The sequence below is a fragment of the Pelodiscus sinensis genome, chromosome 18 (genome assembly GCF_049634645.1).
Source record: "Pelodiscus sinensis isolate JC-2024 chromosome 18, ASM4963464v1, whole genome shotgun sequence".
NCBI lineage: Eukaryota > Metazoa > Chordata > Testudines > Trionychidae > Pelodiscus > Pelodiscus sinensis.
In genome coordinates this window covers 22,681,708-22,742,655 of record NC_134728.1, presented here as the reverse complement: position 1 = coordinate 22,742,655, position 60,948 = coordinate 22,681,708, and the positions used below count along the sequence as shown (strand labels likewise).

At 46.1% G+C, this 60,948-nt stretch overlaps 1 protein-coding gene across 3 annotated transcripts; it reads right to left on the bottom strand.

Annotated features, from left to right (window-relative positions):
- Positions 1-4,184: 4,184 nt before the first annotated feature.
- On the bottom strand, positions 4,185-38,226 carry LOC102456414 (thyrotropin-releasing hormone receptor-like). Of its 3 annotated transcripts, none has more exons than XM_075901247.1 (3): positions 38,042-38,226; positions 35,742-36,602; positions 4,185-6,131 (listed from the first exon to the last, which is right to left on the bottom strand). In XM_075901247.1, the coding sequence occupies exons 1-3, from the start codon at positions 38,150-38,152 to the stop codon at positions 5,751-5,753; spliced, it is 1,353 nt and encodes a 450-aa protein (XP_075757362.1). In that variant the 5' UTR covers positions 38,153-38,226; the 3' UTR covers positions 4,185-5,750. The 3 variants fall into 3 exon arrangements, with proteins under 3 accessions (XP_075757362.1, XP_075757363.1, XP_075757364.1); XM_075901248.1 differs by having other exon boundaries at positions 37,966-38,170; XM_075901249.1 differs by lacking the exon at positions 38,042-38,226 and adding an exon at positions 37,649-37,884.
- Between the last annotated feature and the right edge of the window lie 22,722 nt (positions 38,227-60,948).

The window sequence follows — 60,948 nt, the reverse complement described above, 5'->3', positions numbered from 1 at the left end:
AGAGGAGATTTGGTAGGTTACAGCTCTTTAGTAACTGTGATTATTTGGGGTCAGGGTAAGTGCAGAGGGCAGTTTCACCCGACAATGTCTCCTGTGCCCAAGACACTGTAATAAATACAAAGGGGTTATAGTAGTACTAAATTTAAACGGCTCTTCACTGAGGCTGTTAGGCTTGGACTGTGTGCTCCCTACCACACCACCAGGTCTGTGAGCTGCCTTGGACCAAGCAGCCATGAAAGGAACTGTTGGCCTCAGTCTTCTTCTCTGCAGTGATTCCTCATTAGGTTTGCAGTGCTGGGGATGAATATGACCAGAATTCAAGGGGTGGCAGGAACAATTCAGAACAGGCAGAGCCACCACCAAAAATAAGGGACAAGCTGCAGGAGATTGGGAAGAAGCAAGTCTGACTGTGGGCTATAGGTTAGCTGGGTGACCAATGAGAGCTCTTGAACATCCATCTTTGAGGGATGTCTGACTACAGCAATATACCTCAGACTGAGAATTGAACTACAAAAGGATGGTGAATCGTTTACTCTAGCAAAAGCTGGATCCTTGACTCACTGAAACATCTAAGAAGACAGTGCTCCTAGCTCTCCTTCTTTCAGAGATGAGACAATGGTATTTTAATAAATCTTGGCAGAAACTCTGTTCTCTATTCTTCATACTCCTTTACATGATGCACTATGCTACTCCCAAAATAGTGTCCCAGTCCCTTGAAGTAGTACACTCAGTATTGTCAGGTGGAGTGGATATTTGTAAAAGGTCCTAAGAGAACTAGCTAAACCAGTAACACAAAAGAAGTCTGTGCTTCTGAACCAGCAACAATTTCTCCTAAGCAATTCGGAATATGGAAGTAAAACAAACTGAGCAGTCATTGAAATTCCTGGATGAAATGAGATTGACTAGAAACAGGGTTTAATAGACTTGGGATATTGATAGTTGCTGGCAATTAAGAATTTGTATGAACCCCACAGTTTCAGGGTCAAGGTAGCCCCTAGGCTTGGGCAAGCTAAATATTTACGCCTAGGGTATTATAACTTTAAATGGTTCAAAGAAGGAGCAAAATTCTTTGGCTAGAGTTCTAATGCTGTGCCTCAGTCCTGTCCTGGGAACTGTGATTCCTGTGCAACACCTGCCCTGATTAAGATAGTGTGTATGAGAACCTCATCACTGTTCTCTGCTAATTATTAAGGTAAATGATTCAATGTAAGGCCAGATCTTTACGTAGCATAACTCAGTCTCAATCTCATTTGGAGCTAGACTGAATTATATAAACTGGCCCACCGAGTCTCAATTCCCTCATTTGATGATTGTCACAAGAAAATGGTAAATAAATAAAACCTTAAATAAAATTGTTATGTTCACAGAAACTTGTTGGAAGTTACCATTATTTATTCATACAGAACTAGAAGGCTTAGAATCCAAGCTCAAAAGACTAATGGGTTTTTTAAAGGCTGGCTGAATACCTGCATTTTCAGGCTCATTTTTTGGCATGCATCAGTCATTTCAGTTTGAGTCAAGTTTAACCTACAGTCTATGCCCACTGCACATTAGTAGGTTCAAGCACTTTTCTGAGGTCTTGAAACAGGAAGCAGAGGGACTTGCTGGTAATTCTGCTTTATTATTGAAATTGGCAGAGCGGATCCAGTTTGGAGGATAAAATCCCTTTGAAAACTTTAATACCTTAAGCCTTCCCTCTGGGATGCCATTGGGATTTGTTTATCAGGGACACATTGATCTTGATTTCACTCAGCAGACCCACCAATGTCAGGTGAAATGCTTAGCTACAGCCCATCAACAATCCCACACTTAATCTAACAATGTGTGTAGTGCTTTGTGTGCATTCAACTCCAGATAACTCTTTGCTGGCAAAAAGCAATTTCTTATGAGGGTATTTCTGTGGGTATGATACCTCATTCCGGGGGGAACAATATCACAGCCCCGTGGACCACTAGATACTGATGGTTTTAAGGTCAATGGGGTTATTGTTCTTTCTACAGCCAGTTTTTCTAGAACATAGGTGCAGTGGCTATCATTATGCTGCTGAATGTGGCCATAGGGCCCTAGTGGCCCATTAAGACTGGATGCCTAATAATATTTGGGTTTACTGCTCTCACAAATTGAAAGGACTGTATAAAGCTACGCCTACCCCGCTAAATCGGAATTGTTTTCTAGGCCCATTCTGCCAGCTTAGAATCATTCTAATTTGTGAATCAGCTCCAAATGGAGGAATAATGCTTGAGGTTACACAGAATTGCAAAATTCAGTAGCAGGCTCTGAATCTCAGGAGGTGTGCATCTGCTGTCTTGGTTTGACTTGTTATAGATATAGGGCCAAGCTGGGGTGCAGAGTTGGGGGTGGGCAGACGTGAGTAAGGTCGGGAGTGGCTCCGAGCTCCTGGAAGGGGCAGGGCTTGGCAGGAAGCCCTGAGCACCCCCAGAGTGTGCCAGGTCCCCCAACTCCAGCCATCCCTGAGCATCACCTGGAGCATAACTCCTGAGACTCTGGCGGCGATTTCAAGAGGTTAGGCCTCTGGCTGCCGCTGCTGCTGCTGCTGCTGCTGCTGCAATAGTAGTGGTGGCAGCTAGGAGCCCCGGGCCCTTTTGACTTGCAGAGCCTCGGGGCAGTTGTCCCCTTGCCCCTGCCTGCTGGCAGTCATGGGCCCAGCCATAAAATTACAGTACAGATCAGGATTAATATTGTGAGAATGTTTGGATTCGGGGATTTGGTTTGAACTCATCTCTAAATTATATCTGTTTTTATGGATTAACCAAGAGGTGACGTGGGATAGGGGAAAGGGTGAAAAGTCCCATTCAGGCCATTAGTGCTCTTTTGTTGTATAGAAATACAAGATTTAACATTGTGAAACTTCCAAACAAATTTACAGCCAATTCCCATCTCAGCCAATGAAGGCTTGTGTTGGTCTTTCATTATGCCCAGTTTTTCAGTGTATTTATTAATGTCTAAGGCATCCCTCCTCTGAGTACCTAGAGACCCCCTCTTATCGCCCCTTATGCACACTTTAGTATATTCTATATTACATAACTAGGTGCTGTAAACTCTTTTGAACAGTAAGTGTCTGTTCTTTACATGTATGGACAGCTTAGAATGTAGAGGGATCTGATCTGTATTAGTGGCTTCTAGAGATGCTATTGTAATACAAATAAATAGCTGTAATCATTATATTTCCCTATTTACCATCATCACATATACAAATGGAACTTGTTTACGTGCAGAACTGTATGACAGATTGTCTCATTATAGAATAGGAAAACAATTGTCATTGTTGTGTAATGAATTTCTGGAGGGGCACTTGGGCTACTTTTAATGTGATGTCATTAATCATTGCATATTTTGAAGCAGAAAGCAGCTTTCCAAGTTTCTGATATACCAGGGCTACTCAACTTTGGAAGCTCTGGGGGCCACAATGATACTCACAACACATGCCGAGGGCCGCAACTTAAGTGTGGTTGCATATACATGCAAATATACATGCACATAGCTTCTTTCACACTGACGGGCATGAATACAAAGATTAAGGCAAGACGACACAACACACAGGCCCCTTTTAAATCAGTTCTGCTGATGTTAATAAAATGCAATATTTACCCGATTTCCAGCCATATAACAGCACTTTTAATGAGCAATGACAGTCCAGGAATTTAACTACTAAAATGCATATCAACAGAAGACCATGATATTGACTACTTTTTTATTTTGGGTCCCACCCAGGGGCCATGTGTTGAGCCCCGCATAAATCCAAACTGCACCACAGGCCGCAAATAAATGGGGTGTGGGCTGTATGTGGCCCATGGGCCACGTGTTGAGTTGCCCTGTTATATACCTTTCTTGTGCCTACCACCGCTTTTGAGAGCTTTAGGTGTGATGATTTGGTATGGTGACAGCTGTTTTGCTCTGAGCTACATACAAATCTTATTATTAACCTCTACATATCCTGCACTTCATTAGCATAAACATGGCCACCGCTTTTTTTCAAAACAGAGCTTTTTTGAAAAAAAAAAAACGGCAGTGTAGACGCAGATCTTTTGAAAATAAACCCTTTTCAAAAGATCCCTTATCCCTCCTAAAATGAGGTTTACAGGATCTTTCAAAAAAGGGTTGTATTTTCAAAAGATCTGCATCTAGACTGCCGTTTTTTTTCCGAAAAAGCTCCATTTATGTTTATGCTAATAAAGCACAGGATATTTAAATTCCTGCTTCATTAGCAATTTCAACGTGCCTAATCTACATCTCTCTCTCGACAGAGAGGTGTAGTCTATATGTAGCCCTAGTGATAATAACAGTAATGAGAAAGGTGGTTCCTAACAACTCGTACACATTAATGACAGTCCAGCTGTTAGCTCATGACAGGCATTTGTCCATAAATTCCCAAACATTCCCATAATTATGCATCTGAAACAACAATTTGCCATTTTTAAACATTTTCCTTGTCCGATAATTATTTTTGGACCAATCAATTAAATAAAAGGCAGTATAATAATATACACACAGCCATATACCATACCAAAAACAAATATATGCTGTACAGTCCTCAGATAGGTTAGAATGAAGTGCAGATTTGGTTCTCAAGAGTTCTCTTCTGTAGGTGTACAGCTGGATTAGTGCCCTAGAAGTACTGTTCAGTCCCTTTTTAATTCCAGGGCATAGAGCTATAAGATGCCACATCGTGACAAAACAATCTCTAATGTATGGTGCACATCTGACAGAAAGTGTCTATCACTCACCAGGATTACCAATGCCTGCCATTTATTTTATGTTGCAAAATGTTTCCTTGGAATTCCCAGGATTCAGAATATTCCTTCTAATTTTGTGCAATCTTCTTTGTTTTTGGTCTAGTCCAAACAGTATCTTGCAAATATGGAACATGCTCCACTGGATGGTTTCATTGACCTGTACAATTCTGAATATCCATTTCTCATCTTAGATGGTAACAACAATTAGAAATGAAGATATTATACATTTACATAGTACCATTCATCACAAAGGTTCCCATGCCACTTTAAACATTTACGAATTATCTATGGTATCTAACACTATCATTTTGCTTGACACTGAGATGCAGCCATCTCTGGGAGAGAGTGTGGCAGCTGTTCGACAGTACATAGCAACACCACACCATAGGTTACAACAGAATAGAAAAGGAAGAGTATTGTAATTGATGCTGGAGAGACTTTAAGTAGGAAGAATACAATTCTCCATTTCTCTCCTACTACCGAAAGCATTATGGGATTTTCACTTAATGACTTCAAGTGGCCTGAGTCTTGGTTCTATGTCGTGCAAAAAAATGACACTTCAGTAACACAGTTCCCCTTACTACTACTTGGGAGGCATTAGGTCAGAGAAAAGATATCTTACTGAAGACCCTTAACCACTCCAGCAGTGTGTAGATTTTTTTAAGGTGTCCAATGCAAGCCCTAACTAGGCTCAATAGATACAAATATTTGTGCATAACAGGAAATATAATTGCACCACCACATTAACTACAGACCATGCAAAATTCTGGCAAAAGTCTAATACATCACACTAACTGTAAATAAATTAGCACTCAGCAAAAGCAAATTAATGTGCCCGCTGCAAATCTATTTTGTTAAGTGTCCTCAAGAGCTGTTTAATTAATCTTGCTGTGTGCTCCCCACATATGCCAGAAACAATTTCCAATACGAGGTTCCAGACAGTGTAAAACCCAACCACATATTTCCCAAAGACTGTGTTATATCATGGTCAACACATTATCTGCAAAGTTTACTTTTCTTTTCTATTGCAGGGAAACCATTTAAATCTTCCTGTTCTGTGATATCACGATCGGAGCTGTCATGGGAATAGTCCTTCATGACGCTATAGTACATTGGTACATGGTACTGGGTGGGGTTTTCAGTCCTTTTCTGTTCACATTTCCATAACTTTCTGAAGGCTGCTCTAAACTTCTGAGACATCAGGTTGTAAATGATGGGGTTGATGGCACTATTCAGGTAGATGCACATCCTGCAGAAGAGGAGGAACCAGATGTTGAGGTAAGGAGGGTCCAGGAAGGAGTTCACCACTACCAAGGTGCGATATGGCATCCATAGTAGGGCAAAGAGAATCACCACTACAGCCAACATCTTGGTCACCTGTTGGATTGGGAGAGACAAAAAATAAAAAGCTGATGCTACACCTCTTCCAACAGGACCTTCCCACTTTTGAAACAGCAGAAGGTCAGCTCAGAGTCTGTGAATCACTTATTTGCCATTTAAGGTATCAAAATAAGGCTAAGTGGGACACAGATCTTGGACTATCTCGACGGAGGGTGTCAATTTCACTTCTGTGAGCACATTTGATATAAATAACACACATAATAGGTCTCCCACCATCTTTCAAGACACTTAAAACCCCACTGGGAATAATTATTAATTGGCAAGATCATAATCATTCATTGGGAGATGAGCTGATAGAAAGGGATGGATCGAATTTCTAATTGTGTGCAATTTTGAAACTTGCTTGTGACAACAAACAAAACAAAACAATGAGGGGAAAACTCTCCTGTCTGCTACGGCAGAAGGCCAAGCAGCACTTGAGGCAGAAAGCATTCAAATGATTTCTCAATATTTAAATGATTCTTTTGGATCCTGTTGACTTTCCATTCAACTGAAATATTTCAGATGCAAGTAACTGGTAGTAGAGCAGCCAGACTCCAGCATGAACTCCAGATCTGTTCCAAGAGCAGTTTTTTTTGCAGAGTAGCAAGTGAATATCTTTAAAATCTAAAGCATCTGCACAGTTGCCACATTAGGAACAAGGTGTGACGTAGTGGGGGTACCTTGCTGGTTGCTATGCTGGGCAGTAGGCTGTGGGGGACCTCTGCTGGTGGCAGCACGGCCCACCAGGGCAGGGGGTGAGTCATTATGCAAAGAAGGTCTCTCAACCTGTCTGACCAGCTACCCCCCAGGGGGTATGTCTACACTACCCCGCTAGTTCGAACTAGCGGGGTAATGTATGCATACCGCACTTGCTAATGAAGCCCGGGATTTGAATTTCCCGGGCTTCATTAGCATAAGCGGGGAGCCGCCATTTTTAAATCCCCGCTGCTTCGAACCCCATGCAGCGCGGCTACACGGGGCTCGAACTAGGTAGTTCGGACTAGGGTGCCTATTCCGAACTACCGGTACACCTCGTTTCATAGGCACCCAAGTCCGAACTACCTAGTTCGAGCCCCATGTAGCCGCGCTGCACGGGGTTCGAAGCAGCGGGGATTTAAAAATGGCGGCTCCCCGCTTATGCAAATGAAGCCCGGGAAATTCAAATCCCGGGCTTCATTAGCAAGTGCGGTATGCATACATTACCCTCCTAGTTCGAACTAGGAGGGTAGTGTAGACATACCCAGGGAGAGAAACAAAGGAAGGGGGAATGCTGCCCCTGGCTAGGGGGCAGGGCTGGAAGAGAGGGAGTTAGTCTGTCTGGTATCATGGAGGAAGCAGCCTAGGCAACAGGCTGGGCTTTAGGAGCCCAGACTCCCGCATATCAAGGGGGGCTGAGGCATCCTAGGCCTGCCCTGGAACAAGATTATATCTGTGCTGTGCTGTATCCTGGAGAGGCAATAAACTCCCTCTCTTCTACTGGCTGGTGGAGTCTGCTCGTGCCATTTCGGGGGTGTAGGAGACAGGAAAACCCCAACGCGCCGTCACACAAGGATGTATGGTGAATTCAGAAATGAACTACAGTTCCTCTCTGCTGTACTCCATAATATTTTTAATTCATTTCTCTTGTATTAATTTTCCACAATAATCCTTATCAGACAGCTGCAAACAGCCTTTTAGATGAGTGATTATCTCCCCAACAGCACATATTTATTGAAGACACATGCTCTTCAGGATGCCCTACATACAGTAATGAGAGTATGACATACATAGTAAGGGGATAGGCGTCTCTAAATGCTCAAAAGGAGATAGCTCAGAGGCTACGGCTACACTGCCGTTTTTTTCCGGAAGAAGATATGCAAATTGCGCTCGCATTTGCATATCTTCTTCTGTTTCTTTTTGCGGAGGAGGTTTTGCCACTATTTGGCCTCATGTAGACGGGGCCAAATGTCAGAAAAAAATCCTTTTGCAAGACCCTGTAAACCACGATTTACAAGGAATAAGGGATCTTGCAAAAAAGGTTTTTTTTTCCCCCAACTTTTGGCACCGTCTACATGGGGCCAAAGAGTGGCAAAACCTCTTCTGCAAAAAGAGTGGAATTTGCATATCTTCTTCTGCAAAAAAAACCAGAAGTGTAGCTGTAACCTCATCAGTGACTATGCTTTCCTCCAGGAAGATAGATATTTTGTCAAAAGTCTGATCCCCTGGTTCTCTTGAAGGCTGGTTTTCAATTGGTTACAAGTACTGCACCCTCAAGAACACTCTCTGCGGGAGCAGAGAATAGTGAAATAGAACAATAAATGGATTATTAACAGGCCTGGAAGTCAGAGTGTAGTACAGTGGTGACACAAGGATACTTCCCAGCATAAGATCATGTGATGATGCTGTGAGTTACTGTACCCCAGCTATCAACCAATGGACCAGTTATTATGTCTCACTACTTCTGGGAAATGCAGATTAAGGATTGTAGGAAGTGTGAAGTGAACCATATATGACACAATTCTACCACGGAAACCTTTACCCACAAGGAACAGGATGGTTCAAAGGCTATTAGAGCCATCATGATTTCTGATTCCAATCTGTCCCATCTAGCATCAAATGCCAGGCTGATGGACACTTTTTAGAGATACTCAGAAATAGGTTGGCAGTGATCAGCAGTCTTCATAGTCTGGTGGTTTGCTTGGTGCCCCACATGAAATCCATTGGGGTCCATCCAGTTCTAGTTATAACTAACTTCTCTCCGGTAAAAGGATTAAGAGTGATTGGGTCATGGAGACTGAACTATCTTCTGGTCAATAAAGGGTGCATATTCATGTCACCCATCATGTGCTGAGGCACATTCACAGGGCAGTATGATGGAAGCAGCTGCAATCTGCACTGACAGTGACTTAGGTTGGGAGAATTTTAGTCCCTGGAGCTGTCAAACCAGCATAGTAAAGGACAGATTTCCTTAATAACCCTTTACATGAGGTACTTACAATGCAGTACATCAATGTGACTATATACAAGCGTTAAATGTTAGTAATACAACATTCAACATATCTACTAAGGTCAATATAGTTGAAAAACAGTTTTCCAAAACAGTCTTTATTTACCACAGCTGGAGATAGAGGATGTATGATGTCCTGAAGATGAGGATGGGGTTTACATTATTCCAAAGCATGAAGATAGTAACCTTGATAGTTAATCTTTGCAGGTGCCAACTGGGATGTTGCTATTGATAATGATTATGAAGGCGATGAACCTGATGCTAAACATTTTTAATGGATACAAAAAATAATATGTGAACATAAGAAATATTGTTATTGCAATTAACTGCGAGAAATAGCTCAACATGATGGAGGGTAAAACACTACCAGGGAAGTAGTGGTCAGCATAGATCGGTGTTTCCCAATTTTTTTTGACCACGGAACCCTTTCAAACTCAGAAAAATTTCAAGGAACCCCCAGCCGGTGGTAAAAGCAGAGCGGCAGCGGGGGACGCGGGAGAGGGATCTTGGGTTGATCGGGCAGAAGCGGGACAAGCAGCTGTTGCTGCTGCTAGGTCCGGTGATAAAAGCAGAGCGGCAGCGGGGGACGCGGGAGATGTCTGAAAGGGGAGCGGGGAAGGAGCCAGCGTCTTTGCGCGCCGGGTTCCTCTGTCTCTTTATGGGCGGGGGGAGGGGAGTGTTCGGGTTCTCGCGGAACCCTTACGTTCGCTTCACGGAATCCCAGGGTTCCGTGGAGCACCATTTGGGAAACACTGGCATAGATAATCAACCAGTTTTGTGCACAGAACAAAGTCATTAGGGAGACACGGCCTAGAGGAAGAGCTCACAAGAAAACATTTGTATCTTTTTAGGAAGCAAGAGGGCCATCAGATGGTGTAAATGGAGCTATGCCAAGGATCTGACCCAGAATGTTTAGCAGTCGTCTCGCTATACATCTGTAAGGTCTGATCACTTTCCACCAAGTCACTACACTTCTCAAGCTTGCAAAGAGGATTACTTTTTGTTAGGTGTATTGGTACTGCTGAAGTTTGATTTTGTAAGACAACCTGAACATGTTCACCTTCTACAAAGCTGTAACAATCAATTTAAGCCTACAGTAAGAGAGAACCCAGTGCCTGTCTTATGTGACCCTGAGTGCAATTCAACCTTTAGATCACCTCTACTAAACAATTTGTTTAGCTTGATCTCCTGGTTGGTTAGGCAGTGTTGGTTGTTTATTCTTTTGATTTATGCAGTCAGTAAGCATCCTTGTCCTGTCTGAACAAGAAATCCATTCAGGGACAGGGATCAGCAAACAATTTAGTATTAGAGATTTGGGTCTTAGATAAAAGCCAGCTGATATTAATGAGACATTACTACGTCTACATAGCAGCGCTATCCGAAAATAGCTATTCCACATCTTTTGCGCGCACCCATTATTTCAAAATATAATGGGTTCACTATTTCAATGTCCCTCAAAACCTCATTCAACAATGATTAAGGGACATTTCGGAATAGCAACTTATTTCAAAATAAGTGCTGTGTAGACAGCGTCAAATTTCAAAATAAGCTATTTCAAAATAACATCAAAATAAGATACACAATTTGCATATCGTCAGATTGCGTATCTTCTTTTGACCTACGGTGCAATGTAGATGCACCCTCAGTGGACTTTGGATTGCACCTACGCAAGACAGGTGCCTGAAAGTGTGACCCAGAAACCTTTGGTAGCCAGCCTAGGCAGACTGTGCACTGACATTCCTTACTAAGGTGATGAGTTATCGGATTCTGACTGGCATAGAATAATCCCTTTTGTTTGTATACCCTGAATACAAACTGTGGCAAGTTTAACTGTGCACCCTAGTGGACTTCACTTCCATCTGAGAGACTGGAGCTTCATTTAAACATCTCAGGTGACTTTTTTCTTCAATTATTTGCAGTTATCTGTCTTGTTTGATTTGACTGTTTGAAGCACCATCATGTTTGTCAAGGGTGACCTATTCATTCACTAGTAACAGGATCAGTCATTAATAAATAGGGAATATTCCCACTGTGATGGAAATTAACATCGGATTTCTAATGATTTCTCAACCTGTGGGAAATTAGGATGGAAGGAACCATTGGTCCAGCTGTCTTTGAACCTCCCCACCACACTTTTCAACAAGTGCTATAGAAATGGCAGCAGTCCCCAGTACATATTCACTCTGGCTGTGTCTACACTGCACCCCTTTTCCAGAAAAGGGATGCAGATGAGACAAGTCGGAATTGCAAATGAAGCGGGGATTTACATCTCCCCCGCTCCATTTGCATGAACATGGCTGCCGCTTTTTTCCAGCTCGGGGCTTTGCCGGAAAAAAGAGCCAGTCTAGACGGGGATCTTTCGGAAAATAAAGCCTTTTCTGAAAGGTCCCTTATTCCTCTTAAAATCAGCAAATCAGCAAAGCCCCGAGCCGGAAAAAAGTGGCAGCCATGTTCATGCAAATGGAGCGGGGGAGATGTAAATCCCCACTTCATTTGCAATTCCGACTTGTCTCATCTGCATCCCTTTTCCGGAAAAGGGGTGCAGTGTAGACACAGCCTCTAATTTTACTTGACTTAACATTCACAGATTCAGCTCCCACAGTACCTGATACCATGTCACAATAACTCTGTGATCAAGAAACCTCCTCCTGATTTCCAACCTGAATCTACCTTTCCTCCATTTTCAATCAAGACCTGTAATTTTACCTTTGTCCTATCACAAAAAGCCAGGGATGGTTTAACCTTGAGAAGAATGGTATTACCCTTATTAAATCACCTCCTGTGTGATTTTTCTCACACTCTGCACAAACTAATTTCTGTCTTTTATCATAGGACACTGTGTCCAGATCTCCAAATAAGTCTGGTGGCAGTTCTGAAAAACTTTCTGTAAGACGTAAATGTCCTTTTTGAAAGATAGTCAATCTGTACTAATGATGAGCTTACAGATGAGATCTAAGCAAAGCTTCAGCTAATAGAATAAATATCTCCTTTGACAGAAATATCATTTCCTTTAGCTCTCTGACAAGCCCACTTCCATTCCAGCATCAGTGAAAAGATCCTACATCATGTCAGTCAGTTACTGACAGGAATCTTTTACTGTCATCTTCTGTTGGGGTACGTCTACACTACAGCGCTAGTTCGAACTAACTTAGTTCGAATTAGTTAATTCGAACTAAGCTAGTTCGAACTAACGTGTCTAGAACTAAAAACTAGTTCGAACTAGCGTTTTGCTAGTTCGAACTAGCAAGTCCACATTGAGTGGACTCTGAACAGGGCTTAAGGATGGCCGGAAGCAGTGCCGGCAGGGCATAAAAGGAGGACTTAGAGCATGGAGATGCTGTCTCAGGCTAGCCGAGGGCTGCGCTTAAAGGGTCCCGACCCCCACCCCGGACACACAGTTCTAAGGGGTGCCCCGCTTGCAAAGAAGTTCTGGCTTGGAGTGCCCTGAGTGCCCACACTGGGCACATCACACCACTCGGCCATCAGCCCAGCTGCACTTGCCGCAGGCTGCCATCTCGGGAGAGGGAGTAATTGGGGGGCTGCAGGAGAACTTCCACCCCCAGAAGCCCGCAGAGCCAGCCCAGTCCTCCCCATCGGGGGCTCATACCCCATTCCTCCCTCACCTCCTTCCACTTACCCTTCCTTAGCCCCCCTTCTTATTGATGTACAAAATAAAGATAACGTTTCTTCCAACATTGACTCTGTCTTTATTGAAAAAAAACTGGGGGAGACTGGGAAAAGGAGGTGGGAGAGGGGAAGAGAAAGGCTGGGAGAGGGGAGGGCAACTAACATGATCAGGGGTTGGGAACAGGTCCCAGATGAAGAGAGGCTACAGAGACTGGGACTGTTCAGCTTAGAAAAGAGGAGACGGAGGGGGGACAGGATAGAGGTCTCTAAAAGCAGGGGTTGGGTGGAGAGGGTGCATTCAGAAAAGTTCTTCCTGAGTTCCCATAAAGAAGGACTAGAGGACACCAAAGGAAAGGAATGGGTAGCAGGCTTGAAACTAGTAAGAGAAAGTTGTTGTTCTTGACAAAGCAAATAGTTAACCTGTGGAACTCCTTGCTGCAGGAGGCTGTGAAGGCTACAACTAGAACAGAGTTTAAAGGGAAGTGAGATAAAGTGATGGAGGTTGGGTCCATGGAGTCCTATTAGCCAGAGGGTAGGAGTGGTGTCCCTGCCCAAAGTTTGTGGAAGGCTGGAGAGGGATGGCACGAGACAAATGGCTTGGTCATTGTCTTCGGTCCATCCCCTCCAGGGTCCCTAGGGTTGGCCTCTGTCGGCAGACAGGCTACTGGGCTAGATGGACCTTTGGTCTGACCCAGTACGGCCATTGTAAGCTCAGGGCTCAGTGTCGGGGGTCTCAGTGGACCCCCTTGATTTTCATGCACACCTGCTCCTGGGTGGCCAGGCTGGCAGCTCTCCTGCCCTAGACGGCCACTTTCCTGTGCCTAGTGCGGAGATCGTGGACGAGGTCCACGATGTCCGCACTAGCCCAGGAAGGTGCCCGCCTCTTGCGGTCCAGGGCAAGCTCCCGGGAGCCGCCAGCCTGGTCCCGGCAAGAGGGGGTGGGCTGGGGGGCATCGGGTGGGTGGCTCTGTGCCGTGCCAGGTGCAGGGTCTGCTAGCTGGGTGCTGGCAGGCTTGCACCTGGCACGGGCACCGTAGCCAGCCCGTGCCCCTTTAAGGGGTCCGGGGCCGGGAGGGGGGCATAGAGTTTCCCTGGTGTTGGCCAGAGTGGCCACCAGGGAAACCTGGGGAGGGCTAGCCTCCCACTAGTTCGAACTAAAGGGCTACACAGCCCTTAGTTCGAACTAGCTAGTTCGAACTAGGCGTTAGTCCTCGTAAAATGAGGTTTACCTAGTTCGAACTAAGTGCTCCGCTAGTTCGATTCAAATTCGAACTAGCGGAGCGCTAGTGTAGCACCTATTAAAGTTAGTTCGAACTAACGTCCGTTAGTTCGAACTAACTTTGTAGTGTAGACATACCCTTGGATACTCCACATCTCCTGAGGCAATGACTTACTACATGGTGTCCTGGTGAAGAGTGATGATAGAACACAATTAGTGATCATCCTTTCTTTGTTACTGTAATTAAATAATTGATGTACAATAGGCACTGCATTTTGGATCAGGTGATTTCATGGGGCATCTATGTAGAAATGTTAAGCAAGAGAGAATTTAGGAAGATTAGGCAGCCAATTAATGCCATGACAAGCAAGGGTTATCTGAGATGATTTAGTGACAAATGTCCCCAGTGCCTTTGAGAATGTTTCATCCCAGATAGAACCATCTCTAGTAGCTAAAAATAATTGTATTCCATTGTGGACTAGACATTTGCTGTTGGAGATTCCAATTACAACACCTGTCTGTTTTGGTGGCTGTGAAGCTCTGCCTGGTACAGTAGATCTGATTCCTCACTTCATTGAAAGTCTGTATCATTTGTACGTGTGCAAAGCAGATGTCAGATGCCATCCTTGTGATCTGGCCACATTTTGCAATGGCTTTGCACTGCCATTAAGTGACTACCAGGTGCAGGGTAACAGAGAACTAGCTTCAGTATTTATCTGCTAAAGAGCACCTGCTTCAAGTAGCCATGTTGATCTTCTTCCTATCTGCATAGAAGCAAAGCAGTTACTTAGGCTGCTCTTTTATCTGTCCTCCTGAACTAAAACCAGACTGCAAAGAATCACTAGTTTACTGCTTAAAGGGCTGGGATGATACCAGTGGAATCATCAGAGAGAGGACATCAAAGTTACCTGCTTTCCTAGCCTGATGGGGGAAGAAAGAATCTGTTCCTAAAGTGAATATAAAGTATAAGGTTGTAGTAAATGGAACTACCTTACTGAGTACAAGAAGATGTACAAAATGAGTAAGGGCATCATCACCCTTGAAGGCTTTCTGGCCTTTTAAGGTCTCCTTGCTGTATTTAACTGAAAAATGAGCCCAAGCAGCCTCAGAGGGTGGATGTATTATATGTGGTGCCAGGAACATGTTTGTAAAAATTCATCCCCACTTGATGCCCTAAGTGATATTTAAAGCCCAGCTTAAAAGTGGGAAACTAAAGCATAAGCTGGGACATTATTCCCCTGGGGAGACAGCTGCTGGCATCCACTAAAGAGAGAGCATGTTGAAAGATGCTGAGGAATCTTGGTATAAAAGCTGTTCCTTGTTATAACCTCACCCCCAGCAGAGGTGTTTGATCCTTGCCCTGGAATGAGAAGGCTGGAGAACCAGGGCAGTGCAGGCAGCTCAATCAGCAGGGATCTCAACGGAGATGGACTAGCAAGAGCTTCAAAAGTCTTCAAATGATCACAGATCACAGATGAAGTGGGAAGAATGAGTCAGGGCCAATAGGGAGGGAGAGATCAAATGAAACATCTGATGAATTAGGGCCTTTTCATTCAACCGACTCGGCTGAAATAATCCTTGGCTTCCAGTCACTCCACTGGCCATGTATCTTAAGCCACAGGCACTAAGGCTCATGGATTAAGACTTCAGCCCAAGAGCCTTTCCCTCACAGAACTTAGGCACTCTGTGGAATCTTGGGGTTTTGTTTTATTATTTCAAGAATAAAAGACACTGGGTGATTAAAAGCTAGAGCTGAGAGAGAAAAAACAAACAAACAGTTCAGAGTTTGTTTTGCAAGTCACCCTTCTGACCCCACCTGCTCATTCTTAACAATAGCTAATAGTATGACTGATCAACAGAAGAAATTCAGACAAAAGTCAGTTGTTTTGTTTTTACTATGGTTTCCCTGTACTGCTTTCATCTGAGGACGGAATCTCAGATACAGAATGAGTCCCTTGTCCTGTTACATAACATAATGTAATGTAAAGTAACGGTCTTGGGCTCAAATTCCCAATGTATTTGTTTCTATTGATCACTTTTTAAAAATAAGCATAACTGGAAGTTATGCTTCTGATGCTCAGTCAGGCTGGGGAGGAAGGATAGTTTAATAGGCATAGAATGACTCCATAGACTCCACCAGTCATGGCAACAAACCTTAAACATAATAAAACAATGAGGGGTAAGTTCATTTCTGGCTCCCAGCTACCATGGTGCCCGAGTCTCACAGGTGTCTCATTGCATTGTAGAGACCTTCCTGACACACTCTGTGGTTTATCTGACAGTGGCTTAAAGGATTCATACACTCTGCACTAGCTAAATAACTGAGCACCAAAGCCATTTGAAAGTGTTGAAGGGAAATGTGAAGGGTTTCAGAAATGGGAACACATACTTATATCTGCCTCCAAAGGCTCAGCTTGCTGGGCCTGATCACAGAGCCATAGGGCTAATAAAGCCCACAAGTGTCATCCAGTCTAACTCCCACCAGATTGCAGGATTTGTGGAGCTTCTATAATTTCCCTAGGCAGCTGCTACTTTGCCCTACCATTCTGACAGTCAGAATTTTTTCCTGTGGTTTTATCTAAATCTGCTCTGCTGTAGTTTGAACCCAGGGCCTCTCTTGCGATCGGCACCCCCCGCCTGCATAACTGTCAATGGACTGACATCATTATCGGGCGCCCCGGGCACCCCATGATGTCATCATCGGGCACCCCAGGTGCCCCATTGAAGGCGGCGCCCTAGGCGACAGCCGCATCTGCCTCTAGTCACAGGCCGCCCCTGCTCAGAAGCAAACTAGGGAAACATGGTATAGATTTGTAAATGGTTCACACTCCTGTGAGTGTCCCTTTTTGGCAGAGGACATGTCTGCAATTTTTGGCCCAGCTATTCTCCAGGAGCAGAGATGTCCTCGAAGGGTGTCAGGTCCTTTGCCTGGGACCAGGCATCTTCTTATCCCCTTGCTGCAGCTGCTGGGAACTCAGGGGGACCCAGGCCTGCCCACTGGCCCAAGGACCCTGTAAGTAGCAGTGCCTGCTAAGTGCCTCTAGTGCATGTTGTTCCCTGGCAAGAGAGGGGCCTTTTCTCCATCTTTTATATGGTAGCCTTTCAAGTATTTGAAGACCACTATTGTGTCCCTCCTTACAGTGGTGCAGGAGCATTTTTAAAGTGGAGGTGCTGAGCCTCCTTACGCCTGTCTTCCTCTACCCCCAGCTGAGGCTAGGAGCAAAGCCCCAACATGTGGGGCTGGCAGAGCCCCAGGCACTAGGCTGTAGCACCCCCCCCCCCCCGCATCTCTAGTTCCCACACCTATGCCTCCTTAATCTCTTTTCCAAACTAAACGTTCCCAGCTACTTGAGCCTTTTGCTCATGTGACTGCATTCCATCCCTTTAACCACCTTTGTCACTTGCTTCTGGATCCTTTCCAGTTTTTCCACATCTTCTCTGTACACTGGTGACCAAAACTGGACACAGTGCTCTAGCTGAAGACTAACTAGTGCTGTGTGGATTGGTTCTATCATCGCCCGTGACTTGCATGCCATGCCTCTCCATACAACCTAAATCACATTTGGTTTTTTTGTTGTTGTTTTTTTGCCACAGCATTGCACTGCTGATTTATGTTGAGGTTGTGATCTACCAGAACTCCCAGATCCTTCTTAGTGGTGCTGCTGCCAAGTCAGTTATCCCCCATGCTGTATTTGTATGTTGGGTTTTATTTCTCTAAGTGTAGCACCTCACATTTATCTTTGTTGAATTTCATTTTGTTGTCTATAGCCCAGTTCTTTGATTTATCAAGATTCCTTTGAATGTTAGCACTATGCTCTACAGCAGGGGTGGAGAACCTAAGGCATCAGGGCCAGATGCGGCCCCTGGCTTGCCTGGATCTGGCCCCCGAGGCTCAAAGTTCCCCCTCCCACAGCACTGGGGAGTCCGCGCTGGCACGCCAGGCCCCCTGACGCCCCACCACGGAGCTGGAGCACACAAGCACTACTAGGTTGGGCTTCCCTACGCTCTGGTATGTGAAGGGAATGTGAGGAATGTCTTTCTCTTTCTCAGTCAAGGGCCATATCAGTGAAGGTTTTGTTTTGTTTTTTCTTCTCATTTTTGTGAGGCCCCCAACTGATTTTTCTGTGGGTCAGCAGCCCCCAACCCAAAGAAGGTTCCCCGCCCCTGCTCTACAGCGTTGGCAATGCCTGCTAGCTTCGCATCATTTTCAAATTTGATCAGTATGCTAACAGCCAGATTATTAATTAAAATGGTAACCAATGCCAGACTCAGATTGCCTTTGGAACCCCTCTTGAGAGCTTCCTCCAATCTAACATCATTCCACTTACCCTTCCCTAGCCCTAGGGCAGAGGGAGGAATAGCTCCGTGGTTTGAGCATTGACCTATTAAACCCAGAGCATTGGCCTATTAAACTTCAGGAGCCCATTTAGGGATTTGGGGCAAAAATCTGTCAGGGATGGTACTTGGTCCTGCTGTGAAGGCAGGAGACTGGACTTGATGACTTTCCAAGGTCCCTTCTGGTTCTAGGAGATAGGCAATCTCCATTCATAGTTATTCTGTGGGGCTGTGTCCAGACTCAGGGGTTTTTTCAAAAAAAGTAGCCTTTTTTCGAAAAAACTTCCCCTGCGTCCAGACTCAAGCCGCGTTCTTTCGAAATTAATTCGAAAGAACGCGGCTTTTCTTTCGATGGCGGTAAACCTCAATTTACAAGGAAGAACGCCTTCTTTCGAAAGTTCCTCTTTCGAAAGAAGGCGTTCTTCAATGTAAATAGGGCTTCTTCGAAAGAGAGCATCCAGACTCACTGGATGCTTTCTTTCGAAAAAGCAAGCCGCTTTTTCGAAATTTCTCCATGCAGTCTAGACGCTCTCTTTCGAAAGAGGCTTGCAGTCTAGACATAGCCTGGGTGTTTAACCAATTACGTATCTGCTTAATGGCATCTCTGGCAAGCCTACATTTCTCCAGCTTACTTATCAGAATGCCATGTGGGACTACGTCAGAGGCCTTGCTGAAATCCAGGTATATTATGTCTGCCCCTATCAACCAACCCAATTACCTGGTCAAAGAAGGAAAGCAAGCAAGATTCGCATGGTGTGTTTGCCTGGCTGCTGGTGATCACACAAGGGTGGGTGGCTGCATGCAAGTGGAAAGCAGCTTTTTTTTTTCTTAAAAATCTCTCCACAAATGCCTTCTGCATCTCTCTCTTCATCTCCCTTCCCTTAACAAGGTTCTTCCCAGTGTGACAGACTAGTTTCATTACATGCAGCACCACATGGGAAAGGTCACAAAACAGAACCAACCCACAAGTCTCTCCAGAAAACACAAACTCAAAGAGAAGCCTTTGAAAGCAGTTAAACAAGCCATAACTGCTAACTCTCGCTTCTTGCTGTAATGAGCACATCCATATCTTCAAGCACCTCTTTGAAAAATGTGCTGTAGGAAAGGGGTGGAATGAGCTACATTGAGAGGGAAGTTTTAATCCACAGAACATCACTCTAAAACAAGGCTCTCATGATGACAGTGGGAGCTTGTGTTGCAACACATCTTTGGGGGGCTCCCATCCTCAGTCCTTCACTGTGAATACATTTCCATTGTGCCTGAGTTCACAGCTCCCATCATACAGAGGTGACTGTGGTTACCGTCCTCCCAGCTGATTTTAATCATTTAGGAGATAGCAGCTGCTTTGCAATCCCACTCAATAACTCCATCCCTGCTTCTTACATCTAGCCTCAGCGAATTCTTTAGGCTGTATGCTTTCCATCACCACTTCCAGCTGCTACGATCTCATGTTAGGTGGCTGCTTCTGAGTCTCTATTGCTGCTCGCCAGTGTCCATACCCTCTCATTTCCTCTTAGACACCTCCTCCCCATTGGAGCCTTATTTTTATCCTGCCATCCCAATACACCTTCAGCCCCGCTTCACATGCTCCTCTCTCTAGTCCCGTAGCCTCCAACCTTTATAAGCATGAGATCACTTTTTGAATTTAAGTGCAATCCATGATCTATCTCAAACCCAAATACTCCTGCCCCGCGTCCTTCCCACCCCTTCTCCAAGGCCCCACCCCTGCTCACTCCATCTTCCCTCCTCCATCCTCACTCACTTTTATCAGGCTGGAGGCAGTGGTTTGGGGTGCAGGAGGGATTCAGGACGGGGGCCCAAGGTTTGGAATGCAGGCTCCAGCTGAGTATCATTTACCACAGGTGGCTTCTGGGTGGTGGTGCAGGGGGCTAAGGAAGGCTCACCCCTACCCTGGTCCTGCACCACTCCCAAAAGCAGCCAGCAAACTCCCTCTTTCCCTGCCCTCCTCTGCTCTGGGGTACAGGATGGAGGGAAGGGCACTCTGACATCAGTTCCCCCCCTTCCTCTTCTTCCCGTGCTCTCTACAGCGAGCAGGAGGCTCCAGGGAGAGACGGGCATCTCCAAGGTAGAGGGCAGAAGCAGCCCGGCAGTGCTGAGAGGGGCAGATGAAGTGCAGGCACTTGATAGCCTCCTGGTCAAACCTGTCAGGATCACCTGTCATAGGTTCCAAGATCTACCAGTAGATCCCGATCTACTGGCTGGTGACCACTGCTCTAGCCTCTTAGTCCTGGCCTCTGTGGTTTAAAGAAAACCTCTGCTGCCCACTAGTGGCTATTTATTATTAGACAACATAATTTTACATGTTAATTGATCGTGCAATTCTGCCTAAACACATTGTTTCCAATACGAAATAGTCTCCCTTATGAAGTCACACTAAACCGTGCTCTGTACCCGGGGATTTGACACAGATCATCTTAGGCAAATGTGCTTCTTCACACATTACATTTGGAAAACTAACTAGTTACAACACTGGAATCACTGGAATCACTCAGACATATGCAGCCTAAACTGCTACAACACATCCTCCCTTGCCCCTTTCCTCACAAGTTTCATACAGTCCTAGATTTTAAAACCAGAAGGGATCATTTAGTCTGACCTTCTGCTTAATGCTGGCCAGAGAATTTAATCACAAAATTTCTGCATCAAGCCCAACATTTCTGCCTGAGCTACAACATCTCAGGTTAAAGACTTGTTTTAAAGATTTCACATTTCCTTAAGCATGTTCCAAATGGTTTTTACCCTCACTGTTAATAATTCATATATTCACAGAGTTTAAGACCAGACAAAGTTATCAGTAATGCCCTGCATGAATACAAATTTCTATCTGTGATATTTGCACATAGAAATCAGTATCCACTGATCCTCAGGGCTATACTCCTGAGAACTGCAGCAACCAAATGAGAAGAATGTGATGCTATAGCTCCCAGGAGCCAAGCACCCCACACCAGCAGCTCAGCCTAGCCATGCAGCTGTACCGCCCCCAGTAGGCCATTAAATTTCACCCCATAATTGCTGAATGGTGCCCAATAAGGGTATGTCTACACTACAAAGTTAATTCGAACTAACGGATGTTAGTTCGAATTAACTTTGATAGGCGCTACACTAGCGCTCTGCTAGTTCGAACTTAATTCGAACTAGCGGAGCGCTTAGTTCAAACTAGGTAAACCTCATTCTACGAGGACTAAGCCTAGTTCAAACTTACTAGTTCGAATTAAGGTGTGTGTAGCCCCTTAATTCGAACTAGTGGGAGGCTAGCCCTCCCCAGCTTTCCCTGGTGGCCACTCTGGCCAACACCAGGGAAACTCTATTGCACCCCTCCTGGCCCCGGACCCCTTAAAGGGGCATGGGCTGACTACGGTGCCTGTGCCGGGTGCAAGCCTGCCAGCACCGAGCTAGCAGACCCTGCACCTGGCACGGCTCGAGCCAGCCACCCGATGCCCCCCAGCCCTCCCCCTCTTCCCGGGACCAGGATGGCGGCTCCCAGGAGCTTGACCGGGACCGCAAGAGGCGGGCACCCGCCTGATCTAGTGCGGACATCGTGGACTTCATCCACGACCTCCGCACTAGGCACAGGAAAGTGGCCGTCTAGGGCAGGAGAGCTGCCAGCCTGGCCACCCAGGAGCAGGTGTGCATGAAAATCAAGGTGGTCCACTGAGACCCCCGACCCTGAGCCCTGAGCTTACAATGGCCATACTGGGTCAGACCAAAGGTCCATCTAGCCCAGTAGCCTGTCTGCCAACAGCGGCCAACCCTAGGGACCCTGGAGGGGATGGACCGAAGACAGTGACCAAGCCATTTGTCTCGTGCCATCCCTCTCCAGCCTTCCACAAACTTTGGGCAGGAACACCACTCCTACCCCCTAATACCACTCCATGGACCCAACCTCCATCACTTTATCTCACTTCTCTTTAAACTCTGTTCTAGTTCTATCCTTCACAGCCTCCTGCAGCAAGGAGTTCCATAGGTTAACTATTTGCTTTGTGAAGAACAACTTTCTGTTACTAGTTTGAAGCCTGCTACCCATTCCTTTCCTTTGGTGTCCTCTAGTCCTTCTATTATGGGAATTAATGAAGAACTTTTCTTGATGCACCCTCTCCACCCCACTCATGCTTTTATAGACCTCTATCATAGGTCTATCAGGTGTGTTGTAAGCAAAACTCGTGAAGTCATTCTGCCGCTCTACTCTGCACTAGTTAGGCCTCAGCTGGAGTACTGTGTCCAGTTCTGGGTGCCACATTTCAAGAAAGATGTGGAGAAATTGGAAAGGGTACAGAGAAGAGCGACAAGAATGATTAAAGGTCTAGAGAACATGACCTATGAAGCCAGGCTTCATGAACTGGGCTTGTTTAGTTTGGAAAAAAGAAGATTAAGGGGGGACATGATAGCGGTTTTCAAATATCTAAAAGGGTGTCACAAGGAGGAAGGAGAAAATTTGTTCCTCTTGGTTTCTGAGGACAGGACAAGGAGTAATGGGCTTAAAGTGCAGCAAGGGAGGTTTAGATTGGACATTAGGAAAAAATTCCTAACTGTCAGGGTGGTCAAATATTGGAATAAATTGCCAAGGGAGGTGGTGGAATCTCCCTCTCTGGAGATATTTAAGAACAGGTTAGATAGACATCTGTCAGGGATGGTGTAGACGGAGCTTGGTCCTGCCTTGAAGGCGGGGGGCTGGACTCGATGACCTCTCGAGGTCCCTTCCAGTCCTATGATTCTATGATTCTATGATTCTATATCCCCCCTCAGTCTCCTGTTTTCTAAGCTGAGAAGTCCCAGTCTCTTTAGCCTCTCTTCATATGGGACCTGTTCCAAACCTCTGATCATTTTAGTTGCCCTCCCCTCTCCCACCTCCTTTTCCCAGTCTCCCCGAGTTTTGTTCAATAAAGAGAGATTCTATTTTTGACCACACGTTTTCTTTATTTTGTATATCAGGAAGGGGGGCTAGGGAAGGGTAAGTGGAAGGAGGTGAGGGAGGAATGGGGTACGAGCCCCCGATGGGGAGGACTGGGCTGGCTCTGTGGGCTTCTGGGGGTGGAAGCTCTCCTGCAGCCCCCCAGTTGCCCCCTCTCCCCAGATGGCAGCCTGCGGCAAGTGCAGCCGGTCTGATGGCCGAGTGCTGTGATGTGCCCAGTGTGGGCACTCAGGGCACTCCAAGACAGGACTGCTTTGCAAGCGGGGCACCCCTGAGAACTGTCTGTCCGGGGTGGGGGTCGGGTCCCTTTAAGCGCAGCCCTCGGCTAGCCTGAGACAGCTGCTCCACGCTCTAAGTCCTCATTTGATGCCCTGCCGGCACTGCTTCCGGCCATCCTTAACCCCGGTTCAGGGGCCACTTAATGTGGACATGCTAGTTCAAATTAGCAAAATGCTAATTCGAACTAGTTTTTTAGTCTGGATGCGTTAGTTCGAATTAGCTTAGTTCGAATTAACTAATTCGAACTAAGTTAGTTCGAATTAGCGCTGTAGTGTAGACATACCCTAACTTATTTAACTAATGCATAGATTGTGTTTTGCTGAAGTATATCTTCCAGAAAAGCATCCAGACCTGACTTTGAAGACATCAAGAGATGGATCACTTCTCTTAGCAGTTTGTTGCAATGATTAGTCACTGTCACTGTTAAAAACTTGTGCCTAATTTCTAATGTGATGTTGTCTTTAGTACATGGCATTTTCTCCCTGTAAAGATAAGTATAAACTAGAATCAAGTTACTGCTCAATCTTCTTTTTGAAAAGCTAAACAAATTGGACTCCTTAAGTTTCTCTCTGCCATGCATTTCCTCCAGCTTGAATCATTTCTGTAGGTCTTTTTTGCACTCTCCCCATTTTTTCAACATCCTTTTTAAAATATGAACACCAGAACTGGCTTCAGGAGTCCAGTATCAGTCTCAGCAGAGCCATATATATAGGTGAAATCATCTCCCTACTTAGGTTCACTACCCCCCCCCCCCCATTTGTGTATCCAAAGATTGCATGAACACTTTTGGACACAGCTCCATGGAAGCTCATGTTAAGTTGCTTGTGCACTATTACCCATAAACCCTCCTCAGAGTCACTACTTTCTAGCATGTGGTCTGCATTCCTTTTGTTCCTAGATGTATAACTGCATTTGGCTGTATTAAAACACATTTTGTTTGAATGAGTCCAGGTTACCAGGTGATCCAGATAGCTCTGTATGACTGCCTTGTCCTCATCATTTACTATTGTGCATATCTCTGTGTCAACTGAAAGTTTTGTCAGCAATGATTTTATCTTTACTGCCAGATCTCTGATGAAACAGTGTCCTTTATTCCTGCTCTGAATGTCTAGTTTCAATTTCCATCCATTGGACTCTTGCAAGATCAAACAATTGGGTCATGTTGTATCTGCTCCTGTCTCTCATGTTAGTCACAGAGGCCCTACTCCTGCAAATTCTTACACATGGGAGTAGGCCCATAGAATTCAAACATCCATGTATATTTGTAGGATCCAGGTCTTAGAATATCAGCTCCTCACAGCAGGGATCTGCATTCTGTTTGTTTCCTGTGAGATGCACATCCTGCCTGTGGGTAGTAGGAAGATAGCAAGTATTATCATATTTATCACTATGCTAGCACCCTCTGCAGAAGCACATTTATATTTGAAAATCTGCTGATTTCTACTTGCCTCCTTGTGTTTGTACCTACTTGGCAATTGTGTTTTTAAACAAACTCCTGAATTGCAGCTTCTGGTATCAACATTTCTGATACAAATGATGAGGTACTTGCTGAAGACCATCAGGAATATAAAAAGCTGTCAGTGCTTCTAATCTAGCTAGCCTGTGGAAAGCATGAATGGCAGATGGCCAATAATCCACACTTCCACCAAATGATTCATAAGCAAATGAGCCAATATCACTTGTGAAGCAGCATTCTATGGTGCTATTCAAGAGACACATCTTCCTAAAGCAAGGAATTGCCTTGTGGTTGGAAAGAGATGGGATGCCACCTGACATATCTCAGTGCTAGTGGTTTGACCTATTCCATAGAAAAGGGGACAGGAGACTGGGTTCTGGGAGCTAAGCATGCCAAGTCATGCTAGAGCTGTCACTACTTGATGGCAGCACAATTATCAGGGATGGAACAGACCTGTTAGGTGAAGTTCATGTCCTTGTCATGGGCAAGATCAGCCTTTTACTGCACTATCCTAAGAGGCAAACCCAGCCTCAATTTGAAGAATTCCAGTAGAGGGAACTTCAGCGATGGAGTTTCCCACACACTAATGCAACCTCCCTGTTCCTGTAGTCTAGCTTGCATTTTCCTTTACACCAGGGCTGGGCAAGATTTGGCCTGGGAACCGGAGCTGGCCGCCTAACACTTTGATCCAGCCTGCAGACTGCATCTGGCTGCTTACTATGTATATCCTGCTGCCCATGCCACTGAATTTCCAGGACGTAGGTCAGGCAGCAGGATCCTATTTAAATGGCTCATGGCTCCTAGTCGCGGCACTACCACAGCAGGGGCCAGAGCTCCAAGCCCTTTAAATAGCTGCAGTAATGCCAGGCAGCTTTGAACGGTGAGCCCTTTAAATTAGTAGCAATTTAAAGGGCTCGCAGCTCTGCCGCTCCCACGTTGCCTGGCAGCCACCTGGGGTTGCTATAGCTATTTAAAGACTGCCCAGTAGCACCGCTACCCCGGCAGAGGCTGGAATCATGAGCCCTTTAAAGAACTGCAGCGACCCCAGGTGGCTGCCAGGCAACATGGTAGCTGTGGGGTCAGGATCCCTTTGCTGTGTGTTTAATTCAAAGCCTCCAGCCTCCCGCCTCAACTCTGGAGGGAAACTAGTCTCCATCCCTGCCCCTTCCACCTCACCCCTTCAGGAGGTGGAGTCAGCCTGTGACTCAGTCTAACCTGAACTCCTTTGTTAGTAACCTGGCAGCAGCGGCAGCCAGATCCCTGGGCCCTTTAAATCACTGCCCAAGCCCTAAGTGGCATGGTCCAGGTGGCGTGGAGGGCTGCCTGGGGGAGGCCAGCCCTGCAGCCATGCCCTTTCCAGAAGACCCAAAGCCAAACCCCCTCTCTCATACATTGCCCAGGACCCAGCAGTCTTTCACCAGTCCTGACCCTCACTCATAGTCTAGTGAGTTAACCACTGGACCAGCCTTCTCTCTAATCTTATGTAGTTCCTGCATATTATGTTTTCATGTAAAGAGCAAGTGATGTGAAATTTTTCCTGTTGTCTCAGGTAACTTTTCACCAAGCTCTGCATAGTTGCCTTGCCTTACTTTTCCTCCTAGGAGGTTATTCCCCTCAGTACCTTCATTATCTTTGTTGCCTTTCTCTGGACCATTTCTAGTTGTTGTCTTTTCCACTGTCAGATGTCTCACACTGTCCATACAATTCCAAGAGCCTGATCCTCATCTCTGAAATCACTGAGAATTTTGTCTCTGATTTCAATTAGGATCAAGACTGAGCTGCAAATGCAACACCACCAGCCATGCTTGAAGAGAGACTTTTACAGCAATGCCAATACCAGTCATTCAACAATCATGTCAGGCCCTGAAATAGCATCAAGATTGGTTGAAAGAAGATATTCAGAGAGGGGGAAGGAGGTTAGGGTCTTTTATGTCTAAACCTCTAGCGTGAAGTTGTTTTTACACTTTCCGGTTTTTCTCCACAATCATGAGGGCTAGACACTTATTTTTTAGAAGTGTAAACTGAGATTTTCACATAATCACCTGACTGTAGGAATGGAGGCCTTAAGAAAACATTAAATATTACAACAGCAGTCTTGTTACTCCTTTGTCACAAAAATTATATAGTGCGATGCCTCTACTTAGATAACTCAATATGCGCACTGACTTAGAAACCAGATCCCATTGCAGGGAACGAGTTATCTCCAGCGCTAATCTGTGTTGTCTTTAAATTCCTCTCTTCCATCAGTAGCCCTGCATTGGGATACTCATTAATATTTTGCATGTTTCCAAACTGAAGCCTCATTATTCATTTCCCCATTTTGAGCTCTGCCTGTGTTCTCTCTGGTCTATCTTAGACGATTATACTGCTGTCCTTTACTTTACTACTAGAGCTCTCCTAGAGGTTTGCAGTATGTCTTTACTCAACAGCACCTGCAAATGTAATTCAGGTGCTCCTTATTCCTTCAGATCACTAGAAAGGTGTAAGAAACTAGCCTCAACGTCGAACAAGACACCTTCATCTCCTCATAAGTAGATACAGCATCATGAATAACCACAGTTCATACATGACCTATTAGCTGTCTTTCAATCCAGCTCACCAAATTTGCATCTAGATTAAATCTATTCAACTAATTCCAAACGGCATTGTGATGTGGGCTCCACGAAAGCCCATATTTATGATAGAGCACTCTTTCTGTTTATTCCTTCTGCAGCTGCATCGAAATAGCTACATGATTTATCTGGCTTGATTTTGGAGTATAGATGATGTATTGCTATGGATAACAGCACACAGTGACTCTAGTGGATAGAGTAAAGGACATGGAGTTGAACTCCCGTGGTCTATTCCTGGCTCTATCTTTTCACTCGGTATGTGTAACCAGGCAAGCCATTTAAGCTCCCCTCTGACTCAAATTAGCCATATAAAGAATGGGTGTGATGATCCTTTCATATGTCACATGGGCTTATATAAAGCTTACTTCAAGTAGGTAGAGCACTTTGAGATCTTTGAAGGATAAGAAAAAGGCAATGGAATTTTGGTCCCTTCATTACTGTAGAATTAAAACCAGTATTTGAAAACATAAGCAGCAATTCAAGGAAATGCTGACTGCCCATTTAATTTCACCTCGTATCACCTGTCTGAATACTAGTAAGTACAATGCGAAGCATATACTCAGCAGCACTTACATTCAAATTACATGGCAGCCTGTTCCCTGAAGCCCCACAAAGGTTATCACCTTCCAGACAGAAGACTGATTACTTTATTTCTGCTAAAGACACCTGATCCTATTCCCATTTGGAAGATAATTAAGAAACTCCCATTCACTTCAGTGGTGCAGGATCAGGACCTAGGTGAATTAGGGATATAAACACACATGCTTCAGGGCATAAGCAAAACTGTAGTGGAAGGTAAGAAGAAATTTCCCCTCAGAGGAAGTTATTCCATGACTGCCTACAATACCATTTTGTGCACTTTCTTCTTAAGTGTGGGTGTTGAAGTCATGATACTGGAGTAGATGGACCACTGCTGTGATCCAATATGGCATTTCCTATGTATATTCCTATGAACTGGGAACTAGCATATCAATTAAGCCTACAGGTGTAATTTCCTGTCCTACAGATTGAATTCAGAATGTTGGTGTCAGTGGAATAAATTGCAAAGGGAGGTTGTGGAGTCTCCATCATTGGAGGTTTTTAAGAGGAGTTAGACAAACATCTGTCAGGGATGGTCTAGATCACCAGTTTTCAAACTTGGGTCATGGGCTCACCCAGGTAACCCTCTGGTAGACCTGAGATCTTTATTTATTCAAGTGTCTGTAGCCACAAAGCCTTGCAGCTCCCACTGGCTGTGGTTCGCTGTTTCTAGCCAAGGGAATCTGTGAGGCTCCATGACAATGGATACTTGACTAAAAAAGATTTGTGGGCCTATCTGTGGCTTACCCAGGCAGGCCAGCGACCTCTAGATCATCCATGACAACCAACCTTCTTGGATGAAAACTGAAACAAAGAAGCCATTAAGCACCTCTGCTATTTCCACATGTTCTGTTATTGTTTTTATATTCTTGCTTTTACCAAACTTTCAGATACAAAAGAGACATTTCCACTGCCTCCCTGCAGAATGTTTTTACCTTTACAGGGCTATAAAGCCCTTCTTCTCAGCAGTCCTTTCCATAAAGAAGGCTTTGCCCTTGAGGCATCTCTAGAGTATTAACTTTATTGTTTACTTACAAACCTTACTTATTCTAGGGTCTGGAGTCAGCTATGGAAATTTCTCATCCTTGTACTGACTCTTAATTGTAAGATCACAACCCAGGCAGGTGTGATGGCAGGTACTCCCCCTAGTCAGTGTGATATAGAGCATGTATGTATTTAGCATTCAGATATATTGAACACCGTTCATATACAGCACCCTGAAATGGGAGTTTCTGGCATGTCTTCCCAGTCATTGTTTTTCCTCTAAGGTATTTAAGTGATATTTATAGCATGATAGAAATTCAGCAGCCTATTCTGGAGCTTAACTACTATTATAGAGAGTTTTTCATAAAATTTAACCTAAATCTCCTTTGTTGCAGATTATATCCTTACCTCTTCCGCTACCATCAGAGAACATGGAGAAGAATTGATCCCAGTCCGTATTTATAACAGCCCTTAAGATATTTGAAGGCTGTTATTAGGCTCACACTCAGTCTTCTTTTCTCAGTACTAAACATGCCTAGTTTTTTTAACCTCTCCTCAAAGATAAGGTTTTCTAAACCTTTAATGCCTTTAGTTGCTCTCCTCAGATGTATATTGAGTCTGTCCCATCGTTCCTAAAGTGCAGCACCCAGAATTGGGCATCATACTCCAGTCGAAGTCTCACCAGTGTTGAACAAGTGAAACAATTACCTCCTCTGACATTCTTGTTAGTACACCCCAGATTTAGATTAACCTTTTTCACCCTGTCTCACCCTATGGACTCATATTCAACTTGTGATCCACTATAATTCACATATCCTTTTCAGAAGTACTACCATGCTAATTATTCCCCATTTTATAGCTGTACGTTCATTTTTTTCTCCTTCCTGTCATATTTGGCATTTGTCTTTTTAAAATTGCATTCTGTTGATTTCTGACAATTCTCTAATTGCCAAGTTTTTTTTATCTCTAATACTGTCCCCCAAAATGCTTGCTGTCATTGCAAATTTTAAAAGCTCCATTATCTAAATAATTAATAAAATATGGAATAGTATTACATCCAGGACAGATACTTGAGTGACTCCACTTGATAGGTCCATGTATTTAGCTTATGCACCATTGATACCTTCTTTCTGAAAATGATCTTTCAGCTAATTGTATTTTACCATAATATAACCTTGTGACTCGGTGGACTAGGCCCGATGCCCTCGGCTGGAGGCTAGAGGCCTTGCCGCTTCCCGCCCCAGGGAGAAGAGCAGAAGAGAAGTCCTCCAAGCAGGATAGACTGGCTGCTTTTGCTGCAGCCAATCAAGGCCCAGCAGGCTGATATAAAATAAGCTGCTGGGCCAGGGCCTGGCAGTTCTTTCCTGGAGCTTGACCCAGCCAGGTCTAGGCTTTGACTGGGAGGACAGCAGCATCTTGGACAGTTCTGGGTACAAGCTGAACTCTAGACCTGGTTCAGACCCAGGTCCAGAGACTGAAGACTAGCCATCACTGGCTACTAAACTTTGCAGAACCCGGGACAGGGTGTGTGGAGAGCCGGACCTCAAAGCCCAGAGAGAAAGCTGGACAGAGCAGTTAGGGTTGCCAGATGGTTTCAACAAAAATGCTGTACACACTTGACATTACATCACAATCCACATTAGTTCTTATTTAGAAAATACTGGACATTTATATTTTCTGAATTTGTTTCCTGAACAGAAAGCTCAAATACTGGACTGTCCACTTCAAAACTGGACATCTGGCAACCCTTGGAGCAGTGGCTTGGGAAAGTGACCCAGGAGCAACATGCACTAGAGGCACTTAGCAGGCAACTGCTACTTACAGGGTCCTTGGGCCAGTGGGCAGGCCTGGGTCCCCCTGAGTCCACAGCAGCTGCAGCAAGGGGATAAGAAGATGCCTGGTCCCAGACAAAGGACCTGACACCTTTCAAGGACATATCTGCTCCTGGAGAATAGCCGGGCCAAAAATTGCAGACATGTCCTCCGCCACAAAGGGACACTCACAGGAGTGTGAACCATTTACAAATCTACACCATGTTTCCCTAGTTTGCTTCTGAGCAGGGGCAGCCCATGACTATAGGTGGACTCGACCGTCGCCTAGGGCGCCGCCTCAATGGGGCGCCCGGGGCGCCCGATGATGATATGACGGGATGCACGGGGTGCTCGATGATGATGTCAGTCCATTGACAGCCGTGCAGGTGGGGGCAGCGATCGCGCGTTCCGCCTGGGGCGCCAGCTGCCGCAGCCCACCTCGGGACTTTCCTGCTCCTGAGAATGTCATGTGGGTGGTACTGTATCAAAGCCTTACTAAAAACAAGGCATATCATGTCTGCAGCTTGTCCTCCTCCACTTAGCAGTAACTTTTACAATAGATGGTAAACTCTTTATGGCAAGGGCTGTCACTTATTATGTATATACATCACCTAGCTCAATAGAGCTCTAATGTGATTATGGCCTCTGGATGCTACTGCAATATAAATGCTAATAATAATAATATTATTCATGTTAGCTCATTGTCTTCTGAAATCTTCTCAAGTCCATTGAATTTGAAGCTGTGATGATTCCAAATATTATGCTGGATGCAATCAAGCATGCCAATAATCCTGTCATCTTTTTTGAAAGCAGCTCCCAATAGTATGTGTGCATTAAACAGATTTACTGTATTGCCCTGAAGTAACTATTACTCTCTGCCAGGTAAATGATTTCCCCCACCCACTGTAGACTTTCACGTGCATTTTCTCCCACCCCGAAAAAAGCAAAGCAAAGCAAAGCTGGAAGATAATACCACAAAACTATATTAATATTTAGCTCTATAACTCTGAACTGATAAACTCATCTGTCTCTGTCTCCTCTCTGCTGCTTTCTGTGAACTGTAATAAATGTATTAAGCTCTACGCAATTTGCTGTTTAAAAACTGGATGGCTCTCAGCTAGACATTAATGGGAAGATTTTCTACTACAGAGAAAATGGAAGATTGGCTAATGGAAGATCTAATGAGTGGAAACCAGAAGTAGTGGGAACAAGAACTATGACTGAATTTAAGGCAAAGTTTGGCATTGGCATAAATTACTTGGATATTTCATTTGAGAACTTGGGTCAGTCCATCTCCTGGCAGCTGATGGACCATTTCTCTATATGGGCCTGATTTGCTTCTCATTCTGCTTGACTTCTCTAGAGCTGTTCCCAAATTACACCATTAGAAGTGAAAGGAGAAGTAAGACCCTACAGTTCTCTCCAGCTTTCAGAGCATCCTTGATCTTAACATATGACTATGTCCCCTGTCAAATTTAACAATATCATGACAGGAAAGTTAGAAGACAAAAAAGCAAGTTTACAAAATCTTTCAGTTTTCTAATTTCTGAAAATGGAACTAGAATCAGCAAAGGAAGAGAAACATTTTCAACTGCAGCAACTAATAACCTGCAAAGATATACAAGCACTGGAGTTGAATGTGTGCGTTTGAGAGGGATGCCTATCACACCCCACTTCTGATTATCCTCTGGCTGATGTCCCTTAATATGGCTTCAGGTCTCATGTAGTCTCCCATTTGGTCATTCCCAACTGTGTTTTGTGGCGTTTCCCCTATGACTGCAGTTATCTTATTGCCTCCAACACTTGCTCTGGCTCTGCCGATATTGAGATCTTTTAGAGAGGGAAATAATGAGGAAAGCTCTTTAAAGTGATCTTTAACTAGGCACTCAATCTGAACAGAAAATTCTGGCTGTCAGTCTCAGGGCAGTGAAGCCTGAGCTACAGTTTGGAAGGTACCTTCCTGCTCACTGTCTCCCAATATTTCCGAAGTTTATTTCTCATCATAACATTTCTTCCAGTAAGGGGTCCCTGTGTCTCACCAAGTTGGCTCACCTGATGGATCACACTGCTTAATAATTCAGATAGATCTAGAAGGGGGCAGTGCAATCCAGACAGGGCTAGGAACGGGAGATGCATGGTCTCTTTCTGCTTTTGCCATGTGACTGTGGGCTATACTTTTCATATCTCTGTGCCTCTGTTTCCTCACTTATATGAGGGGTTAATGATACTGATCCACCTTTTTAAAATGCTTTAAGAGCTACAGGTGGGAAATAATAATAACTAATCATTAATATAATATATTTTATTTTATATATTTCATATCTCAGCCTCATTCAGGGACGATCAAGCACTGGCAGATCAAAAAGACCATTAGAAACCTGATACAAACCAGAGAGCCCTAGTCTCAGAATGTTATGGAGGTCTCCTTATAAACAATGCATTAAGGTGTGAACAAAATGAGACAGTGTGTTTGGACAGCAAATATCTTGAGTCTGCCTGCACAAGCGGAATCAACAGGTCTCCGCTGGGCGTACAGAGTCAATAATTGTTACTGAAGAGAGCTGAAAGTGTTATGTTGTGCAGTGCAAAGCTCCACAATTATCAAGCATAATCCCAAAAAGCATCACTTGCCTATTATTTACATGTCTACCCCACTTCCTTTCCTTTATTTCAAATGCTACCATTTCATCCAGTTAAAGAGACAGAGAGTTAAAGGAGAAAGATTGGAAACATATGCACACATACAATTTAGGAAATCCATATACAGAGTTCTATTCTATTGCACCTGGTATTTCACAACTGTCTCCTCTCTGAGATGCAGTGACTCACTCCCTGCTTGGATTCATTAGGCAGCTCTAGAAATGGCACCTGTTCCTATCGGGTCCTGCCTCCCTGCACCAGTGGAAAAGCTGTCTAATATAGTCAAAGTTCAGGTGTAAAAAGAGAAGTCATGTTGAGACGGGTAAAAAGATAGGCTCTACTTGGCTAAAAGCCCTAAGGAGCTAGCCATAGAAATTAACACCAGCATCCCATATCTAAGGTTTGTTTTAAAAAAATTCCCCTCATTTTGGCTGCATTTTTTTTAAGTTTCACAAATCCCAATGGCTCAATCGAACTTGAATGGGAAAGTGCTGCCCAACTTTTTCCTTGTGTCAGCTGCCTGTTCCGGGAGACTGACAGTCCCACATCGGGACCCTGTGACTGTTTACCAATGGGAGGAGGATAATAAGGTTTCAGATAATTATTGTCGAGCTAAAGTGCGGATTAGGCAGAGAATGAAAGCACATCCAGACAGAGCGGTGAACGCTAACAGGAACAATTTAGCCAAACAGGGACTAACCAGCAAAGAAAGGGAAACGTCTCCCTCTGCTGGAGGACAGCTCCTTTTTTTTTTACTGAAGGAGAGTTTGCTCCCCGGAATTAATTTGTATGCTATTTGCTCAGGAAAGAATGGGAATTTGAGCGTGGCACTCCGGTCTGGTGAGCTGGGTCCCATCAGATCGCCTCTTCCTTGGCGATTTTAAACTAGAAGGGTTAATTAACCATGATCCGTTTGGGAGTAAAGATCAGGTTACATTGTGATAACATCGACCACCCCTTTAATCATAGAGCACATTAGTAGCTAGCTTGCAACAATAACGTCTAGCCAGGACTGCTCCGTTCCTGCGGAATGCTTCCCTCTCTGGTGGTGCACAAGGCAACCGTTTCTCTGCCTTCTCCGCTTAGACAGGATCTATGGGATGCAAACCAATGTCCCTGGGTGGTCAGGGACCTTTTAAAAGAACTCAGCCTTTTTATCAGCTGTCGCTCCTTTTCTCCTCATTTCATTGCACAGGGAAGGGAAAGAAAACCTGAAATAGAAAAAAAGGCAATAGCACTATTCCTCTGCTCTGCTCTATTCCCACACAATGTTGCTGACGGCTGCTGGAGATGGGGAGGGGTCGATCAGTCATGTAAATGCACAAAACTCTGGGCTTTGTTGGAAAGTCTGCCGACTTTGGGGGGTGTTCCAGGAGAAAAAGCTCCTAGAGAACCCCACCAGGTGTCATTGAATAACTGGCGTTCCAAAAAGGGCCAAGTCAGGGCTCAGAGTCACAGTTCTACGAGATTCTGCCCCACTGCTAAACTCCAGCGCAAGGCAACTCCACAGGCTTATGATGACTTCCTAAGCCAGTGTTTCCCAATTGGTGCTCCGTGGAACCCTGGGGTTCCGTGAATTGAAAGTAAGGGTTCCGCAAAAACGCAGCACTCCCCTGCACCTTCTTAAAGAGACAGTCTATTTTGTAGCTTTTTTTTTTTTTTTTTTTTTTTTTTTTTGGCTCTCCAAATTTTTTTTTTCTTGACAAATTTTACCCTGGAAACACTGGGGGTTCCTTGAAATTCTTTTAAGCTGAAAAGGGTTCCAGGCCAAATAAAATTGGGAAACACTGTCCTAAGCAGACACCAGACTGATTCCTTTAATCCGTCCTGCCCAGGACAGCTGGGCAATGCACTGACTTACCCTCGCCCATTCCAGGACACCAAGAGAAAAAAATGCCTCAGGCCAACTCCCAAAGTATTTATAACGCATGAGAGCTAGAGAGTGAAAACTTATTTTTAGGAACACAGGAAAGGAGGGGGAAAATCCCCTTCAGGCACAACAGCCCGTCCTTCTCCACCCTCTGATACCTCCAGTCCCTGCCCCGTTCGACCTCTCGTGTGCCCTCCACCCACCCTCCCAACCACACACATCCTCCCCCTTTCTGGTGCAGCAAGAAGGAGCAGCAGACTGTATTTCAGGCTTTACCTGTTTCCTGGAGCTCAGAGCCCCCTTGTTGCCCTGGCTGGAGCGTGGGGGCTTGCCCTGGTGCGTGGAGCTGAGCCTGCCGAGGTCCTGGGGGGTGGCGGGCAGGGGGCTCATGAAAAGGATGCGGGCAATGAGGCCATACAGGACAGTGGCCAGCCCCAGCGGGATGACGTAGAAGATGGCGAAGTCCAGAAAGTAGATAGGCAGGTAGAGGTTCCTGGAGACCTTGTAGCCACAGCTGACCTGCGCCCCATCCGAGAAGGTAGCCTGGGCCGTGTCCACCAGGAAGAACCACATCAGGCAATAGAGGGAGGTGAAGAGCCAGACACAAGCGATAATGCGCTTGGCCCGGGCCACGGTGCACAGCAGCTGCGCTTTGATGGAGTGGCAGATGGCGATGTAGCGCTCCACCGTGAAGGCGGTGATGGAACACGCCGAGATGTTGATGCCCAGGTATTGCAGGTAGGTGATGCACAGGCAGCCGGCGTAGCCGTACACCCACGAGGCCACCACCTCTGAGATGTTAGGCAGCCCCGCTGCCAGCAGCACGATCAGGTCCGCCACGGCCAGGCTCACCAGGTAGCAGTTAGTGGGGGTCACCATGTGCTTGGTGCGCAACACCACCAGAACCACCATGATGTTCCCCGCGATGCCAACCCCGCAGATCAGCAGCACCAGCAGGATGGTCACCACCTGCAGCTCCAGGGAGTGCTGGGGCATCTTCCCTAGAGTCTGGTTGATGCTGCTGTTGCCTGGAGGGGGCCCGAAGCCCAAGGTCTCGTTCTCCATGGGGCCTTGCTTGGGAGATCTGCTGCTAGCCCCACGGGTTTCCCAGATGCTCTCACCAGCAGGAGTCCAGAGCTAGGAAAGGCAGGGAACGTCAGTCGGCTCAAAGGAACCGCTCTGGTCTTTTCCCTGCACCCCTCCCCTCTCCAATTACCTCTGGTGTCTTCCCCCAGAACACCAGGGAACCTCTGATTTGCACTGCTCAAGGGGTTTGGCAGGGTTTGGTTTTAAATGCAAAGGTTGGTTCTTCCCACCCAAGCATACACACAAACACTCCAGCACCCCTCTCACCTCTTTTACCTCAGCACAGACAGAAACCCTAGCACCTCCTCACATCCCCAACACACATGCACACTCCACAACGCCCTCACACACCACAGCACCCCTCTCCCGCAGACTCCCATACTCCAGCACACACACACACACACACAGCACACACCTGCACCCCAACACTCTCTTATACCTTAGCGCACACAAGCATCCCCAGCACACATACACACCTCAGCACTCCCTCACACACCAGAGCATCCCACCCCTGTACACACCCCCTTATTCCAGCCAGCACCTACACACACCAGCATTCCCTCACATACCCTTGCCCGTGCACACAGCTCACAGCATCCCCTCACACCTCCTCACACACAGGCACAGAGCCCAGCCCATACACATACAGCACCTCACACCGACACCCCAGCTCATACACACACACACACACACACACACACACACACAGCACCCCCTCACACACACTTCACATCTGCTACACCTAGATACCCGTACACACACACACTCCAGCTCATACACACACAGAACATCCTTACACACACACCCCACATCTGCTACACATAGACACCCGCGCGCGCACATCCCCCAGCTCATACACAGGGAGAGAGCGCATCCCCTCTCGCTCTCTCTCTCTCTCTCTCTCTCTCTCTCTCTCACACACACACACACACACACACACACACACACACACACACACACACACAAAATCGGGTCCCGCTCCTGCCGGCCCAAACTTTCCGCGCCTCCCCCGCTCCCGCTGCGCTCCCCAAGCCTGGCCGCCCCTCTCCTCAGCCCCGCTTGTAACGCGCCAACTCCCCGGCCCGGCCGGACTGTACCAGCTCCCGAGTCCCTCGCTCAGGCTGCCCGGTGGCGCCGCTGCCGCTGCCTACAACCCGGTGTGTGTGCGGCTGGAGGGGGAGGGGGTCCCAGCTGCACCGGCAGCTTCTGGTGCAGGGTCCTAGAGCGCCGCGGAGCGGAGCGAGCCGAGCCAGGACCTAGCGGGCCAGAGCGTCCGGCTCCTGCGCCCCCCCGGGGTGAGGGGGGAGGAGGCGATTCTGGGACAGGAGCGGTACCCAGGGGGCGGTAGTGTCTGCCCCCCCCTCCAGCCTCTGTTTCCTCTCCCCGCCCCTCCTCTGCATCCAGCCCCGCTTACTCCGCTCCGCCTAGGCGCTGCTGCTCCCGCGGGGCTGGGCAGCCCGGACTCAGCGCCAGCCTGCGCCTCAGCCCACCTGCCGCCGGCGACTGGACCTTTTCTTTCCCTCGGGAGCCCGGGCTGCCCCGGCTTGTGTCGCTCGATCGAAACGGGCCGCAGGTTTCAAAGGCCACGGGCTGCCCTCCATCCCTGCCGCCGTCGGGCTGGGCTTGGAAAGGCGCCGAAAGAGGGGCTGGAACCTGCCCTGGAAGCTTCAATCCCGCCCCCGGGAATTCTGCTTTCCCCGGGAGTCTGGCTAGTAGCTCTTGCTTCCCAGGGCAAGGAAAGGGGACGCACGGCCTGAGGGTGGCAGCCAGGGCTGCATTAGGCGCATTCTAAAGGGCGTGCATAGGGGCGGAGGCAGAAAAAGTGTACTCTGCCACACCGACGACAGGACAAGAATCAGGGGGTTTAGGTTGGACATTAGGAAAAGCTGCTGTCAGGGTGGCTAAGCACTGGAGTAAACTTGTCTGCCACTGAGGCTGTGGGATTTCCGTCCCCTAAGATAGGAGTCAACAGTGTGCCCTTGTAGCCAAGAAGGCTAATGGCATATTAGGTTGTATTAAGAGGAGCATTGCCAGCAGATCCAGAGATGTCATTATTCCCCTTTATTCGGCTTTGGTGAGGCCACATCTGGAGTATTGTGTCCAGTTCTGGGCCCCCCACTACAAAAAGGATGTGGACGCACTGGAAAGGGTCCAGCGGAGGGCAACCAAAATGATTAGGAGGGTGGAGCATATGACTTATGAGGAGAGGCTGAGTTGAGTCTGTTTAGTCTGCAGAAGCAAGAGTGAGGGGGGATTAGATAGCAGCCTTCAACTTCCTGAAGGGAGGTTCCAAAGAGGATGGAGAGAGGCTGTTCTCAGTAGTGACAGATGGCAGAACAAGGAGCAATGGTCTCAAGTTGTGGTGGGAGAGGTCCAGGTTGGATATTAGGAAAAACTATTCCACTAGAAGGGTAGTGAAGCACTGGAATGGGTTACCTAGGGAAGTGGTGGAGTCTCCATCCCTAGAGGTGTTTAAGTCTCGGCTTGACAAAGCCCTGGCTGGGTTGATTTAGCTGGGATTGATCCTGCCTAGAGCAGGGGGCTGGACTTGATGACCTTCTGAGGTCTCTTCCAGCTGTATGGTTCTATGATTCTATAATTTTAAGAGCAGGTTAGACAAATCTTTGCAGGACTCGTATACTAAGTCCTGCCAGAAGTGTAGGGAACTGTGTTAGACGACCGCTTCAGGTCCCTAAGATTCTATCATTCTTGCTACATTCTCTTTGCAAATCTCTCCTGCCAACATTGTTTGTGGCAGGTCACTGATATGCAAGAAGAGGAAACCCTTTAGGCTACATCACTTGGTAAAATTACCAGTGTTCATGCCAGTTCAATGGCAAGCAATCAGAACTATGCAGTACAAACATTCCAATTAACATCAAGTTGACCAGGCCCCTGTTAGAAAGAAATACTGAGTAGCTGGAGTCTTTTTATTTACCTTCTTATCTTTAAGATTTGCATGGGTAGAAGTGGCGCACGCACATTCCTGTACACCCCTCTGACATAAGGATGGGGTAACTGACTGGCCAGACCCAACGTTCCCTACCCAGTGCTCTCTACCCCTCAAGCCTGGCTGGACTCCCGGAAGGGACTCACCTCTCCTGGTACGTGGCACTGCATCTTCTCAAGACAATATGAGGGAGCCATATGGGGGCCACTGAGCCCTCCAGATTTCTGGAAGGGTTCACACCAGAACAAGGCCAGCAGCAGCCTTTCAGCACTGTGCAGGAGAGAAGCTGTGGGAGCTGCTTCCAGCCACAGGGCTGGGGTGGAGGGTCAATATTCCCTCTAATCTTTTCCACCTGAATGCAGCTTTTTTCCATCACAATAAAATATTTATGCGCACAAAGGCATAAAATGTACACCAATAGTAGAAACAAAAAACCTAGCCGCAGGCATTCTTCTAATCAGCTGGGTGGCATTTGACTCTCTCCTGAGTGGTGGCACAGCTTACAGGAATGCTAGTGAGGGGAAGGGGAAGGGATGACTGGGCCTGTATTTTTGCAGAGATCATCTCTTCCCTCTTCCCATTGGCCCCACTCCTCTGTGGCTAGAAGCAGCTGGTCCCTTCCTGCCCATAAAAAGGCAGCTAACACGAAAGCGCTGCTAGCCACTGAGGCTATGTCTACACTGCACATTAATTTCGAAATAACCTATTCCGGAATAGTTATTCCAAAATAGCTTATTTTGAAATAGCACACCTACATGACAGGGAAGCCTCAAAATTAGTCCAAGGCAGGCTTCCCTAATGTAGACATGCTATTTCAATTTAGAGTCCCAGGAGTCACTGGGAAGGAATAATTTAGAATGGCTCTGGTGAGGGGCTATTTTGAAATAGCAGCAGTGGAGCGTTTATACATACCTTATTCCAAAATAGCTATTTTGGAATAGGCGTTATTCTTTATAGAATGAGGTTTACAGATTTAGGAATAAGCTGCCCGTTATTTCAAAATTATTTTGAAATAACTGAATGGCTGTGTAGATGCTCACATAATTATTTCAGAATTACAGCCATTATTTCAAATTAATTTTGCTTTTTAGACATACCCTGACATAACCCAGCCACCTCCTGTCTTCCAGCTACAGTGTGGGCCGGAAGGGGTTAATCCCTAAGGCCGTGGTCACCAACAGGTCAATCGCAATTGACTGGTTGATCACGAGGCCTCGACCAGTCAATCACAAGGCATCTGGCCCCCCCCCCATTTTCCCCCGACCCCCAAGAAGCCCCACTACCTACCTCCAGCAAAAATGGAGATAGTGCCAGCTTCCCATGGGTGGACGGAAGTCCCGCAACTTAGCACCACTTACGGGGGTTCTGAAAGTGCGCAGGCACACTGCAGGAGTGGGGTGTTGGCCCTGGAGGAGGAGCACAGCGACTTCCCTGCACCGGCGCAGGAGGGGTGAGTTGGCCCTGGGGCAGGTGCGCACAGGGTTTCTCTACCACGGGGGGGGGGGGGTTGGCTGTTTCTTCTCTGGGGTAAGCATGCACAGGGTTTCCCTGCACCCTGGGGGGGTGGTTTCGGCCCTGGGGCAGGGGGCGGGAGTTGGGCCCGGAGGAGGCACACACTGGCTTCCCTCGGGGGGGGGGGGGGAGAATCCTGGGAGGAGGCAGATGTAGTGGACTCTCTGCCTCCACCGGCACCCCACCCCCTGTTCCCATTCCCCAATTCCCACTCCCCACTCCCCTCTCCCCTGTCCCGAGCCACAGAACTCTGTCCCCATTCCCATCCCCACTCCCAGAACTCTGTCCCCACTCCCCTGTCCAGAGCCACAGAGCTCTTTCCCCACAGGCACCCTGTCCTCAGCTGTAGAAACCTGTCCCCACTGGCACTCTGTCCCCTGCTGCAGAACCCTGTCCTCTGCCCTCCCAGCACCCTGTTCCCTCTCCCCTGCCCCTAGCCGCAGAACTCTGTCCCCACTGACACTCTGTCCCCTGTCAAAGCACCCACTAGCACCCTTCCCCAGTACTATGTCCCCTGTTCCCACCAACACAGTTGGGGCCACACTAGTGGTTGGGGCCACACTAGTGAAGCTTGGGGTGAGGGGGGGGGTTGGAGGAGCTTTTTTTTGCATCTCACTTGTGTGGCCCCAACTGACTTTTCTTGGGTCAGTACCCCTGACTCAAAACAGGTTCCCTGCCCTTCTCAGAAATAAAGACAATGCAGAAACTTTTTGTTTGACATAGTATTTTATTTAAAAATGAAGCCTGGCCAACAAGCCCCAAATTGGGGCCAAGCCCCCATCTGGCCACAGCATTATAACACTCCTGCACTCCCCTTTCCCCCAGACCTTACATCTGAGCTTATCATACACTGGAACCCCCTGCCCTGAGCACCTCACATACTCCAACCCAAATTCCTGACCCCTCACATCCTGAAGTCTGTGGCTTGCTTAGTACCTTAACCCTGCATCTGACCCCAACACTGCTCGGCCTGGCACCCCCTCCCCAAGCCAGTGTCCCATTATCCACCTTCTCCTGCATCCAGATTTCTTCCCAGAACTTGCACCTCTCACCCCTTCCCACACCCAAATCCCTCATTCCCACCCCAGAGTCTACACATCCTGTCTCAACCCAGCGAGGTTATGGCTAGACTGCAGGAGTTTTTCAGGATTCCGGAGATATCCCAGAAAAAGGGATGCATTTGTTCTTCCGCTTCTTTTAGTGAAAGAGCAAACATGATCTTTCGGTCACCTCTGTATTCCTCTTTCCACAAGGAATAAGGAAGCTTCCAAAAGAAGGGGGTTTTCTGACATTTGGTCCAGTCTAGACAGGCCAAATGTTGAAAAAACCTCTTCCTACAGAAGCATTGGGGGAAAAAGCAGCAGTATAAGGGTTGGGGATAGCAAGTGATGGAGAGGAGGAGAATAGAGAGGACGAGGCTTCAAGGAAGAGGTGTGGATTCAAGGAAGGGGTGGGGCGGTAGAGCTTGGCTTGTTCTGTCATCTAAAAAGTGATCTTGGTTGTAAAAAGGTTGGAAACCACTGACCTAGCATATCAGTACAGATTCACAGCACTGCTGGTTACCTGTTGCTCGGCATCAGTACCAGGGCTGCAATGCATTGTTCCTCCTTGAATGCAGCACTACTGCTCCACTTCCCTCCCTCTTGGCTCTGCTCCAGCCATAATAAAACATTCACTTCCTATTACTTCTCATTGTGGCCACTGCACACCATTATTTTCAACAGAAATAACAGCTGACAAGATCATCAGCTCCCACAGCAGGATACTCTCTGTCCAGATCTGGGATTTATGATATCAGGAACCCATGTCGACAGCTCTGAACCAGCACTTAGAATTTATTGCTTAATAGCACGTCTTTACTTAATTGTTTTCTAAGTGTTGGACGATTTCATTCTACTTCCCAACGCTCACCATTGTCTCAGTGGCATTTTTCACCCAGTGCTGCCAGCCTCAGCAAACTCCTCTTTCATTTTGTGTTAATATAATAACTCTCAGCATCCCACCCGAAGAACATTTTAATAAAATAGTCAACAGGCCCAGCAACAGGGGATGGGGTGGAGAAGGGGTGGGGCCTGGTGATTTAAAAGGGTCTGGGAATGCAATGCCGCTACTGCAGTAACTATGGTGGCTAGAGCCCCTGGCCCTTTAAATTGTCACCAGAGCGCCTTCATGGTGCATTCCAGGCAGCTCTGAGGGCTGCCTGGGGGCGGGGCTGTGGTGTGGCGCGCTCCAAGCGGCTCTGAGGGCTGCCTGGGGGCGGGGCTGTGGTGTGGCGCGCTCCAAGCGGCACTGAGGGCTGCCTGGGGGCGGGGCTGTGGTGTGGCGCGCTCCAAGAGGCTCTGAGGGCTGCCTGGGGGAGGGGCTGAGGTGTGGCGCGCTCCAAGAGGCTCTGAGGGCTGCCTGGGGGCGGGGCTGTGGTGCGGCACGCTCCAAGAGGCTCTGAGGGCTGCCTGGGGGAGGGGCTGAGGTGTGGCGCGCTCCAAGCGGCTCTGAGGGCTGCCTGGGGGAGGGGCTGTGGTGTGGCGCGCTCCAAGCGGCTCTGAGGGCTGCCTGGGGGAGGGGCTGTGGTGTGGCGCGCTCCAAGCGGCTCTGAGGGCTGCCTGGGGGCGGGGCTGTGGTGTGGCGCGCTCCAAGCGGCTCTGAGGGCTGCCTGGGGGCGGGGCTGTGGTGTGGCGCGCTCCAAGCGGCTCTGAGGGCTGCCTGGGGGCGGGGCTGTGGTGTGGCGCGCTCCAAGCGGCTCTGAGGGCTGCCTGGGGGCGGGGCTGTGGTGTGGCGCGCTCCAAGCGGCTCTGAGGGCTGCCTGGGGGCGGGGCTGTGGTGTGGCGCGCTCCAAGCGGCTCTGAGGGCTGCCTGGGGGAGGGGCTGTGGTGTGGCGCGCTCCAAGCGGCTCTGAGGGCTGCCTGGGGGCGGGGCTGTGGTATGATGTGCTCCAGGTAGCACTGAGGTCTGGTTGTCCCCAGTCCTTCCCCTTCTGCCCAAGGCCCTGACCCTTTTGTGAGTGCAGAACTGCCTCCCCCACCTTGCCCAGGGGTCCAGAAAGGCTGTTGACCCCAATGATAGTCACAGATTTGCAGGCACCGAATGTGACTACACACTTTTTACCCTTCGCCATCACTTCTTCCACCCATTTTAACTAATGTAACCCATTTTAACTAACTTCCCTTATTTTACCTAAGATTTCCAGTGATCTTCTTGGGTCAACATTCACTATATAATCCTCTTCCACAGAGTCTTGACACGGTTAGATAGGGCAGAATTCCATTAAGGTCTAAAGCTGATAGACCCATGTTGTTAGCAGGTGGGATTGAACCCTGGGGCTTAGGGGCTAAAGTCATGTGCTTCTAGGGCAGGGTGGGGGAATTTCAGGCCTGGGGGAGTTAGATGCATCACTGCCCTTTGTGTCTCATGGGAAGATTTTAAAAGTGAAATGCCTAAATTCACACAGCTAGCCAGTGACCAGGTCACAAGTAGACCTCTTGCATCTGTCCTGTCCTTTAACCACTGAACCAGAACTCCCCTTTCTTTTCCCATGTGTCTCATATGACAAGATGTGGTTCTCTGCTATATCATATGGCAATGCAGCTCAGCAGATGTACTGAATCAAGTATCTGATGCAAAACACTTCAGAGTGTTAAAAATGCAGCAAAAATCTTTGCTGAGCATTGTCATCAGCCAAACCAGCACTTCTTCCTCAAATAGGCTATGTGGGAGAAGTGGACACGAAGTTAGTCACATACCCTAATTTGGATGTCTCTCTAACTTATTCCTGACCTGTCTCTTGCATTGCAAAATACAGAAAGAGAAAGAGAGGCTGGCTGATAAATTGTATAAGCTGTGAGGAAGGCAGAACATAACACTGACAGAAAGCACAGAGAGTGATTTCAGATTTGACAAGTTTCTCAGACACATTCCAAGAGCCAAGTGGCGGTCACCAGGGCAGCTAATAAAACATATAGTCATTATTTCACATGAAATAGCAAACTGTTTGTGGGGTCATCATTTCCAATTGTTTTACCCCATTCAACAACCCACATTTCAGTTTATTTACAGAACTCTGCCCATTCAACAATATGTAACCTCTTAGTAGTCATGAGGCTAATGACAAACACAGCAATAATGGCACCAGATCACAGCAATAGTTTTCAAATGACCATCTCACCTTCTGCTCAAATGCCGGAGGAAGTGCACATAAATGTGTACACACACACACACACATTCACACATGCCAAATGCAGACACATATGGCAATAAAGAGTGGAATAGCAACACTTTTTATTAACAACGAGAAGTGTGTGTGTCTAGACTACAGGGTTGTTTTTTTAAAAAGTGGCCTTTTTTTGAAAAAATGTCCCCTGAGTTTAGACTGCTGCCGTGTTCTTTTGAAATTAAATCGAAAGAACACGGAATTTTTTTGACCACAATATACCTCATTTTACGAGAAAGAATGCCTTTTTTCAAAAGTGGTCTTTTGAAAAAAGGCATTATTGAGTGCAAATGGGGCTTTTTCGAAAGAGAGCATCCAGACTGTCTGGGTGTTCTCTTTCAAAAAAGCGACTCGCTTTTTTGAAAGAAGTGGTTGCAGTCTAGACACTGTCTTTCAAAAGTTGCTTGAAGTCTAGATGTACCCTTAGGCTGTGTCTAGACTACATGCCTCTGTCATCAGAGGCATGTAGATTAGACACATAGGCAAAGTCAAATGAAGCCGCGATTTAAATGATCGCGGCTTCATTTAAATTTACATGGGATGAGGTTTACCGGGGCTGCCGACAAAGGGCTTTGATGTCGGCAGGGGAGCATCCAGACTAGTGCGCTGAGCGGACAAACAGCTGATCAGCTGTTTGTCGGCTCAGCGCGGCAGCCATGTAAATTTAAATGAAGCCACGATCATTTAAATCGTGGCTTCATTTGACTTTGCCAAACAAAGAAATCTACATGGCTCCGTCGACGGAGCCATGTAGTTTAGACGTACCCTTAGAGACTAACAAATATACTAGGTCATGAGCTTTCATGGAGAAAACTCACTTCATCAGATGAGAAACTTTTACCCATGAAAACTCATGACCTAATAAATATGCTACTTTCTAAGGTACCATGAGACTTCTCGTTGTTTTTGCAGATACAGACAAACACAGCTCCCCCTGTGAGACTTTTTACAGAGTATTAAGATTACCTAATATTTTCCTTTATAACCCCCTGTTTTCAGTTGCTTATAATTCAGACAAACATTAATATTTCACGCATTTAAAAAGTAATAGTTTAATTAGGTGTTTATAAGTAAAATCTGGGCAACCAATGACTATGAAATAAGAATATAGCTAAACATTTACCCCCGCTGTGAATGAAATCCAAAAGGAGTGTGTGTCTTGAAGTTTGACTCATTTTATTTTGTAATTAACTTTCTCACATTGTAGTGCATTTGCTAGTGCCACATAGATGCAAAAGTGTCTAGCTCAGTGTTTCCTAACCAGTGGTACGAGTACCCTTAGGAGTACTCAAGAGAAGTCTGGGGGGTGAGTCAACACAACTGAAATTTGGAGAAAAGTGATTTTTTGTTTTAAGTTTTACAGTGCTTTATTATTTTTGTACTTTTTACACCCAAAAATTTAATCGCCCACCCAACTACAATTAAGTTGGTTAAACACATGTGTTGCAATGGTAGAAAAAAATTGTGTGTCTGAAAACTATAGGTATTGGAGGTACTTATACTTTTTTTTTTTTTTTTTTTTTAAAGAAAGGGGTACTTTATAAAAAAAAGTTGAGAAACTCTGGTCTATATCATGATGGAGAAAATCTCTGGATTTTCTGACCCTGACTAAGATCAGGAAGGAGAAACTGAACTCCTGAAAGAATGTCTGATCTGCTGAGATGTTTACTCCTCATTGTCAAAACCAAAGTCCAGGCAGCCGACGGGCAGGGGGAAGGGTAAAAGGGGCGGCTGCCCCAGGACCCAGCATTTTAAAATGGTCCAAGGCACACCACTGTAGTCACCATTACCGCAGGAGCAGCAGCAGCCAGAACCCAGTCCCTTTAAATTGCTGCTGGAGCCGTTGGCAGCAGGAGCCAGGCATCACTTAAGAGTTGACTGGGAGAGGCTAGCCCCCAGTTCTGCCCCCTCCACCTGAGATCCTGCCAGAGCTGGGCCCTCACCTCGCCCAGAGGACTGGCAATTTTGTCAGTAGCCCTGATTAAAATTCATCCAGTCAGTTCAGAAAAGCTGTGCCAGTCTTTGTGAGAACAGACTGGTATTAAGTGTATGTATCACTTTGGACCAGGGATTATATGAAATTCCATGGAGGAGAGGAACCACGGCATACCAAGAACAGTCAAGGTGACTACACAAGTTTATTCAGGCTGTAACTCCTCCAAAGATGCACCACCACCTAGAGCAGGGGTGGGGAATCTCAGGCCTGGGGGGGCCGGATGCAGCCCCCGGCTTGGCTGGATCTGGCCCCCGAGGCTCAGCATTGGGGAGCCTACACTAGTGCTCCAGCCCCCTAGCCACCCACCCAGGGGGCTGGAGCACAAAAAATCTACTAGCCTGGGTCGTCCCTAGGCTCTTGTGTGCAAGGGGAATGTGGGGAGTGTCTTTCCTCTTCTCAGTCGGGGGCTTCTCACTTTGCTTCTCACTTGTGTGCTCCCCCTGCCCTCCTCCCCCGACTGATTTCTCTGCAGGTCAGTGGCCCCCTACCCAAAACAGTTCCCCACATCTGACCTAGAGATACTTTCATATACTGGTCCAAACTGGATTCTCCAAAGATTACAGACAAAATAAAGGACTTTTGGACAAATAACCTGAGTTTAAATTGACTTGGGGCCTTCATTCTGATCCTTGAAATGGAAAGAACTTTCTGTGGAAGGGGACTGGCCCTAATCCCAAAGAAGAAGTGACATCAGCAAGAGCCCTGGTGCAGATGGAGGAGTGAGGCGATTCCTGTTACATTTACTAGCATGCAGGAAGGTTCTTTTAAGGTTTATAATATGTTTTCTCAGGAATACTTTTCTTAGGAATAAACGTGCTTGCTTAGAATGAGCGGTGTGGGAACTTCACGGTGGGTAATACTCTGTTTACAGCCTCCAAGGAGAAAAGCTGAGGCAGTTTGGCTTTGCTAAGGAATTCACAGTGTAGGTGGGGAAATATCCCAGCTCAGAGGGAGAAAGAGACATGTGCTATGATGGAGACCTGCGGAGGCATCTGGGAAGCTGGAAGTCAGAGAGTCAGTGCCTTTGTTGGACCACAGAAGGGGAAATCCAGGTGCAATTGTGCTGAACTGTGACAAAAGCATCAAGATTAGAGGACTGGTGTCTCTGGCCTGGTTCATCCACTTTGCACCACTCAGGCTCACTCGGGACCTTACAGATGGGCCAATGATACAAGACCAGGGACTCCAAAGTGGTGTCATGATTACCACACACACTGCTCCTGAGCTCTGCTTGGGCATAGTCCAGTCCAACTTTCAGTGACTTCTGGCGCTATTTACTAGCACCTGTTAATGCTAGAAAGAAAACGGCTTCCTCTGCTGATGGATACCCTTCAGCTGGACTATGGCTTGCAATGGGGTCACCCCCTACTCCACCCCCTGCTACTTTTCTGTCTCATTCTCTGATTTCTATGAACAGGTTGGGCACAGAATATTAATTTTCTGTAAAAGGACGATCACAAGAGATGAGCAAACAGGTTTCTCCTTTCCTCAGTTACTCAGCAGGATAAGCAGTAGGGCTGACAGCCACCACAGGCCCTTTGGCAAGGTCTGGGGGGGAGGTTTGGGTTCTGTGCCCCTGCAAGGGACAGAGCTGAGGCTGGAAGGGGTGGGGTTGAGAGCACCGCCCACACTGCAGCGCGCCTCTCCCCCCCAGCCTTCAGCACAACACAGAGGGTGTGTCTAGACTACATGTCTCTGTTGACTGAGCCATATAGATTAGGCAGGACGACAAAGGGAAATGAAGTGTCGATTGAAATAACCGCCACTTCATTTAAATAAAAATGGCCGCCACGCTGCGCCGATCAGCTGTTTGTCGGCACAGCGCGGCAGTCTAGACGGGGATCTGCCGACCCCAGAACCCTTTGTCGGCAGATCCTGTAAGCCTCACTTCATTTCCCTTTTTCAAGTAAACTAGTCTACATGGCTTCATTGACGGAGCCATGTAGTTTAGACGTACCCAGAGTGTCAGAGTGGCTCTCTAATGGCAACTGAAAGGGGCTCAGGGCTCCAGCTGCTGCCACTGCCTCAGTAGCTCTGAGCTGCTTTGAAATTCTGGACCCTGGAGCGATTGCTCCCTTTACCTGTTCCCCTTCCCCCGCCCTGTTGGCAGGCCTGAGGACAAATAAACAAATAAAGAAACTCAAATTAATTTGCTGTTACGTTCTCTGGTGAGTCATCTCTGCCTCCTTACCCGTGGTGGTCTGTCATTGGCTTTGTCTTGTGGGGGCCAGGGAGTGACATTAATGAGGAGCACACAGCATGCATAAGAATTTATTCTGCTCTCGCTGACTTCACAGGAATACAGCCAGTGTTAATCTTCCCGCCCCAGGCTGTCCATTATGTCCACTGATGGCAGAGGATGCAAGAGCCAAGTAAAAATGCTGGTTCCAGGAAGAGAGAGAGAGAGATCAGACAGCTTATAAAAATCAATCTGGGAAGAGTAAGTGAGGGATGTTTAGCTGGGCCTCACTGTCACATAATTACAATGGGATATGTGAGCGTGCTATCTGCTCGGAGGCCAGGGAGGGTCAGAATGGAGATTCGCAAATGAAGAGGAGCTGAAGCGGAGGCTGGAGAGCTCAGGCAATGGCCTATAGTACGGCCTTTCTCCCTTGCAATCACGCACAGGCTAAAGTTCAGCTCAAGTCCTTCATGAACAAATGTGATTCCTCCGATGACTGTTCAGTGGACTCTGGGAAATGAGTTTGGAGGCAGGGAGAGATCTCAGCCCAGTTTGTAAATGACAAGTGCCCACAATGGAAAAGCTATCACAGCACTTGGCACTAGCTGGCTTCCTATTTGGTAGCATCAGGAGATCGCTGGTGGGAGGAGCTGCAAAAGCAACCAAAGCAGAGACTGCTGCACTGGAGAAATGGGGCAAAATGGGGCCCAAGCAAGGGTGCCCCTACCCCAAAATGTGCAGTATAGACCCTGCCACAGGCACACTGGGGGACACTAGAATACCGCTTCCCCTCCCAGCCTATTGTCTGTGTTGTCTGTTTGTACAGTGTATAGAGCAATGAGACCTTGATCTTAATAGAGGCCTCAAGCCATTACTGTAATATCAATAATTAATAAGAAAACATATTCAGGACTCCTAAAGGCCTACATTCCCACAACACTCAATTGTTTGTGTAGAACATTATATCCCATTGCAACAGCTCTGTATCCCTGTGCTGAGGAGCTAATAAGATTACATTTCACACAGACAATAAGCGTGTTTGCTCTCTTGTTTTTTTAATACATTCTAATAAACTCATTCCTCTCTTGCAGCCTCAGTAGGCAATTTGATTAGCTCCATCTGAACAGAAGGACTATGACGTTTTAACATATTTAATTAAAAGAGTGGGTGAGAGTTTATTCACTTGTCCAAACTTTGGATAAACATCTTTCCATTCTCTGGGGATGCCGGTTACCCTAAAAATACTAACAAAATTAAACTTGTGAAATTAGACTGAAAGATGGTGGATTTATCCTGTATCTAAGACGCACTGGCTATGTCTAGACTGGCATGATTTTCCGGAAATGCTTTTAACGGAAAAGTTTTCCGTTAAAAGCATTTTCGGAACAGAGCATCTAGATTGGCACTGACGCTTTTCCGCAAAAGCACTTTTTATGGAAAAGCGTCCATGGCTAATCTAGACACGCTTTTCCAAAAAAAAGCCCCGATCGCCATTTTTGCAATCAGGGCTTTTTTGCGGAAAACAAATCTCATCTGTTACACTGGCCCTTTTGCGCAAAAGTTTTGCGCAAAAGGGACTTTTGCCTGAACGGGAGCAGCATAGTATTTCCGCAAAAAGCACTGATTTCTTACAGTAGGAAGTCCATGCTTTTGCGGAAATTCAAGCGGCCAGTGTAGACAGCTGGCAAGTTTTTCTGGAAAAGCGGCTGATTTTCCGGAAAAACTGGCCAGTCTAGACACAGCCACTATATGTAAGACACTCATGGGATTCACCGAGGCCATAGGAAGCTTCAATGAGGGAATTTCATGAGGAAGCAAAATTGACCAAACAAGGAAGTGTTTCTGTGTCCATTTTACTTATCAGACATTTGCACAATAGGAACACTCAGATTACATGGGGAGGCATACAGTACAGCAAGGTAGCTAGCTCACTGAATTTTACTCTACTCACTCTATGCCAGGAATGGACATGACATGTTATGTTTCTGTGTAGGGCCCCACCAAAATCACTGTCCATTTTGGTCAATCTCACAGTCATAGAATTTTAAAAATTGTAAATTTCATTATTTCAGATATTTAAATCTGAAATGTAGGGGTCCTGACACAAAAGGAGATTGGGAAGGGGTGCGGTGTTATGATATTGCCACTTTTTTGGGCTGCTGCTGGCGGTGTTATTGCCGTCACAGCTGGACAGCCAGAGAGGAATGGCTGCTGGCCAGGAGTCTCACTCTGAAGGGAACACCTTTGCCAGCAGCAGCGCAGAAGCAGGAGAAGCATGGGATAGTGTCGCCACCCTTATTTCTGTCCTGCTGCCTGCAGAGTTGGGCCTTCAGTCAGCAGCCACCACTCTCTGGCTGCCCAGCTCTGAAGGCAGCAGCACAAAAGTAGGGGTGGCACTCCCACAATCCCCATATAATAACCGTATGACCCCCCCATTGAGCCCTCTTTTGGTTTGGGACCCCAGTTTGAGAAATGCTGGTCTCCACTGTGAAATATGTATTGTACAGGGTAAACAGACACAAAAGACCAGATTTCACTGCTTATGACATGTTTTTCATGGCCATGAATGTGAACGAGCCCTATTTATACATCTTGGTCTGTCTATTCTGTCATATTGAACCTCTTGACAAGGACATTGCAGAATAAATCTTTTCAGGGATACTGGAATTATTTAACCGGTCTATATACCAATGCTGGGAGCCTGGGTAATAAGAGGAATTGGAATTGCTCATGCATGAGCATAAATTCAGCCTGGTTGGTATTATTGAAACCTGGTGGAAAGATTTGCATGATTGGAATGTTAAACTCAATTGATATAACTTATTTAGGAAGGATTGAGTGGGCAAAGGCAAGGGAAGGGGAAGTAGCAATGTCAAAAATGGCATGACCTGCTTTCGAGTCACTGACAACTGACGAATGACCTTGAATGCCCACACTTTGAACACATAAAACACAAGGTGAGGTAGTTACAGGCCACCAAAATCACACTAGGGAACAAGATGACCTGTTCTTTAAGCACGCATTTCTAATGTATAGAAATAAAGCTGCATTAGCAAAAGTTATTTCAATCTGAGCCTAAGGGTATGTCTACCCAACAACATTATTTTGAAATAACTTAGTCCACATCTGCATAGCAGGCAGTTATTTCAAAATAATGTCCAAATATGGTCAAGCTGGAGGATTTCTTACTCTGACTCCTGTAACCCTCATTGTATGAGGAGTAAGGGAAGTCAGGGAAGGGTGCTCTGTTTTGAAATAAGCGCTGTCTAGATGCTCCCAATTTCAATTTCAAAATAAGCTAACTCAATTGATGTAGCTCAATTTGCGTAGCTTATTTTGAGTTAAGCCCTGCTGTTTAGACACTGGCACTTTCAGGGCTGGCCTTACCATGAGGCAAACTGAGGTGGCTGCCTCAGGTGCCAGACTGTGGAAGGGTGCCACTAGGACCCAGAGAATTGAGACCTTTCAAAATTTTGGCCCAGGCGAGGGAGCATGGGGGCATCATTTGAGCTCCCTGCCTCAGGTGCCAAAATGTTGTGGGCCAGCTCTGGGCACTTTGCAGTGAAAAAACACCCCTTCCCGTGAGTGCAGCAAGTTACAGCACTGTGTGACCACCAGTGTGAACCAGGCTACTCCCCTTGTGAAAGCTGTTTACATAGAGCTCTTTCCTAACACTCGTGCTGTGGCCGCACTTTCAGTTTAAAGTGCAGTCATGGCTGCACTTTCAACTTTTAACCATAGAGAAAGCCTGAGTGACATTTGCTGGAGTCTCAGGCTGCCATTACTAAAACACCTTTGGAATTTCTAAACATCATCAGTGACAATTTCCTCAACTTGACAGGTAAAGAGGAATTGATCACAGAACTAAAAATTAGTGGTAGTTTAGATACAAATGAACCTGACTTGAGTACCTCTTTTATGTGTGAACAGAATAGAGTTCAGACCAAATAATTTAGATAATTGGGAAGTTCTAATTTCATCAAGATGAAAACAAGTTTGAGCCAAATTAGTTAGGAGAAAAAACTGGAAGAGAAAAAGATGAACAATAATTGGAAACTATTTAAGAACATTTTACTGGGTGCCCAAAAAGATACACACTTCAAATGGATTTAAAACTGCCTAGCTGATAGATCTGAAAATGTAAGTGTAAATGGGAAATTATTACTGAACAATATATCCAGTGAGGTCCCACAGGGGTTGTCTCTTTGCCCTGTGCTATTGAACATTTTAATTGATGACCTGAGAGAAAACATAAAATCACCATGGCTAAAATTTGCAGGTAACACAAAGGCTGGCAGTGGTAAACAATGAAGAGGACAGGTTATTAATACAGAGCTATTGGCACAGTGGTAAACTGGGCACAAGCAAATTATGTGAGTTTGAATAGGATCAAAGGTAAAATCACACATTTATGAACAAAGAACGTAGGCTATACTTATGGGACGGGGGACTTTATCCTGGTAAGAGGTGACTTTAAAAGGACTTCAGGGCGCATGGTGGGTAGTCAGGTGAACCTGAGCTCTCATGTGATGCTTTAGTCAGAAGAGCTAATAAGAGCCTTGGATGTATAAACGGGAATATGGATAGGAGTAGAGATGGCATATTACCTCTGTTTTTAACACTGATGTGACCACAGCTAGAAAACTGTATCTGTTCTGGAGTCCACTTTCAGAAAGGTTGTTGTTAAAATGGAGAGGGTTCAGAGAAGAATTGCAAAAATAATTAAAGGGTTAGAAAACATGCTAACACTCAAGGAGCTTCAGTCTGTTTCGCTTACCAAAGGGAAGATTTAAGGGGTGACTTGATCATAGTCTCTAAAGACCTACCCAGAGAACAGAAATTTGTTACAAGAGAGTTCTTCAATCTACCAGACCAAGGTTTAACAAGATCTAATGGATGGAAGTTGAAGCTAGATAAATTCAGACTAGAAAAAGGTGCAGATTTTTGTGGTTCATTAATAATTGGAACAATTTACCAAGGGTTGTGGTAGATTCCACATCACTGGAGATTTTAAAATCAAGTTTGGATTTTTTCTAAAAAATCTTCTCTTTTTCAGGAATTAATTCTGGGATGTCCTGTGGGCTGTGTCATGCAAGAGGTCGAACGAGATGAAAACAATGATCCATTCTGGCTTATAAACTATGCATTGATGGTGATTTACTTCTCTACAATTGGACACTGTGACACTAGACTAATATCCTTTGCTAGTTTTAAAGCACTTATAAAAGCCACTGATGTGATTATTAACTTCTCTGTGTTTAATTGCATCAGGTAATACTCTAACTTCACAGCTACATGCAACACTGAAATGCACTGTGTTTCTAGTAAACAAAAAGCCAGCGTTATTATGCCAACAACTCTACCATGGTTGAATGCTTTCACAGGGATATTGTGATATCCCAGCCAAAAATGGAGACAATGGTGTTTTATATTATTCCCTGAGTCAATGAGCATAACAGCCAGAGGTGTATGAAGAGCATGAAATATTATCTTCAAAAGCTATCAGTGGGTTTCAGTCTGTACACAACCAGGGATGAGACCATGAGTTATACAGTGCTACATTTGGTATATTCAGCAAAACTGTCAAGTATGCGCCACAACACTAAGAAGAGTACAAGGGTCAGAAAAAGGATCAGAAAATAGAAGTTACTTATTGAGAACCGCATGCCCAGCTGTAGGGACTGAATCCATCTAGTGTGCTATTTTGCAGGAGGCTACATCTGTAACTTTCCCTGGGGGTCTGTCCAACGTTCCCTCTAATATTTTCCACTCCTGTGCAAATTTTTCCACCCAGGTGCAGAATAAATTTTCTATGTGCACCCAGGCATGAATGAATATGCACCACAGGTAGAAACAGAAACCTAACTGTGGGCACTCTGCTAATCAGTTGGATGGTATTTGAATCTCTCCTGAGCAGCTGCACAAGCACACAGCTTACAGGGAATACTGGGTCTCCACCTCCAATTTCCCTTTTTATGGATTGGGACTCACTCTATTCAGATGTCCTATGGTTCAGTGGTGTTGCCCCTGGGACTAACCCTTGCCTCCCCAAAAGGGGACAGATGTCTAATCTGACAAGGATTTGGGACTTTCCTTTGCATGCGGGTGTCCTAGTCCCTGATCTAATGCCCATTTAAATCAATTGAAAGCCTCCCGTTGCCTTTGGTGAGCTTTGATCTATGTCCTAAGTGCCTGATCATGATCCACAGACACCTCTGGGAGCTTTTAATCTGGATTTCAAGGGTACAGAATAAAGTCAAGGAGTGAAACTCTGGCAAAACTCCCATTGGCTTCAGTGGGTGGAGGATCAAACAGTGATTTCTTTGTAGGGTATAACTAGGCAATTCCCTTTCCAAATGCTCTCTTCCCTGATTTCCCAGAACTACATAGGTCCCCCTTCTCCTTTATGTCATTTTCTGATTCCTGTTACATACATTACATGGCATAATCTATTCCAAGCAGCAGCTCCTTCTAGGTGTCTGTGTGGTATTACCCCTTTCCCATTACAGGAATATTACAAATTCATAGACGTGAAAGAAAAATGGGCTGCGTGTGAACATTAGTGAATTTTTAAAAATAACTTTCAGATGATCTCTCTAAGAAGCCCATGGAAAGTTATTGTTACGCAATTAAATTAAAATAATTGATTTCCACCTCCCCTTCCCGCCGCTTTTCACAGCCCCAGGCTCCCCAATGAAAAACTTCTCTTCTGGAGTAAACTGGGAAATGTCTTTTGAAAATGAAGTGTTTAATTAGAATAGGCAATTCGGAGCCTCTTGCTGGGGCACAGTCCATAGCTTCATCGGTATGCAGGCAGCCAGGTGTTAGAGACTCTGATTCATTATTTCCCCTCTTGTTTCAATATTGATATAAGGTTTACCTTGCAGTTTTTTGTTTCTCAGCAGGAGAATATTTTGCTACAGGATTGCAGTTCCCTCCCCCATCTTGATTCTCCTCCAACATTTCATAGGCCTAAATGCTCCATGTCTACAGCCCTACAGCCCCTCACGGTGCAGGATATAACATAATCACTCTAATGTTCTATTTGCGCAACTCCATCTACCTTCAAGTTTGTCTGACATAATGTCCCTGTTTCTCCGTTAATGCTCTTTAGCGGTTCACTTTAGGCCAGATCTACACTAGGGGGAAAAAGTTGAACTAAGATACACAACTTCAGCTATGTGACTAGCAAAGCTGTAGTTGACGTACCTTAGTTCGAATTTCCATGGCTTTCCCACTGTGGGCGGTTGATGAAAGAAATTCTCCCATCGACTTCCCTTACTCATCATGACCCAGTGGAGTACTGGAGTCGATCACAATCAGTGGTCAATTCAGTGGGTCCTTACTAGACCTGCTAAATGAACCCCTGGGAGATGGATCTCCGCAGCATAGATCTGTTAGGCTATGTCTACACTCGCGGCTTCTTGCGCAAGTACAGCCGTTCTTGAGCAAGAATATGCAGAGCATCCACACTGCCCGCCCGCACTTGCGCAAGGAAATTTACAGTACAGCGTGGTAAGAAAGGGCTCCTTGCACTAGAGTTACGCTCTTTTTTATCAGGCATAAGCCCTCTTGCGCAGGTGCTCTTGCGCAAGAGGGCAGTGTGGATGCTCGGCAGGGTTTTCTTGTGCAAGAAAGCCCTATGGCTAAAATGGCCATCAGAACTTTCTTGCGCAAGAGAGCGTCCAAACTGCCATGGGAGCTCTTGTGCAAAAGCACAGCATGCACATGGCAGTGTGGACATTTTCTTGCGCAAGATTTCTTGCACAAGAACCCTTGTGCAAGATGTTCTTGCACAAGAACCCACCAGTGTAGACATAGCCTTAGCAAGTGGAGAAGAGGTCTTAGATTACCTAGTTGCACTCCCTCCCTGAGTGTCCACAAGATCAGAGCTCCACTGGAGATAGAGGAAATGTTTCTTGTGCTCTAAAACAGAAGTTTCAGGTTCTGGAATTCACTTCCTCCCACTGTTGTGAAAAAGCCTGAATTTCCTAGTTAGATGGAAAGTAATTTTCATTTCCCTGGGGAAGGTAGAGCAAGAAATAAAACCTGTCATATTATCCAGTCAGTGTCTTGGGGCTAGTGCAGGCTTGTTCCCATTTTTTTCTGGTTGACATCAGGACACAATGGCTGTGTCTACACTACAAAGAAAAGTATCTTTGTATCTTTTTCCGCTTTTCTTCTGAAAGAGGCTTTTCCGACACGTGGACTACATGGGGCCAAATGCCAGAAAAAAACCCTATTTCAGAACATATCTTCTTCCTCGTAGAACAAGGTTTATAGGGATGCCAGAAAAACACATAGGCTTTTCTGAAATTTTTTTCAGAAAAGCAGACGTGGTATTCCGGAAAAGCTCTGTAGTCTAGATGTACTCAGATTGAGGCTCATATGTTGAAGCAAGCTTTTGCATGTGTGGGGCACAGGGGCTATGGGAAATGCATCAAATATTACCTCTAGCAAGAACCTTCAAAGATGCTATTTGCCAATAAATCATTTTTGTTTAAAGCTTTTATACTGCACTTGGAGAATGTCTGCAGGATACACTGTATACATCACTGAATTATTCCTTAATACCTAACCCTATGCTATCCTTACATGCCAATGTGCTGCAAACAGAGGTAATAGGGCACAGCACACAATAAGGTGTGCCATTCCAAAATCATGGGGCTTTACCATCTAAAAAACTGTGAAGCAGCAAACAGAAGACACTGGCTGGGATTGGTCCTACCTTGGGCCGGGGGCTGGACTTGATGACCTCATGAGGTCGCTTCCAGCTCTATGACTCTATGATTCTATGACTTATTTATTGCCTGAGAGCAGGACAAGGTAATCAGGCAGCATGAGCCAGAGAATAGGACACCGAGTAAGAGTCAAGGATCCTGGTTTCTGGTCCAGTATGTCCCTAAGTGGCCTTGAGCATATTCTAAGTGGTAGTAGGACCACTGATGCAATCTGAGCTAGCTGGTGCAGTGGGACATTGAGAAAATGGGTCACAGAACCCCTTCTTTAAGAAGCAGTAACCTACAAGGCTGTTTGCATAATCTCCTATTGGTACTGCAGCCAGAATGGGACCAGAGTAAATAGTCAGAACCCACTTTTGGGATCATCCATCATTCATTAGTATGAAGAATTGTTAGAGGATCGACAATTAAAAGTGAAGGGGAAATTATGCATGAGACCAACACTTCCTGATCCAGCTGGTTTCTTCTCCCTTACTAATTCTCAGAAGTAAGTCTGTTTAGCCAGGTTGTAATGATGAGGTGAAACCCAGTTTGCCTGAACAATGCATCACTCGGACATGTACCATGACTCATTCTTTGTTCTTTAGGCATCTTCTGTGTCCATGACTCCTGCACCCCAGACAAGCCAAGGAGAGATGTGACCAACTGTACACATACCTCTTTTTGAAGGCTCTAGAAAAGACAATTTCCACGTTGAATGGATGTGTTGACTTTGGCCTTACAACCCAGTGGGAATACATAGAGGATGTGAAATTAAGGCCATGGTGGGGGTTTTAAAAGCAGGTCTGTTCCCAAGGCTGAGCTGCTGGCTGCCATTTCCATGAACTCCATAAACAACTGTGGAAGGATCTTGACTAGCAAGTGGAGGTTGCTGATGTAACTCAGCCATTTTGGGCCAGTACAGTGTTTCTCTGCCATGTCTCTCTGCCATGCCATCAATTCAGCATGTCTCACCAGAGATGCCTGCAAAGCTAGTGAGAGTACATGGTGGTGGTGTTGAGTCCGTTTTACTTGCCAGTCAAATGTCAAAAGCAAAGGAGTGAGCAGGTGCTTGCTTTCACTCATTTTTTGCCTTCTGCATCCCTTTCTGCTGCTAAAGTTGACTGGTTTGGAGAAGAATAGAAGTGAAGCAGCACAGGAAGGTTACAGAAAACTTTCCAAGTTAATGATTTATTTCCCCATCAAGAATACGTGCTTATAAAGCCTGTGTGTCATTCCCCACAGCTCAAGTCATTGCTTTTAAAAGACAATGATTACACTTCTGTTCATTTACCATAAAGCTGGTGGAAGTCTCGCTTGGAGCACAGTTGCTGAACGAACCATTCTGGATTTTGAAAGCACGGTGATTTCACTAGAGTCAAGCCCATAACAAGTAGGTCACTTCATGCTCTTTCTGCTAACTAGTAGGAAGATAGAAAATGGTCAATAAGCGTACTATTGTACCGTGTGCTTAACTGAAAGCAGTGTTGTCATGACAAACTAGACAGACATTACACTCCTAATTTCAAAACAAGAAGAAGAGAGGCAGACTGGCCTGGTGGTTAAAGCAACAGATGGGAACTCAAAGATCTGTATTCAGTTCCCAGCTTTGTTAGAGATTCCCTGTGTGACCTTAAGTAAGTCATATAATCTCTGTAGGGAAAATCATGGCCTCAGTAGAAGTGCTGACTTAACAATAGGGCCAGGACTCCACCTTCTGTGTCTATGTTTTTCATCTGTACAATAAGGATAATAATATTTCTTTTCTCCTACATGCCTCAGTTTAGACTATAAATTCTCTGGGTGGGAACCAACCTATTGAGTAACATCACAAGAGACCATCATGATCACCAAGTCTGACCTCCTGCCACATTGTGGGCCACAGAACCTCACCAACCCTCTCCTGTAATAGACCTCTAACCTCTGGCTGGATTACTGAAGTCCTCTAATGATGGTTTAAAGACCTCACATTACAGAGAATCCACCATTTACACTAGTTTAAACCTGCAAGTGACCCATGCACCATGCTGCAGAGGAAAGCAAACCCTTCCCCAGATCTCTGCTAATCTGACCTGGTATAAAATTCCTTCCTGACCACAAATATGGTGATCAGTTGGACCTGAAGATTCGGGTAGGATCTACCAGCCAGACACTTGGGATGAATGCTTTGTAGTAATTCAGATCCCTCCCCATCTAGCATCCCATCACTGACCTTTGGAGATATTTGCTTCTAACAGTCACAGAACGGCTACATGCCATTATACACAGTTCTATCACACCATCCTCTCCCTAGCCTTATCAGATTTGCCCTTGAAGCCAGCTAAGCTTTTTGCCCTGACTGTCTCTTATTATGTATGTGCATTGTGCTGGCATTAACCCCTATCTCAGTTGGGGTCTCTGTGTGCTACCATAATACCAACTAATAGAAACTATCCCTGAGTGACTTCAGTGAGCATTTTGCCCAAGTAAAGACAGCAGAATTCAAGCATAAATTAGCAGCCAGACAGAAAAATACATTTTGTTGCTGATATTTTCCCATAAAACCACACCAGCACAGGATGCCCGAAATTCACCCTCCATACCATTTGACCACATTGTGCCTCGTTCTAGACTGCAGCAGGGCAGTCACTCCTCTTTAGAATAAAAAGGGTTAAAACTAGCCCTGGGATAGGACTATCATGGGAGCCAATTAGAGTGAGGCTAGCAACAGCTAATCAGGGCTCAGATAGGTCCTTAAAAGAAGGGCTTCTGGAGTGGAGGAACATTCTCTTGTTCCAGCTCTGGAGGGAGAGAGACCTAGATGCCTGATAGTGAGGTATATGGACAGAGCAGT

Excerpts from the sequence above, each read along its gene's own strand:
- LOC102456414 (XM_075901247.1), bottom strand. The coding sequence starts at position 38,152 with ATGGAGGGCAGCCCGTGGCCTTTGAAACCTGCGGCCCGTTTCGATCGA. Across the intron at positions 36,603-38,041 it reads GGTCCAGTCGCCGGCGGCAG|CTCTGGACTCCTGCTGGTGA; the intron begins GTGGGCTGAGGC and ends TGCCTTTCCTAG. Across the intron at positions 6,132-35,741 it reads CTCTGAGCTCCAGGAAACAG|GTGACCAAGATGTTGGCTGT; the intron begins GTAAAGCCTGAA and ends CCAATCCAACAG.